The sequence below is a fragment of the Bidens hawaiensis genome, unplaced genomic scaffold (genome assembly GCF_021521415.1).
Source record: "Bidens hawaiensis isolate Kalapana, Puna unplaced genomic scaffold, B.hawaiensis_p1.1 tig00004192_1, whole genome shotgun sequence".
NCBI classification, from domain to species: Eukaryota; Viridiplantae; Streptophyta; class Magnoliopsida; order Asterales; family Asteraceae; genus Bidens; species Bidens hawaiensis.
Genome location: NW_027491249.1, coordinates 343,903 through 414,024, shown reverse-complemented (window position 1 = coordinate 414,024; position 70,122 = coordinate 343,903). Strand labels below are relative to the sequence as shown.

The window sequence follows — 70,122 nt, the reverse complement described above, 5'->3', positions numbered from 1 at the left end:
AGACAAAAACAATATTTTGGGTGTTTGTATCATTTGGTTTATGTTTGGGATTGTTAGTAACAAGATATTTGATTCAAGAATGACTTCCCGACCCATGAGTGGCTAGTTCCTTCGGTATTTCTCTCGGGATGTAAGGTTATTTGCAAAACACTTTTGTTTATTGTTCTTAAACTTGGATTGATTATCTAAATGTCAATGTTAGTATAATCATGTGTTTGGGTGATTGTTTGTAGCTTGTCCATATTGTTTCTATCTAGCTTTTAGCCATATGTTCTTGGTGTCGTTGGCAATCGAGATTTAGTGGGTAGAACTAGAAAGAATAGTATTGATTGATTGTTAAGTAACAACCTCGCATTCTAGGAATCCGAGTACTTAGTTCTTGATTAATCACAAACAATTGCATGTGCACAAAACCGAGATATTACGGTTTATCCATCGAACGTTAACAAGAGTGTTGAGCAATAACCCGAACCCCGAGAGGAATGCTTGTTTAATTAATCATTTACAACTTTCGTTTAGTTTAATTTAGTTTATAAAATCAAATCAAAACTAACTTGGAAATTACTTTTCGTCATTTACATTTATCTTAGTTAATCATCGAGCTACTTATTAACGCACTTTCCACAAACTCCTTGTGTTCGATACCTACTTACCGCTATCTATTCAGTAGTATTTGGTTTAAGTTTGAGTGAGTCTTCGACCTCACGTCAAATTTTGGCGCCGTTGCCGGGGAGTAGTGCGTAACGTGTGTTACTTTTGTAGTTTTTGTTTAATTGTTATTATCAGTTTTACACGGGTTGTGTTAGTGTGCAGGTATCTACAGGTATATGCATACGCGAAACTCTCGGTCTTCATTACCGTTAATTTTTGATCTGGAAATCGAAAGATCTGCTCGTCAGAATCGGATTCTCCAAAGGGAGAATAAGATTACCAGGACACCAAAAACGCACAATCAAACAACTTACACCACAAACATGGCTTCGGGTCAATCCGTACCACCCATACCACCACCCATCAATCCAGAAAATCCTCCTCCCAATGAAACCGTTACCACTACAACTCCTACAAGTGAGCCTACTTCAACCGTGTTCAGCTTTCAACCACCATCTAACCTTCCACCTTTTAACAACTCCATTCCTGTTCAAGGACAATCATCAAACTCACAACAACAATCACCTTTCCAATCTCAGCAAAACCCGCCTTATAATCAACCATACACATTGCCACAAGACCCACCCATCATCCATACTTCACCGGGTCTTAGGTCGGGCCCGCATTCATTTGGTGGGCCACGTTATGGTGATAATAGCGAAGGGTATGAAGAGTATGAAAAGGGATATTCGAGTGGGAGCGATGGAAATCAAGTAAGGGTGCAAGGTCAATTTGGGTATGTTCTACAACAACAAATGCAACAATGGGGCGGGCCACATGTCATTCAAGCACCATTGCAACAGCCATAACCATTGCAACAAGTTCCTCCACAACCTCATTATCAACAACCTCAACAACCAATACCTCAACCTCAATTCCAACAATATCCACCACCAAGGCCCGTGTATAGGCAAATGGGTCAACCGAGAGTACCAATGGGGGGTACCAAGAAGGCATGTGAGAGAGATGGCTAGGGGAATTAAAACTCACTTTCGACCGATCATTACAAACAACCTATTGCCGGTGGTCATTCTTCAAAATCAAAATAGAAGAACAATTGAGGTTAGAACCAACGCACTCCAAAGTTTACCAAAGTACAAGGGTTTAGCAACCAAAGAACCTTATTTCCATTTGGAGGCGTATGATTTGATTTGCAACACGATCGGGGGTCAAGGTTTTTCACAGGATGAGGTTAAATTGGTTTTATTCCAATTTTAGTTAGAAGATAAGGCAAAGAGATGGTTCTACACATTGCCTTCCGCATCGATTTACACTTGGGCCGAGATGCAACAAAGGTTTTTGGAAGAGTTTTACACGGCCCAAAAGACAAATGATGCAAGACGAAGTTTGAGAAGCTTCCAACAACAATCGGGTGAGATGTTTCATGAAGCCTTTGAGCGATTTAACATGATGATCAAGAATTGTCCTCACCACGGTATTGCTTTTTGGGAATTGTTGAATGCCTTTCATGAGGGGTTGAGTATGGAAGATGAGCGGGACTTAATGTCAATCACGAATGGTACATTCGGTACCAATTATGAACATGATAATTGGGCATTCTTGGAGCAAATATCGGTCACTTCGAAGAGAAAATCTCAAACCGCAAGAAGAGCAAGACCGGCCACCTCAAGACCATAAGTGCATGCGGTTAACAATGAAGAACCTCAAGTCTCTAATCAAGTGTATGATGTATGCACGAGTTGTAACGCGTTGGGACATGCAAGTGAAATGTGTCCCGGTGTGGAAGGGAAAGTTGAAGAGGTGAATGCAATTCAAGGTCAAGGGGGTGGTCGAAATTACAACATGAATTCGAACACTTACCACCCCGGGTTGAGAAATCATCCCAATTTTCGATATTGCAACCCATCGACTCAACTCAACCCTAACTTTCAAGGGACTTCCCAAACCCATTTTGTTCCTCGTCAACAATATTTTAATCAAGGGAATGCTCAAGGTGGGAACAATCAAGGAAGTCAAAATCACTTTAAAGGAACGGGTGGAGGTCAAAGTGGGTCTTCGGGTCAAGGTTCATCAAGTGGGAATGAAGTGATGGATATGTTAAAGTCAATGCAACAAGACATGCCGAAAAGGAATCAACTTGATGAAGCCCGAATGCAAAAGGATGAAGTTCAGGACAAGGCCATCCAATCATTGACCACACAAATGGGTCAACTTGCAACCGAGGTGGCGGAATTGAAGAAAAACAAAGGTAAATTGCCAAGTGACACCAAGGTAAACCCTTCTCATAACTCATCTCGTAATGTTCCTATTAATCATGTCAGTGTGTTGAGAAGTGGTAAAGAGTATAAGGCAAATTTGTCACCGGATTTGGTTGATGGGGAAGTTGAGGATATCACGGGTAAAGAAAGTGATGATGAAGAAATTGAAACTAATAAACCCACTAAACATGTCACTTTTGAGAAACCATCCCAAGCCTCGGGTCAAGCCCAAAATTTAAATGACAAAAACAAGGAAGTGGAATCAAATGTAATTCCATTTCCTTCGGCTTTACTTGACCCGGGTAAGAAAAATGTAATTTCAAAACGGGGTCCTCTAAAGGAGGAAATGTGGGAGGTGTTTAAACAGGTTAAAGTAAATTTACCTTTACTTGAAGCAATAAAACAAGTGTCCGCTTATGCAAAATTTTTGAAAGAATTATGCACTCAAAAGAGGCAACAAAAAGTGCCTAAACGGGTGGATTTAACTGAGCGGGTAAGTGCGGTTTTAAAAGGAGATCTCCCTCCTAAGCTTCCAGATCTGGGAACACCCTTAATTAACATTCAAGTAGGTGATTTTCAAATGTCTAGGGCGTTATTGGATCTTGGAGCCGGGGTGAGTATTCTTCCGGGGGGTTTGTATGATCAATATGACTTTGGTCCCTTGAAACGTGTGGAGACCACGGTTGTATTGGCCGATTTGTCTCATAAACTCCCCCGTGGAATCGTACGAGACGTGATTGTGATGGTAGAGGATTTTTATTATCCTGTGGATTTCTTGGTTTTAGATTATTCATCGGGTGACTCAAGTCAACAACAAAATGTTATCTTGGGTCGACCATTCTTGAACACGGCTCATGCCATCATTGATTGTAGGTTTGGTACTGTTGACATGGCATTTGGCAACCGGAAAATGCGTTTAAATGTTTTTACTAACGTTGCTAATTCTTTGAGTGGTGAAGAATGTTTTTTGGCAGATGTGGTGGATCATTGTAATCCTCATGAGTATGATGAAGATTGTATGGAAGCTTGTATTTGTGATGATTCTGAACAGGTACACGTGTGTGCTTTGCGGATGGAGGAGCAAAAACAAGATGCTTTAGCTTTGCAAGAGAAGAGACCACCATGGACACATCAAATGGAATGTTTGCCAAGGGAAATCAACTCAGACACAAAACCATCCTTGGAGTGTCCACCGAAGGTGGAGTTGAAGGAGCTTCCAAGTCACTTGAAGTACGTTTTCTTAGGGGAGAATGAAACCCTCCCGGTTATCATTGCTTCTAATTTGGAGGAAGTTCAAGAGCGGGCATTGGTGAAGGTGTTGGGAGCACCCAAGGCGGCCATTGGATGGACGCTTGCAGATTTGAAAGGTATTAGTCCTTCTATTGTTATGCATAAAATAATTACAGATGAGGAGGCTAAACCGACATGAGAAACTCAAAGGAGATTGAACCCGAACTTGCGGGAAGTGGTGAAAAATGAGGTGATCAAGTGGTTAGATGCGGGGATCATTTATCCCATTTCAGACAGTGCGTGGGTGAGACCGACACAGGTAGTGCCCAAGAAAGCCGATATCCAGGTAATAAAAGATGATAATGGTGAACAAATTGCCACCCGACCGGTAACCGGGTGGCGAGTGTGCATCGATTATAGGAAATTAAATACCGCCACCTCAAAAGATCATTTTCCGTTACCATTCATTGATCAAATAATTGAAAAACTTGCGGGTCAAAAATATTATTGTTTTTTGGATGGATATTCGGGGTATAATCAAATTGCAATCCATCCTGATGACCAACACAAAACCACTTTTACTTGTCCGTATGGCACCTTTGCATTTAGACGGATGCCATTTGGATTGTGTAATGCCCTGGCCAATTTTCAAAGATGTATGATGAGCATATTCTCAGACATGGTCGGGGATTCACTTGAAGTTTTCATGGATGACTTTTCCATTTTTGGTTCAACTTTCGAGTCTTGTCTCAATGATTTAGAAAAGGCTTTAAAACGATGTGTCGAGCCAAACTTGGTTTTAAGTTGGGAGAAAAGTCATTTCATGGTGCAAGAAGGTATTGTGTTTGGTCATGTTGTTTCAAGTAGGGGGATGGAAGTCGATCAAGCAAAGATAAAAGTAATTTCATCCTTGCCACCCCTGAAAAATGTTAAAGGGGTGAGGTCGTTTTTGGGACATGCCGGGTTCTATAGAAGATTCATTAAGGGTTTTAGTGTAATTTCAAAACCCTTATGTAATCTTTTGTTGAAGAATGTCCCTTTTGAGTGTACTAATGAGTGTTTGCAAGCGTTTGATAGTTTGAAGGAGAAGTTGGTGCAAGCACCAATTTTGCAATCACCGGATTGGTCAACACCTTTTGAAATCATGTGTAATGCTAGCGACAACACGGTAGGAGCGGTTTTGGGTCAAAGAGTGGACAAAAAGCCGGTGGTGATTTATTATGCGAGCAAGACTTTATCCGAGGCACAATTGAACTACACCACCACCGAAAAGGAGTTGCTTGCGGTGGTGTATGCCTTAGATAAGTTTCGCTTGTAAGGCCTCGATCCCGAAACCCCACTTTAACGTTGGATTTACTCATAAACACAGTTCTAAAATCAGAGTTAATTAAAACCTTTCGCGGAATCATTAAAACTTCATGCATTACATTACACATCATCGAATATTGTCTTAACAAAAGTAAACGTGTCTTAAAACATATAATATTAATTCATAACATTCTTTCCCAAGATGCCAGTCTTCTAGTCCCTGCCACGTGCCATCCTAAGCCAGCTCCCTCAATCTATTTACCTGCGTGTATACTAAAAGTCAGCTACGCCGAGTGAGTTTTAGTTAATCATTCTACATACACTACATTCACAATCTTACACATACGTGTCTGAGGACACGTATTCATACTTTACTTACTATCATTTCTTTCATACGTACATACATACATTCATACATTCATAACTTTACTCATATGTGTCCGAAGATACGTATTCATGCTTTACTTACTATTATTTCTTTCATACATACTTTACATACATTCAGACATTCATTCGATCTCTCATACTTTCTTTCATAATTCCCTATGGTATACCATAGGCTATTCTATCTCTACCATCACAGATATTGTTAGGGTCTGGTCCCTTCTGTCTCAAATATTATTAGGGTCTAGTCCCTTCAGTCTCAGATATTATTAGGGTCTGGTCCCTTCAGTCTCAGATATTATTAGGGTCTGGTCCCTTTATCTCGAATAACCATACCTGTTGTGACATTCGTCAATTTCGGGTCTTGTTTGTATTCGTTTTTGTATTTGTTTATTATGTAAACCGACCCGATTTGTAAACCAAAGCTTATGTTATAATCAAAATGATAGATTTATGTTACAATATTGTTTCACACTTGTTGGGTCTTGAAAACATCCTATTTTTATTTTTATTATTATTTATTTATATATTTATTTTTGTTGTTTTGTGTTTTTGTCTTGATCCATGTTGCATGAAAATTCTTGTGTCTTACACCCATATTTGACCACCAACATTACCCTATATACACCACCTTTCCTCTTCATTTTGCCTTGCTACAACTCAAAAAAAAAAAACTCTCTCAAACATAAAAAATTCAAGGTTATCTTCTTAAGTGTTCTTCAAGGTTTTTAGTCTTTCATCTTAATTAGTTTATGTAGCCTTATTAATACTTGTTTATGGTTGTGCAACATATATATATAATATACACCCCTTGTTTACCTTTGGTAGTTACTTCTCCAATTCCGGTCGGTGAGGTTTCGGACCTCATAAGGCAAGGCTTCATGGAGGACTTCGTGTCCTTGATATATATACATCTATATAACTTGTTCATGCATATTAATCTTGCTTATTTTAGTTTGTTGGTCACGCTTACAAGTTCCATGGTTATGGGTTTTTAAGAGTCTATGCTTCAGTTTAACCGTAAATAGCTCTAAACCGTAAACCGAACTTTGTTACTAGTTTTGTTAATAATTGTTTAAACATACTTATTGTTAGATCTGAGTTTCTAAAATCATTTTACAAATTCTATGGTTATGGGTTTGTAGAATCTTACCTCGGTCTTAACCCGAAACACGATCCGAACTGAAAACCAAACTTTTGTTTAAATACTTTATTGTTAACTTTTGGTATTTTTTATTTGTACATTATTATACAAGTTCTTTAGTGTTTGGACATGTGGAAACCATCTATGAACTTGTTGTGAGATGGAAACCGAACCAAACCGATTCTTACTCGCTTAAGATACACAAGTGTGTTTTTTTTAGCCATCAAGATTTGTATATTTCTTTAAAAATAGTTACAAATTGAATTTTAAATATTTTATTAAGTACTTGGAAATGTTGGATCCAACTTGATCTCATAACAAAGTTTGGACCGACAAAACCGAACACTCGCTTAACGTGCGTTGTTAGTTCTAAAATAAAGGAACTACATACTTGGTTAAGTCTTATTAAATTTTATTGAGTTATCTCATAACATTCAATATTTTGGAAAGTTGACTTTGGGTTTGACCAATTATCAAGACCCGAACTGACAATCCAAACACTTGATAAAAAAAACCGTTTTAGTATCTTTATTCTAAAGGGATTTGCATTCTTGCATTTTATCCACCTTATTACTTAACATAGGTTGAGTAAATATTAAGGTTAGATACTTTAACTTTTTTTTCGAGCAAACTTACATTTTTAAAGGGTTATTATTATAAATTCTTAAATAGTTACATTTTAAAACCTTGAACTTTAATTATTTACATTTCTCAACATTTATTTTGTTTAAAGACCTTCAAGACAACCTTTCTAAATTCAAGACTTCTTTTCTTTTTAGGCATTGTGCGTTAAACTCGTCGTTCCGACAAATCTCCAAATTATTATCTTTCAAGTTTACTACTTGAAGGTGAGTACTTCATACCCCATTTTCCATCTTTTATTTTGGGGGTGACATTTCATACTTATTCAACAAAATGCTTTATATTTGAATCTTAAACCACAAACATAGTTGTATACTTTACCTAAATAATTGCTCGATTTGGTGTTCTATGCTTATATGCCTATGTGTTTATCGCTTTTGGTTGGTGGAACTATAAAATCCTAGACTATTTGGCATCCCCTTATAGCTAGGTGTCGTTAACGTAATGCAATTAACGATAACTATAAAATCCTAGAATATTTGGCATCCCCTTATAGCTAGGTGTCGCTAATGTGTTTAGCGATATCTATTTATCCAAATTACCACTTTTATTTATCGTTTCGTATGCAAGTTTTGTGGCTATCTTTATTATATACTAATACGATTAAACTTATGAATTGCTCACCAACCTTTGTGTTGACAAACTTTATTTTATGAAATGTTGCAGGTTTGCATCTTGGTTGATTTATGATTGTGAAGAAAACGACATAAAAGATGTCAGGATATTAGTAAAATTGAACAATATCAAATTTGCCATATTTTGTGATATCTTGTTTATGGTTATTTTATGGATAATTGTTATGTGACATTTTCGATGTTGTGAAATGAAATGAGTTTATTAAATACTGTCACTTTAATTAGTGTCATGTGCTTATGGACAATCGTTACACCTCGGCATGTTCCGCCGCCTTTGGTCGGGGTGTGACACCTGTCTCTTCACTCAATCATACATTCATTTTCTTACATGCATACTACACATACCTTTTAGTCAGGTATATACATTCCAAAATAACATTCAATACTTCATCATACATATATCATACACATGTCATACGCTACCACTTAAGGTAGGTGTATTAGCAACTATCACATAGGAGTATGCACACAGCCCTGAAAACATAACAGGTAAAGGGGCTAGAAACTCACCTGGATCCTGTTTCGTTCACCGTTAATAGTAATCCCCTTCCTGAGTTGTGCACGGCTAACTGTGTGACAAGGCACGAGTGTCAATTATCTATTACTACTACTTCATACATCCATATTAATGAAACCCTCCACTAACGGGGGTCCGGGGGCAGCGCCCCTGGTAGCGGGGTCTAGGGGCGGCAGCCCCTAGCAGGGTTCAAGAGGCAGAGCCCCTGGCTGGGGTTGAGCTGACTTGGTCAGCTTGGAAAAATTTTATTTTAGTTAATAGATCCTTTAACAAAAATGCGTTAGAAAATGAATTTCATGAAATTTCGCATGGAAGAATTTCGCTTCGCATGGAACTTTTTTCGCTTCGCATGACTGTGCGATGCGAAATAACCTTTTTGCTTCGCATGACTGTGCGATGCGAATTTACCTTTTTCGCTTCGCATGGCTTAACAAAAATGCGAAAATTTTCCTTTTCTTCGTTTTTACCATTTTAAGGTCATTTCACTCCACGACTCCCCCTTAGGACCCAATTTAACCCTTTCCAAGGGTTTTGGGTTGTATCAACTTTGTATACTTGCGTTTTATAAGGCCCGAACATCACATTTTTACCATATAACACTCTCGCGGGGTTAGAACTTATCAAGTTCTTGTTTTTCTTCCATCTTACACCCCGATCTATCATTCTATCGGTTTGCATGTCAAGACTAACCATAAAAACTTAACCTTTTAAACCAAAACTCACCTTTTTTGCTTCGGGTTTGGTTCGGATCGTGGATCTGCACGTGTTCTTGCTATTCGAAGGCACTTGAACACCAAAGTCTTCCTTACTTTTGCTTGGATCCGAATCCGAAATGCTAGAGAGAAAGTGTGTGTTTTCCAGTGTGTGTGTTGTGTAAAGAAATGGTGAAAGGATGGGGGATGGCCTTATATAGGGGGCCATGGGCCCCACCATCCACCTCCATTTCAATCTTATCCAAATACAAACACGCACACCATAAAACTAACGACACACCGATAATAACAAAACTTTCCGTTATTTAATATTTTTAGAAATGCGGATGTTACATGATCCAAAGGTGGATAACAAAGAGCAAGGTATAAACATAAAAAAGTTCTTACTTATACAGTTTGATTATTTAGTTCGTAATGGTAATGCTAATATATTCTTATACGTTTTGCTTATTTGTTCAAAAGAAGGTGACAGAGATGATGGTGAAACAGATGATGATGAGATCATTCCAAGTTGTTGACTAAAAAATATTAATTTTATTTAAATAAAAAACAAATTAAAAACACACAAATTATGTTGACCAAAAAAATGATTTTTGCTGTTACAGAGATTGAAGAGTTAAATAAAGAAGTTGGAGACAATGATGTTGCCAAATGTACTAATTCAAGTGTTAAAGATGATGTTGAAACACATGTAAACGATTTCGTTCAAGGTTAGTCAAATTAAAAGGGTTATTTCATATTACACTGTAAAATTATTTTTCTGATTAAAAAAAATATGCAGTTACAGAAATGAAAGAATTAAATAAAGTTGTTGAGAAGAATATTGGAAATACAGAAAATGAAGGTATTGAAAGATTTATACGTTTAAAAAGGTTTAAACCCTCATGTAAAAATATAACTTAATTTATTGCAGGACTTGTTAATGTTGAAATTGAAGAAAATTATGATTATGACAATCAAGTTTTGGATTCAGTGATAATGAATTGTCCATTTTTAAATCAATCACGAACGTTTGCAACACCAACATCAAAGTCGAAGATTATACCGCTTAAAGCTACATCTTCTACACCACCATGTGACATTAATTTCGAAGTGGTACAAAGAGAAGCAACAGAGAAAAAACTACCTCCTGCATTGAAATCACCTTACCTACATAGGCAAATCGCAATGGCTGAGAAAGTAACAACTGATGAGAGGATTGTTGCGCGTTACATTTTTTCTAAACTATCAGAGGAAAATAAGATGGGGATCATTTACAAGTCAAAATTCACAGAATGTTTCAAGTTTGTCTTCGAATGCTTTTACCCTGATGTAAACATTTCAGTTGGTGCAATGGACATTTTTACTGAACTGTTAAACTATGAAGAAAGGAAGAGGGATGAAAAAGCATCACCTTTACGGTTTTTTGCAACATCTACACTTATAGTAAGTATTCCGTATTGAATTCTATATATATTTTTAAAAAAATCAACGTTAATAATTTTTTTTGTATGTGTAGCTGATTCACTACTATGACGAAGAAGGTACTGCCAACGACATTCAAATGCTGGAAATTTTCACTGATAACCTTGCGAAGTTAATGCAGAACAATAATTACAAGTCTCTTCAAGCTGCTACCTTGTTTATTGTGCCTGTATTATTCGAATACCATTTCTATTTGGTAGTTTTCAATTTGAAAACATGAACAATCGAGCTGATAGACAACATGATGAACGGGGAAATACCAGAAACCATTAAGTTTGACACGGTTGAGGAGAAAACAGCAGCTGTTAAATATTCTTTTCATGAAAGATACCAAGGGATACCGGATAAACTGGTAAATATTTTTTTCGATTAAAAATGTTGCTGATTTAACATTCTTTAATGCCTTCTTAGAGTGCAACTAATATTATTTAATCCCCCATTAGAGGGATATTTTTTTGCATGTACTTAAAGAAAAACAAGTATCTTATTGTTCAAAGGTTGGAAATTGCTGTTATAAAGAGGTTGGAAATGGAATGGAGAACAAAAAACAATGTGAAGGATTGCGGGATCTTTGCTATAAGACACATGGAAACATACAAGGGGATCCATGGTCATTTGGATTTTATAAAGAGTCACCAAGACAAAAAAAAGCAACTAAACGATTTAAGGGTAAAATACTTGTCTAAAATGTTACTCTCGGAAATCAACACTGTCAGAGACAAGTTAATCAACTCAACAAAAAAGGTATAACGAACGGGATAGAGAAGGTGACCGTGACAAGTTGAAATTGAAGAATATATACAATTTAATCGAGAAGAGACAGGAAGAATAGAAGTTTTTTTTCTTTTTAAATATTGATTGTGTTTAAGTAGTTTATTTAAAACGTTCGACTAATATGTTTTTAAGTTTTTTAAATTTGTTTGTTGGATTTGATTTGAAAACCTTCTAAGCTTTACAGTCTGTATTGTTAGAATACGTTCTAACTTTTACAGTCTGTATTTTTAGAGGAACGTTTATACGTTCCTCTAATACGTTCTAACTTTTCATACTTTTTATACATATATCGGTAACTGAACATGCTCAACACAAACACAAAATTAGAACATAAAACCTGATAAAAAACCATAAATACAATAACTTACATATGAAAATTCATAACAATAGTTTGTATATGAAAATACATAAACACAACAGACAAAAACTCAAAACAAACAGTTGGAAAACATAGAACCTGCTACCATAAAACCACACAAAACATTCAAAGGGCAAGTCGATTTGTTACATGACAGCTTTGAGAAAGTCAAGCTTCAATTGAACATAGCAGTTTAGAAGCTTTATCTCCTTGCACAGCTCGTTTAGCTCATCAACTTCTTTTTTTTCTGTGTCAACCAAAAACAAAGCGCAAAGATAATTAATAGTACTAGCAGGCATGTCTACCAGCAATTTTGTTATTTCATCCCTCATTTCCATGTTAACACCAGCATCTTTGATAAACTGATCCTGCAAAGCGTCACGGTTTTTTGAATCTTCACGGATCTGATCTTTTATCCTTTTTATCAACAAGTCTTTGACAGATGAAGAAGATGATGATGAAGACGACGAAACTTCGCACTCCATTTTGTTATAAGGTTTGTGATTTGGTGAAATTGTGTGGTGCAAATGTCTGGGGCTTTCAATTTGTAGTGTGTAATTGTGGTAGAAAAATTGTGTGGTTAAAATTGATTAGCGATTTCAGAAAGAGCCAAACGTGTGGATCTTTCAAAACAGTAATAAAATAAAAATTGAAAAACGTGAAGATCCTTTAATAAAATGTTTATTAAATGTAAATTAATAATTGGGAAAATTAAATTAAACGTTTGCAATATAAATTAATTAAAACTGCCAAAATGTTTGAAATCTTTTAAATTCCAGACAAATATAAATTAATTAAACGTTTAATTAATACATTCAACTGCCAAACTTATTAAAAAATACATATGTAATTGTGCCTAGAATAACAACAAATAGTGAAATGATACCCATATGTAATTATAACTAAATTAAAAGTTAAAATTACAATAACTTACTTTCAACAACCAAATTTATAACTAAATGTTTAAAAATTAAAACTTTAAACAAGGGCAGACAACACAAACATACAATAGAAATTTATTTTGATTAAATGTTCAATTAAACTTCAATATAAAAATAAACGTCAATAAAAAATTAATACTCAATAATTTAAACTTAAATAGAAAATGAATTTTTATTAAACCTCAAAAAGAGAAAGTATAAAATGATATGATTTAAACTTCAATAGAAAATGAATTTTATTTAAACGTTCCTTTAATACGTTCAATTAATACGATTATCTACCAAGAATTAAAAATTGAAAGAATATGATGTTAGATGAAAAGACATATGTAGAGGTAATGATGCTTAATTCAGATATTAAAAGCTAAAGCACAACAATAACTTCATTCAACAACCAAAATTATAACTCAACAAGAAAATCAAATATAAAAACAGGGCCAGACACCCCAAAAGACACACACAACACAAAACACATACTAAAAAATAGATTCCACTAATTCAACCGTGAAAAGCATACTAAGGGCCAGGATAAACCTGGAGTTAGAGAAAGATGAACATCGTCTAGGTGTTATTGAAGAAACCAAGGAGCGCTTGTCGCAAGAAGCAACAAAGACGAATAACCTTCATCAAGAACTAAAGAACCAACCCGATAGCTCCTTCAAGAACGAAGCCATGACCTACTTTGAGCACCAAGCCTCATGCTATGGACGACTTCAATTCGTCCTTGAAAAACAGCTCACATGGTTTCGGTCAACAAGAAATCAAAGCTTGAGGGAGCAAAAGATATCCTCGACAACAAGTAGGGTATGGTTTGTTTGATAATGTATTTTGTGGTGGTGTTTTGTTTTGTTTGTTTTGTAAGGTGTTTTTGGATGTAATATAAGAATGTATTTTGGAAAACATTTTCAACCTTAAAACGTTTTAAATATTATGCTAATACGTTTTAAGAATGGTTTGCCTATTACGTTTTAAGAATGGTTTGTCTACAACCAGAATACAAATATTATGCTAATACGTTCTATATAAACTTAAAACATTTTAAACAAACTAACGGATATATGATTAAAAAAATAGCAATCAGTTTAACAACTTGGTAGGATAAAAAAAACCAACCCTCATAAATTAAGGTCAAAGCAGATACAAACTATTTTTTTTTTAAAAGTCCTGGACATGTTCAGCTGTTATGACCAGGCAAATTACACACCTTGCATTCTCTATGTTTCTTCCCAGATCGACCTATGGCTATCTCTTTCTGAGATTTAATCCTATTATGTGACCCACGACCCTTGTTTCTTATTCCACTCGGCACACGGACGGTCACCTCTGACGGTTGATCATATCCTAAAACTGCTGCAAATCTGTCCCTTTTTGACAAAGAAGTCCTTTGGTATCGTGTCTCATCTACTTTTTGGATCATAATATTCATTTGATCCCTAACTTTTGTAAGTTCATCAATGTCTGTGACATAGCTGTTTATAAGATACTCACCCGTCAATGTTATTTCCCTTGAAATCTCCTTAACTTTCAAATTCTTCTCATTACCCAAATTTGAAATTGGAGCTGTTCTAATATTTACACCCGCATCTCTCTTCCAACGATCCAAAATGTACTTTTTAGAAAATCTTTTTACTCGAAACAAATTTAAAACGTAAAGAATGTGACGACACAATAACCCATATTGTTCAAATATTTTACAACTGCACGATACAATCGAATCTACTCCATCTTCACCATCCTTCTTAATCAACACCTTATCATTAAAAAAATCAATAGCAAAACTTAGACATGTATAAAACGTTTTGCTAGCATGTTTTTGATTCATCAACACTCAATATCTTTGATTTTGCATCTAATACGTTTTGCTAAAACGTTTTATTATAATTTCGTATGAAAATGTTTAAAGACAAATATACCCTTATGTTAATACGCTATAATTTTGCTAATACGTTTTTGATTCATCAACACTCCATATTTTTGATTTTGCATCTAATACGTTTTTCTAAAATGCTTTGTTATAATTTCGTATGAAAATGTTTAAAGACATATATACCCTTATGTCAATACGCTTTGCTGATACAGTCTTTTATCAGACAACAACTTTAAATCAATAAAAATAATAAATTCTGTATAAATTAATTAAATCTTACCTCCAAACATCCTGGTACATATGCATTAAAGTCGAAGATGGAAAACTTCAAATAATCTCCTTCTTCAGTTGACTTAAGAGACGCAACACCGCTTCGAATGTGATACATTTCGTCTTGAAAATCATTAAAAATTGCCCTTGTATACATCAGTTCTACTTCTTGCTCAATAGGACTTTCACTTACCAATTCAGGATGTGTATACCTTGTATCATGATCATTTTTCCTATTGTTAAGCCTTTGAATCTCCATACGATGATCAAAATGACTTAAAAAACTCAACAAGTGATAATTGTGAGTTAGAAACTTGACAAAAAAAATTATTTTCACTCTCCGATCTTGATGAAGTACGCATGAGACCTGATAACGGTTCATCCCTATAATAAGCTGGTATCCAATCGTATCTCATATAAAAAATGTCAGTCAACCATTTATTAGACTCAAGATCAAATTCCTTCATTATAAGCTGCCATTTTGTCTCAAATTCAAATTGAGAAATTGAATCAGTCCACACAATGTCACAAATTTTCCGTTTAAAGTCTTCATTGTTGCAAAGGGCAACACCAACCTATAGTAAAAAAAAAACATAAAAAATTAGTGTTAACAAAAAAGCATACGCTAATACGGTCTATCATCGTTAATACGTTCTTTCGCCGTTAACACGTTCTATCGTTACCTTGTCAGCAAGTTTCTTCATAATATGCCACATACACAACCTCTGTCGTGTGTTTGAGAAGACTGATGCAATTGCTTGCTTAATAGCCGGATCTTGATCGGTAACAACAACCTTTGGAGTGACACCAAATGAATTAAGAAAAACTTTCAAAAGCCATGTATATGATTCAATAGATTCTGATGATAACAACCCAGCACCGACTGTTATATTCCGGCAATGGTTATCAATAGTAGTAAAAGGCACAAAAACCATCTTGTACCTATAAAAAATAGCATAAAAAGTCAAATAATATATAAATTAAGTATAAAAATTTGAAGAGTAAAAAAAAAATAAAATCACAAACTTATTGGTCTTGAAAGTAGCATCGAATGCGATAATATCTCCAAATGCCAAATAATTTTTCTTTGAAATTTCATCAGCCCAAAACAAACGAGTCAACTCACCATTATCATTAACAGTGTATTCAAAAGAAAAATCCTCATTGCTTCTTTTCTTTCCAGTTAATCTTTGGACAACCATTTCAGCATCAAACTCGCCAATAAAACAATTTAACCTTTGTTTAAAATTCTTACAATCATCTTTTGAAGCCCTAACTTCTTCAAAACCTCTATACTTTGTCCTAAGAATATTAAATGCTTTAACTGGGCCCAAATTTAATGTTGACAGCTCATATAAGATATCTTCTTGCACATGAGTTAACTTCCTATTAGATCGAACAAAATGCATATCTTCTTCTTCTACCATTGCATGATTATGTTCTTCCACAAATTCATTTATTTCAAACTTAATACCATCCACAGATTTCAAAAAAATTTGAGCTTTACGACCACACCGAATTGTTGGTCTCTTCCGCCTTTTATAATATGGTCTTTTTGAACTTTCTTTATTATCCATTGAATCATAACTCTTTAGAGGTTTATGACCTTCTTTTGAACATGTAAAATACTTAGACTTTAATATACCATCATTCATGTATGAACCTCCCTTACGAACACAAAAACCAGCTTTCTTTGCATATTCACAATAAAAATCATATGCAAGATCAATAGACTCAAATGCCATTCCTTTAATAGGTTTAATAGAGGCATTCACTTGTGGTACGACATCCTCTGGTAAAGGCCCTAATAAGATAGGTAAATACACACAAACAAAAAGAAGTTAAAAGCTATTTAAAGTTAATATGTTCTTTTAATACGTTCCTATTACTCTATGTATACGATTCTAAACATACATGTTAAAAGTTAACACTTCCAGTCTTACACGTTTAATACGTTCTATTAACACGTTCTGTTCATACGTTCTTATAGTACGTTCTTATAACTATGTCAACTATTTTAATACGTTTTAATACGTTCTTAAGTAAGTCGTTCAATTGTTATACGTTTTCCTAATCCGTACATATAATACATTTTGAACAGAATTTCCAGTACACTCTATACAAACATATTTTTAATTAACACGTTCAAAATTCATAAGTAATTCGTTCAATTCCAATTCATACTATCGAACAAAACAGATTAACAATTACCATATTTTCTCAACTAATTACCTCTAATCAAATAAAAAACTTTACCGGTTACAATAATAGAAAAAATCGACTATCAACTCAACAAAAAATCGACTATCAATTCAGCTAATCACCTCTAATCGAAATCTAAATATACTTACTTTGATGATCGGAATACATCGCGTCCGATAGAAAAAGAAACAAAAATCAGCAAATCGCCGAAATTGCCAAAATCGTAATCTCAATTAATCACGCAAAAACGGTTTATGGAAACAGAGTATAATAATAGAAACAGTTTCTAAATTTAGTAGCGGCGTTGGCGTTGAATTTGTTGAATTTTCAAATGATGTAAAAAGACAATCCTACCCTTATGTTAAGTTACGATATCAGATTGTAAAAACTTATGATCTACGTTCAATATCATCGCGTACGTAATGTACGATAAACCATTAGTTTATTATATCCTTTATCTATATATGTATACATATATATGTATGTATATGTATGTATGTATAAGTGTGTGTGTGTAGCATGAATGTTGGAAGTAAGAAAAGAATCTCGTCTCTTAAGAACATATTCATCCGAAAAGCGTCTCTCAAGACGAGATTTGAAAATCTCTTTTTCCTAGAATATGAAAATATGGACGTAAAAGGTAGGAAACATAAAAAAACAGTCCTGGGAGACTGTTTTTTGAGAAAAAAAAGTTTTGAAAAAAATCTGAATTTTTACTTCAAGATTTCAAAATAATTTGGACTTTCCCTTCATTATTTTCCCAAATCTGGTCTCCTTCCTAACTTTCTTTAGAAATTTGGCCTGTTACCCCTATATTATTATCTTTTCCCAATGCGTCTGGAAAGTCCAAATTCTAAAAAATTTTGAGAAAAAAAGGGTTATTTTGAGGACTCTCTCTCTAAAAGAGACTATTTTAGGAATTTTCCCTAAAAACTTAGAAACATCTATATATGTACAAGAAGTATGCATCTAGTATTGAGATGGTAAAAAATAAATCTCTCCTTGATAAGGCCCGATTTCAATCCTACACAACTCGATCAAGTATATTCCAACCCAAATATCAGTTCAACCATCACCTTCAAAGTGACTTGTAAAACTTGGACCACAACGGGCACGTCACACACCATTATGGTAACGATCATATCCCCGTGTAACTATTAGACTCTACAACTTAACACATAATACGTAGTCTACGCTAGTTTTAACTTTTAAGAAAGTTGTGTAGCCACATGTTAATTTGATTTAACCATTCACCTTAGATTCACAAACCAAAATCGTTTCGTGTTAGGTGTGATATGCAAGACCAACCACCCACAAAAGCAAACTTAAGTGAACGGTCTTTAAATTTTCAGGATTTAAAAGAAGGTTATTGCTTTATTCCCCACAAATAAGTAAATAACATTCAAGTCATATAAATACAATTGGTGTTCAAACATTAAGGCTACAATCAAGTCAATTACTAATTTGGTCAAGGTTCTACCTTTATTAATTTAACCATGTTGTGCGTGCAATGAGAGGTATATTATATATGAGTTTAGAAACCCCGAGCCGAACTCTAGAATAGTAAATTAATTAATAAATAATAAATGAGTGAAGCTTGAATTTGAAAAACTACCAGCCAAGCTTGAACATTAAAAATATAGCTTATAACAAGCTATGCTCAAACTCACGTAAGTTAAACGAGTCGAGCTCATGCTTAGACAAGCAATTTGTGGCTCAACTTGTTACTTGTACACCCCTACGCATGAGGTCATCAATCATGGAACTACCTGTACCCAAACAAGCCTAAGTGTTTAGTTCTTCTATCATTTATGAGTAAAATATTTAAAACACGTTGATGATATTTAAAATCATGTGTATTTTTGTGAGTACGCCGTATGTCATGTTTATGGACGAAGTGAGATTCACCTATAGTGTTGGTAATATAAACACGCTTATTCTTTAATATATCAAAAACCCTAGAGTTATAAACACCATCATAAGTGATGTATAATCATCCCACCATTGGGTCGAAAAATGATGTTTATTATAAGTGAGATAGTTATATCAAACTTTAAGTAGGCATTTTAAGTAATATTTAAAAGCCATTAAAAAAAAGTAGCACTTAAAAGTTCCACCAAAGCCATCTAAATTTCGGTTCGATCGGTCACAAATGTTTAATGAGATCTCATAATGCATTAACAAGTGACGACTTAAGCAAGTTATACTATCACTCTTCAAATAAATTATTAGTAATGCATTAACAAGTGACGATTTTTAAATAAATACCGAAAAACTATGTTATTTTCTTAAGTAGCGTAGCCAATCTCATAATGACCAACAACTTTTATAGGTCTGTTCATCAGATGCAAATATCTCATATTCAAATAAGACGTCATACTGGAAACCATTTGAGTTAAGCACTCTCAAACGTCTTCATTTTTGGTTGACCGGTTTACTGGTCCAACAGGTTTTCACATCTTCGATATTTGATTCGTGAATCATAACTTTTTTGTGCCTAAAGCAAAGACGGCATATCAAAATTTTATATGCGTTTTCAACTTTGTTAAGTTAAAGGTGAATTTAGTTATAACAAGAAATTGTCGTTTAACAGTATGATTTTAGTCCTATCTTCATATTTCCTTTTATTTTGATTTTCTCAATTGCATGATATAAAATGTGAGGTTTTTAAAAAATCCGACACCAAGAAATGATTTAGAAAACAAAAAAGTAAAATCGGAACATGTTTATGAGTTCAAATGATAAAAATTATTGTATCTGTGAAGAAAAGAAAGTGCCTAAGCTTTAGTTTTTGTTTTATTTTTGGCTCTAAATTGGTTGGATCGCCTCTCAAACTAAACAGGTGGTTCGACTGAATTTTCAAAATTTATATATATTTTTTATTTTTTCTTTCATGATTTTATTTACTAGTTCAGTCTCGTATTTAATTGTTCTATAGTTCATATTTTATTGTTATAATGCATGCAAAAGATAAAGATGTTATAACAAAACTATATAAATACATATTTAACTTCTAAATTATTAATAATATCGTCTGCCTTTTAAACAGCTTAGACCAGTGGAACGATGATAATACAATCGATTCAACGTTGTCAAAAGACTGATCAAAATGTATATGTAATCATTTTGGAAGGATGCTTTGTTTGAATTTTGAGTAAAGTGCCATTTTCGTCATTGTGGTTTGGCAAATAATACGAATTAAATTTAGTCCAAAAAGTTTATTTTTTGTATATGGACCCTCCACGTTTCCCAATTCTTGCCAATTACATCCAAATCACTAACCTCGTTAAATTTAATCGTTAAGTCAGGGGTAGACATGTCTTTTCACTATTTCTTTATTATATGAGTTAAGTGCCAAAATCGTCCCTAAGATTTGGTCATATTTGCTAATTTCGTCCAAAAATATTTTTTTTCGCAAGTAGACACTCGATCTTCCCAACCGTTGCCAATTTCGTCCAAATTGTTAACTCAGTCTAAATTCAACGTTAACTCAGGGGTGTTACTGTCCTTTTACATATTTGTTTACATTGTTATTATTATGTGTTTGTTTGATGACATATATTAGGAATGAGCTCGGTAACGTACCCGTGCCGACCGGTACTGGTACCGAAAATCCCGATCCTGAAAATTGCAAATGTTTGGTACCGGTACCGAAATGTTCGGTTCGGTACCGGTACAGTACCGATATTTGAGGTAAACTTCGGGAAATACCGGTACCGTACTAGTTTCGAAAACTTGAAACCTTGGTACCGATTCGGTACCGACGGTACTCAATCAGTACCGATTTCGATACCGGTGCCAATGAATATTGGTACCGATTTTGCTCATCCCTAACACATATAACACTTCGCGATTCCTATATTTGAATCCAATATATTATCCGTTTGTTTATTCTTCTTCATTTTTAGTCATATAAGGGGTTTAGCTCAGTGTAATAATAATACCAATGTAAACAAATATGTAAAATGACAATAAAACCCCTGAGTTAACGTTGAATTTAGACCGAGTTAACAATTTGGACGAAATTGGCAACGGTTGGGAAAAATCGAGGGTCTACTTGCGAAAAAAAATATTTTTGGACGAAATTCCCAAATATGACCAAACCTCAGGGACGATTTTGACACTTTACTCATATAATAAAGAAATAGTGAAAAGACATGTCTACCACTGACTTAACGATTAAATTTAACGAGATTAGTGATTGGATGTAATTGGCAAGAATTGGAAAACGTGGAGGGTCCATATGCAAAAAATAAACTTTTTAGACTAAATTCGCATTATTTGCCAAACCACAAGGACGAAAATGGCACTTTACTCTATTGAATTTTTTATAACCTGACTAATTCGTTAAAATAATACTTGTTAAATAATATGATAATAACGGGCTTTGTTAAAACAACAATAGGGTTTATGGGCTTAAACATGATTAAATAAAAAAGAATCTAGCTAAAGCCCAATATGATAAAACGGGCTTTGTTCAAGCAAAAGTAGGCTTCTAGCCCAACGTTTAACTCATGTCAACTAACGCCGTCCAAACCGCTCACCACTCGCTCGAAAAATGCTAGCTCGTTTTTTCGATCGATTGTAAACGGGCCTCTTTGCTTGGTTCGGTTTGTAAACGAGCCAAGCAATGAGTAAAGGTCTGCTCGGTTCGGATCGGATATTTTTAATTTATTTTATATATAATTGAGTTAAGTGTCATTTTAGTACCAATGGTTTGTCCAATAATGCAACTTTAGTAGCATCTTTAAATTTTTTGCAAATGGCTACCTTACTTTTCTAAAACTTGCAATTTTAGTACTTTTTTCTAACCTTATTTATTTTTTCCGTTAAGTCAAGGGTAAATTAGTAATTTGATCATTTTATTTATTTTCTTTTTTGAGCTAAATGTCATTTTCATATCTGTGATTTGTTCAATTATGCAAATTTAGTACCTTTTTTTGAATTTATTACAACATGATACTTTGATTAGTTTTTTATAGATAGACAAACGAAGAGAGATTACATATTACATATTACAATTAAAAGATAATTAAATACATGATAGAAGATGAAAAACAACCATGAAATGCATAACATATTTTTTCGTCTTTTGTTTTTGATTGCCAATTTACTTCTAGTAGCTCAACATCTTAGTTCATCTTAGCCATTTTTCTTGCATTTTCTTTATGTGCATTGATTTTTTTTAAAGCTTGGGTATGATAACAGTAGCTCTTTAATACATCGAAGGATCAAGCCAAATAACAATCACACAACTTCGCACCTCTTAGTATAACATCAATTGAACTTGTAGATGAATGACTATTGACGAATCACATGGACAAAACAATATATCGTAATTCATTGAACTTGAAGATTAACAATGGTTAGGGTTAGAATGATCAATGAGCGTTGGGAGGGGGGTTGATATGTTCATTTAGGATTAGAGATGATATTTTAATTGTAATATGTAATGCATCTCTTGGTTTGCTTGTCTATCCAAAACTACTCAAAGTATCTAGTTACAATAAATTCAAAAGAAAAAGGTACTAAAGTTGCGTAATTGAACAAACCACATGTATGAAAATAACACTTAGCTAAAAGAGAAAATAAATAAAATAATCAAAATTACTAATTTGCCCATGACTTAACGGACAAAATAGACGGAGTTAGAAAAAAGTACTAAAATTTCAAGTTTTAGAAAAGTGAGGAAGTCATTTGCAATAAATTCAAAGACGGCAATAAAGTTGCGTAATTGGACAAACCACAGGTATTAAAATGTCACTTAACTCTATATAATTATATATGAATAAATATATAAATATATAGACTACACACATAAAATATAAGTATATAATTTTTTAAACCCTTTTAAAATTTTCATATTAACTCAATTTTATAGTTTCATTAGTTCGATTCAAGTTTTCAGAATATTAGAAGTTTGTTTACGTGTTCATTATATCCCACTTTAAACTTCTTTATAATTTATTATACGTTTGTCTAAAAACTACTAATTTGTTTACAAAACATATTATTTACAACATTTAAGCTTGTTTCTTATTGAATTTTTTAGACTGAAAAAGAAATAAATAATGTTTGATATCGCTCGATGTTCAATCGAAAAATGCTCGATTCAATTTTAGCTCGTTTCGTTTTTCGCTCGGTTCAAAATTTAGCCGTTCGGTTCGGTTGTAAACGAGCCAAGCAGCGAGCAATCCTTCGCTTGGTTCGGCTCGGCTCGTGAACAACCCTAAATTGTCACCTCTCAATGAAGAGGTGCAACTCTACCGAGCAATCGGTTATTAATCCAGCCGTTTTTGTCAAATGGTCAAAACTAGCTAAGCTTAGTATCCAGGTTTTAAGTAACAAAAGCCTAACTTATGTAATTGGTTTGTCTCAATTATTAATTGGTTCTAACTAATAATAACCTATTTAAATTACCCTTATTAACATATGTTTGGTTCTTGGTTCTTATATGAAAATATCTAACCGGCCCCTAAGCTATGATTATTGGTTACAAACCGGTTTCTACTATACCGTTTAATAACTAGTTTCGGTTTCAAGTTGGTCTTAGGGAGTGTTAGGGTGAGCTTTTAAAATTTTGCTAATTTGCCTATTTAATTTTTAAAAAAACAAAAGCATTTTTGAAAACCTATTTTTTAAAGCTTTTGAAGGAACTTTGTCAAACATATTTTGCTTTTAAAAAATCAAATAAGCAAATAAGCAAATTTGAAAAACTCACAAAAACACCCCATAATTGGTTAACTGGTTAAGATTGAACATCTATTAGACAATATTTCTTGCCTCAAGAGCCCATTGAAAACATAATAGAAGAAACTAACATAAAACTAAAATCAACTTGATTTGAGTTTTTGCTTATTTCACAAATCATGCCTACGCAGCGGCAAAGCTTACTTATGCCCCGGAGTTCCCCTACTGCACCGCACCTGTTTTTTTCTTAGCAACATAAATTTACTCGTTTTTGTCCTCAAATTTTGATTCTCCATTTTCGTCCAAGCTTCATTATCGCGTAGCGTTGAACATGTAGTGCGACTTTCTCACTCACACACCACCTTATAAGATGTTATCGGGGTATAAGCGTCAACTAACACCGAATTCATCAAAAAAGATAAAAAATACCGAACCGAAGCACACCACCGTATTGTACTAAAGATAACAAATACACACACTTCCGTGTGTAATATAACATAAGATAATATATTCACCCAATTTTTCCAAACCCGCTGTTACGCGATTTCATCTCAGTTTCATCAATTCGCTCAAATTCGACGGAGATTCGGATTCTCTAATCGGATCAACGCGCGTAACAATGGTGAGTTTACTTGATTTTGATTTGGATCCGGTTCATCTGATTCGGTTTAATTGTTTAAATGTTGAATCACATTACGTTCAATTGGATCTGATGTGCTAACTGACTGATACTTTGTTTTGCATATTGTGATGCAATTTGTTGCAGCCTCTCAGACTCGAGATCAAGGTACTCTTATTGTTGTTTTTGTTATTAAGTAGTTGCGGATCCGGTACAAATCTACTACCGATAACTAGACTAATTATTTAATAGAAATCTACAGTTCTATAATATAGTAAGTACACTACAAAAGATAAGAGTGGTTTGTATTTGATCCTAATAGATTAAGCAAATATTTATAATTCTCGGTTGTTATTCTAATTATGAGTATAATTAGCAGATGAAACTATACTAATAATAATTACTCTAGTTATTTGTACACTTCTCATGTTAAGAGTTGGCTGGTTTTTTTTGATCCTAACAGATTAAGTAAATATTTTAATTCTCGGTTGTTATGCAAGTTATGAGTATATTAGGTAGAGGAAACTATACTAATAATAATTACTCTAGTTTAGAACTGTAATAATAATAGCTACTCTAGTTATTTTACACTTCTCATGTTAAGAGTTGTTTGCATTTGATCCTAACACAACAAGTAAATGCTTATAATGCTCGGTTGGTATCCTAATTATGAGTATACTTGGTAGAGGAAACTTGCTCAAAGATCAGAAAGAGTAAAATCTGTGGATCTGCATCCGACGGAGCCATGGTAATTATTATACTCTTTAGTTCTTACTCGTTGTAACTGAATTCATGTCGTGACTGGTCACCAGTGTGTTTTCTATTATGAATTAGACGTGCATTGTCAATTAGTGATTTGTAGGTTGTCTGAACTAATACTTGTAATGGTGCTTTTGTTTTTTACAGGATTCTAGCAAGTTTGTATTCGGGGACAGTTTGCATATGGGATTACCAGACTCAGGTATGACTTATGAGACCAGTTTAGCAAGGTCTAGGCAGTTTTAGACTTTTAAGTATGACAGATATTCATTTATGGGAGTATGGGTCACATTTGGCACTTCTAAAGTATACATACATGCACGATCACTTCTTATGGTGGCCTTAATGATTTAGTAAAAAATTTAGGGTATTTTTATGTTTAGAATACTAGTTCTATCTTGTTGTGAAGTAAGTTGGTTTAGTTGTCTTGCATAGATGAGGTCACGGTAGGCATTTTTATAGCCATTCAGTTAAATTGGTAAGTGACTGCACATATATAAGTTTTGATCATAGTTATCAAATGCGTTAGGCGCATTCAAGGCTCATAGGCCTCGCCTGGGGCCTAGGCGCGAGGCGCATAAAAAGCAAGGGCCTGAGGAAAAATAAGCGCACTTAAATATATATATATATATATATTATGAAAAATAATACTATTCTTCAAAAAAAAAAACAAAAGCTATCATATAACATTTAATATCATCTAATTTGTACCAAAAGTTCTAAAATAGTCAAGATTCAAATGCAATTCCAAAACTTGAATAACAAAATGCATCAATATAGTGCCTTTGACTTCTCCTAGATGGAGCACCCCTTGCGTTTCTTTTGCTCGGCTTTTATGTTCTCATTTTCTTGGCATTAGACAATGCCGAAGCGCTCGCCTAATAACTAGAAGCACATTTATGGAGCGTTGCCTGAAAAATGGGCCTAGGCGCAAGAAGCGAGGGCTTTTAATAACTATGGTTTTGATATGATTTTAGTAGCCTTCTAAATTGTCACACTAATAGTTTTTTTGAGATTAATAACCAAGGAATGCGTGCCATCCAACATCATGCAACCTATAATACTTGAGAGGTAGTAGCTAATGCCAAAAGTTATATACCTGGTATAGGATAATATAATTTTTGTCATCCAACTTCATGCAATCTAATACTTGAGAGATAGTAGCTAGTGCCAAAAGTTATTTACCATGTATAAGATAATATAATTTTTGTTATCCAACTTCAGGCAACCTAATAATACTTGACACGTAGTAGATAATGCCAAAAATTATATACCAGGTATTTGATAGTATAAGCTTAAATTGTATAAATAGTTTTTAAGGAGGGAATGAATACTGCATAAGGGTTCAGATGTTATGCTTTTTACCTTCTCATTGATAGATTAATTAATTAATTACCATGTTATATGGAATTATGAACAAAGTTAGCATAAGGAAATTAGGTCATGTCTACATCTTGCAGTGTTCCTTCCATATCATAAAGCACAGAACAACCATAGGCCAAATCACACCAGAAACTTTTTGTAAGAGCATGAATGATCATTTCATCATTTGTATGGCACTATTGCTTTCATATTCCTGTTGCATGAATTAAAAATAAATGTATCGTATGTAGACACTTAATTCCGCTTTATATCCTTTTTCTCTCTGAACATGTGGAAGTTTGTTAAGTTATATCTAAACCGCACACAATGCGCTGTGCACTCCTTTGAAGCAAAGTTTAGTTACTATCCCCTTATTTTATAACACAACATCTTAATATATTCACGTTTTAGAGCATTGGTTGTTGCTTAACTTTCCCTTGTGAAGATAAGTATACATCAATTAGCCTTCTCTCTTACATCCATAGGTATTACCTAATACCCCTATATTCTTATATTCACTCAATGACTGACACACACCTTGTAATTTTTTAAATTGCAGGTTATGGTTAAATCATTTGAGGTTACCGAGCTACCAGGTCTACCTTCAGACTTCATTTTTTATTGTGGTATTATCCATGGCTTTAATCTTATGGGAAACCCAATATTATTTTGCAGTCAGATCAGCAAAGTTCGTAGCACGCAAGCAGTGGGTTGTTGCTGGTGCTGATGATATGTTTATCCGAGTATACAACTACAACACAATGGATAAAGTCAAAGTATATGAAGCACATACTGATTATATCCGGTGTGTGGCGGTTCACCCTACACTACCATACATATTATCATCATCTGATGACATGCTTATAAAGCTTTGGGATTGGGATAAAAGTTGGTACTGTACTCAAATCTTCGAGGGTCATTCTCACTATGTTATGCAAGTGACATTTAATCCTAAAGACACCAATACTTTCGCAAGTGCATCACTTGATCGCACTATAAAGGTTATCTTACAAATGGCCCCTCTCTAGTAACTGACACTGATCAGTTACATTACAATATTAGTTTATCATTTGCTTATTATTATCTTTTATATGTAGATCTGGAATCTTGGTTCACCTGATCCTAACTTCACACTGGATGCCCATTCCAAAGGAGTGAATTGTGTGGATTACTTTACTGGTGGAGATAAACCTTTTCTTATTACTGGATCTGATGATCACACTGCTAAGGTCTGTGGACTTTTACTTTTTTCACCAGTTATGTATATAGATTTCAGTAATATGCATCTTACCCCTTATATTGCAAATAATTTGAAACAGGTATGGGATTATCAAACTAAAGCCTGTGTCATGACTCTAGAAGGTCATACACACAATGTTTCTGCTGTTGCTTTCCATCCAGAGCTCCCAATTATAATTACAGGCTCTGAAGATGGTACCGTACGCATATGGCATTCAACCACTTACAGGTATGTCCTGTGTCTGACATTGTATTAGAAAACCAAAATTTCATCATCATCATCATCATCATCGTACTCAGTATATCCCACCAATAGCAAAGCTATAGTAGGGTCTGAGGAGGGTAAGATGTAGACAGCCTTACCTGTACCCCATAAGGATAGAGAGGCTGCTTCCGGTGAGACCCCCGGCTCGATAGAAAACCAAAATTTGTGTTTTTTTAATGTTTACCTTGATTCTTTGCATTTTGTTTGATGACATTGATATTTAATCATTTGCATTATTATGAACACCATCCCCTTTTTTTGCAGACTTGAGAACACCTTGAACTATGGACTTGAAAGGGTTTGGGCTATTGGAAGCATGAAGGGTTCACGACGGTAAGCTTGCTTTGAGGTTATTTAGCTCGTATATTAGCAGTATGCCAGCATTATATTAAAAGTTGCTGATAAGGCCTTACACATACCTCAATATTCTTGATACTTCTTCGTTTATCATTAATGTGCGTGTTATTCCTTACTTTCTTTACAGGATTGTGATGGGATATGATGAAGGTACAATAATGGTGAAAATTGGGCGGGAAGAGCCTGTTGCTAGCATGGACAATAGTGGAAAAATTATATGGGCTAAACATAATGAAATCCAGACTGTTAACATTAAGAGTGTTGGAGCTGATTATGAGGTTTGGGCACCCATGCACCTTGTCTTGTTGTAGATAAATAAAATAAAAATCGCTGTTTCTTCCTCTCCCCTGTTTCTGCCATATTTCTTATCCCTTTATTTTTCAGGTTTCTGACGGAGAGAGGCTGCCTTTAGCAGTTAAAGAGTTGGGAACATGTGATCTCTACCCCCAAGTGAGTAGTGCTAGATTTTGGAAACTTTGAAAGCCCAAACATTTGACACTTGGTTTTGAGCATTTTTAGTTGAATTTCACTATTTTACATCATTTGTTTTTCTTGTTTGTGATCTTTTGTGCAGAGCTTAAAACACAATCCAAATGGAAGGTTTGTGGTTGTATGTGGTGACGGTGAATACATCATATATACAGCTTTGGCATGGAGAAATAGATCATTTGGCTCTGGTTTAGAGATTGTTTGGTCATCTGATGGTGAATATGCTGTTAGGGAAAGTACATCCAAGATTAAAATTTTCAACAAATCTTTTCAGGTACATACGATATATCATTACTAGACCAACGATTAATGTTTTTTTTTTTACCTTTTTGCATTTCTTTTCAGAATATACCAAATAAATTAGTACAACCTCCACCCCAAAATTATTACTTACATTTCTGATGCATGATGCGGCTGCACGGCGTAACTGTTAGTTACTAATCTTTATCACAATTTATGTTTTTGATGTTTTTAATCAGGAAAAGAAAAGTATCAGGCCAACATTTTCAGCTGAACGAATATATGGCGGATCTTTGCTAGCTATGTGCTCAAATGATTTCATATGCTTCTATGACTGGGCTGAGTGTAGATTGATTCAACGGATTGATGTCAATGTTAAAGTAAACAATACTTTCTCCATCTTCGTTAATCATATCATACCATACTAGCTTCAGTTAATAATCCACTTCATGATTTTCATCCCTTTTTCAGAATCTTTACTGGGCTGATAGTGGTGACCTGGTAACAATTGCCAGTGATTCATCATTCTACATACTAAAGTACAATGTAAGATAAAACCAGCTTATTTTGTATACTTTTTACTTAGGTGTTTTTGTAAACTTGTGACTAATGTAATATATTAAAATTGTTTTGCAGCGTGATGTAGTGGCTGCTCATCTAGATAGTGGAAAAGGTGTAGATGAGCAAGGTATTGAGGATTCGTTTGAACCTCTCTATGATATAAGCGAAAGAGTTCGAACTGGATTATGGGTTGGCGACTGTTTTATTTACAATAATTCTTCATGGAGGCTTAATTATTGTGTGGGTGGTGAGGTAATGGTCCATCATTATTACTTGTCACTGAAATCTTCTTTACTCATGTTTGTTTAATATTATGAATCATCAAATGGATTGATTTTTTTCAGGTAACCACAATGTTTCATTTGGATCGACCAATGTATCTTCTAGGATATTTAGCTAATCAGAGCAGAGTTTATCTCATTGACAAAGAGTTTAAGTGAGTGTTATCTTAGCAGATATAATAATTAATAACTTAAGCACCATTAGCTCATTATTGACCTTGTTTATCTTATTATTTACACTTTAGTGTCATTGGATACACCTTGCTTCTCACTTTGATCGAGTACAAGACACTTGTGATGCGTGGAGAACTTGAACGAGCTAGTGCACTTTTGCCATCGATTCCAAAGGAACATCATAATAGGTAGAGTTCAAATATTTTGTTCTTTTAATGCTCTTTTTTTCATTTGTACATTTGTCTATTTGCAAACTCTGAACATAGAATCATCAATGTTCTTTTATAGTATAGTTCTTGGATTTTAATAAAATGCATTGCTTCTATTACAGTGTTGCTCGTTTTCTGGAGTCACGAGGGATGATTGAAGAGGCCTTGGAAGTTTCCACAGATCCTGACTATAGATTTGAGCTGGCCATTCAGCTTGGTAAACTAGACACTGCGAAGGTGATTTAGCTCTCACCTTCTGCTAACAAGAAATCCTATATTTAGTAGGGGTGTCAACCGGGTTGCGGGTTAATGCTTTGAATTGTTTAATCCTAACATGACCCGTGTATATATTCGTGTAAAAACATCAACTCTAACCCCACACACTTAAAAATCATGTAACCCAAACACGGCCTGTTTAACTCATTTTTCTAAGCATGCCAAACGGGTTGGCGGGTAGTAATCAAGGTGCAAATGGGTTATAAGCAGGCTAGTGGATGGGACCTGCTTAATTCGTTTAACTATACGGGTTAAACAGATCAACCTGAACACGACACGTATTTAATCACGTTATATACGCCAACCCAAAACCTGATTCTTTTCGTGTCGTGTTCTGGTCGTGTCGGAAATTGTTATCCCTAATATCTAGATTGCTTAGATAAAAAGAATCTTGGTTCATTTGTGACCTTGATTTAACGTTTTTTCTATTTTATACAGGATATCGTGCTGGTAGCTCAAAGCGAGTCAAAATGGAAGCAGTTGGGTGAACTGGCTATGTCTAGTGGAATGGTAAATCCTTTTGTTTTGTGGAATATAGAATCTTCTCATCAGGAAAAGGCATCTAAAACAACCTTGCATTTGTGAATGAAACATAATTCTTGTCAAGATCTTAAATCTTCAGACTACATGAATTTGTTCACGATATGCTGATATTAAACCTGCCACAACTTAATGTTTATCCTATCTGACAATAAATGACGATAACTTTCATATGGCAGTTGGACATGGCTGAGGAGTGTTTGAAACACGCAAATGATTTGAGTGGTTTGTTACTCCTTTATTCTTCATTAGGAGACGCTGAAGAACTTTCTAAACTTGCATCTCTTGCAAAAGAGAATGGAAAGAACAATGTTGCATTCGCTTGTTTATTCATGTTGGGTAAATTAGAAGACTGCCTGCAGTTATTGGTTGACAGGTTAGTCCTTACATTTGTTACATATATATTAAAAATGTCATTTCTGAAGTTACTCTCCACTACAGCAATAGGATTCCCGAGGCTGCTTTGATGGCACGATCTTATCTTCCAAGCAAGGTTTCAGAAATAGTTGCCCTTTGGAGAAAAGACCTTAACAAGGTTATTTTCTTTTATCATTTTTCAATATTTATTTCCACTTTTTATTCGCCAGTTGCACGCTATATTAAATTACATGATTTAACTACAGGTTAACCAGAAGGCTGCAGAATCTTTAGCAGATCCTGACGAGTACCCGAACATGTTTGAGGACTGGCAACTCGCAGTTGAAGTTGAAGCACATGCCGCAGAAACAAGGTTACATTTGATTATTGAATATTTCTTTTAAGTTTCTTATGTAATATTTAACTAATTATTAATTAATGAAACGGCTTTTGACATAATTTTTTTTTGTGTAGGGGCCATTACCCTCCAGCATCAGAATATGTGAACCATGTTAATAGACCACATATCACCTTAGTCGAAACTTTCAAAAACATGCAGTTGGATCTTGATGAAGAACCACATGAAAATGGAGAATTGGATCATGAGGTACGATTTCTCATTTATTGACGACTCTCACTTTTGTGTTTTTTAATTACAACAATCTCATCTAATGACACAGGATGTAGAACAGAGTGATAAGGAAGGCGAATTCGTTGACGGTGAGGAAGAGGCAGGTCAAACAGAAGTCAAAGAGGTAGATGCTGCTGCTAAGGATGATGATTCTTCAGACGGTGCTGTACTTGTTAATGGTCATGAGGCCGATGAAGAGTGGGCCCCGGATAACGCAGAAAAACCTTCCGCCTAAACGCATTTGGTTGGTAAATCATTGACTTTTCTTAATCAGTTTTTTCATTAAAGTTATAGCTTATTATTGTAATAGTATTGTTTTTTTAATGATCATTAACATACAAATTTTTAAAAAAGTATTAAAAAAGTGGACAAATTGGTTATGGGCCGACGAGTCGACGACCTAACCCGCGACTCATTTTTGGGGTAAAAATGTATAAATAAAGAGTTTTTTATTTTTATTTTTATTTTTTTATTGTAGGTAGGTCTGGATGGAAACTGCAGAAGGGGTAAACATCTAATTTGAAGGTGGTGTAATTGAGGGACATAAAAATATAAAGTTGAGCTTCAGTTTATTAGTGTTGAGTTTTTAGTAGTTACCTTGTAGTGTTGTCTTTTACCGATTTTCGTTTTGTTTTCGTTTTCAAAGTTTAATTGTTACTATGATTGTAGAAACATCTTATATTGGTTATAGGCTCTTGTTTGGCATGCTATCAAAGTTTCGGTTTTATTATACATGAACCCTGACCGCTTCGTTTAATCCTACGCATAAATTTACACATTTTGTCCACCGTTATACTTGAACCCTCGCCGCTTAAGTGGAGACGCATTTTAAATCATTGAAGGATCAAGTACGAGTCCATGTTAATCAATACTAGTCAACCTAACTTTTTTAAGCATGTTTGTAGACATGTGAACGAACATGAACACCAAAAATTAATCGAACAAACATTTGTATTTATATTAGTTAAGAAAAATGAGTATGTTTGTGATCGTTCATTTAAAACCTGAACAAAAAGTTGATGAACGTAAACAAATGTAAATGAACAAACTTAAATGAATACAAATGAACAAATATATAAAAAGATTAGTAAACATATGTTTGATTATTGTTTAAAACTATAAATTCTATTTGTAAGAGGGTTAAATGGACGCATATAAATAAAATGAGCATAAGCGAACGAATGTAAACAAGCGAACATGTATGGACAAGCATAAACGAACATTCATGAACGTAAATGTGGATTTGACTTTTTTATAAAAAAAATCTTACAATATAGAATCATTATTTGTGGGAGAACGGCGATTATTAGTACTACAGTTAGCAACACAAAAGCATTGAGGTTGTTTGGACTCGTAATAGGTCGAAGCCAATAATATAACATGGGAGAAATGGTGTGCCTTTAATGTTTAAGAAGTGTTATTATTAGAATTAGGAGGGCTATAGTTCGGGTGTTTTGCTAGCCTTTTGCTTTCTGTTTTGTGGATTCCTTCGGGTGGTTGTTTGTACCTTGGTTGGTTGGTAACTTGCTATATCGTTTGGGGATTAATAAATTCTTTTTCGTTGTTCCAAAAAAAATAAAATAAAATAAAAAATCAGTATTTGATAATTGCTATGGGTTTCACGACTTGGTTATCACAAATATTAATTTGATCGAAGCGACTGCCGACTGCGACTACAAAGTACACGCTGCGTTAAATAACAATAAAATGTCAAACAAATTTTATTTTTTCCCGCTTAAATAACATCATAACATATGAATAGGGGTGTTATTCGGGTTGTACTTTCGGGTTCTCGGGTCGGGTTCCTCGGATTCGAGAAATTTTTTTCGAGTACTCATGCCCAACACTAATCTCCCCCGGGTTATTCGGCTTCGGGTTTTATGAGTACGGGTTATTCATTCCATTAATCGAAGCATTCTTAAAGCTCTTTCCATTGGATTATGTGGCTTGTTATTTGCTAATGTAAGTTAAAACTTACATTATCTATATATATGATGTATAATATATATATATATATATACACACACACGCTAAAACTTACATTATTTGCTAATATATATATATATATATATATATATATATATATATATATACACACGCTAAAATTCAAGCTAATATATCATCTTCAAGTTTTAACTTACATTAGCAAATAACAAGCCACATAATCCAATGGAAAGAGCTTTAAGAATGCTTCGATTAATGGAATGAATAACCGATCGACTGATGAAAATATGAACCTGAAGAACCAATCGATTGATTGAATAAATAGTCATATCTAATCTCTACATTAATGAATATTGGAATAGTAATCGATAGGCGGTGTTGGAATCAGAATGGAATAGGCTACGTAAAAAAGGAATTGCGTAGGCAGTGACATTCATTGAATAGTAGAAGGCAGATGGTATAATAATTAAATAAAATACTTAGTCAAATGGGTCATTCAAGTTTACCCAAACCCATTAAAAAGTAATCGGTACTCGACTCGTATTAGTTCGGGTTGTACCCGGGTTCGGTTTTATGAGTACGAATACTTTCAAGTTCGGGTTAATAGTTATTCGGGTCGGGTTTGGAGTTGCGGTTAAAATTGAGAGCACTAATAATCAACACTATTGTAATAATCAATATATTATTCATATCGAGCTCAAAACCAACCATTACAAGTAGATATATAGAAACTAAAGTTCTCCTAGTTGAGTGGCAATTAATAGCTCTTGATGTACTTATCATAACAAGAATCCACACATTTATTCATACTTTTTCCCTCTGAAAAAAAAACATACAAAAAAATTAAGAAATTATAACAAATATAAAGCCATAAATGTATCACCTTTGTATTCATATATTTTTTTTGTTAACACTCCTATGTGTTCATATGCTTGAAGGTTACGCGTGGACACAAAGCTACGACAACAATATTACTCATGTTTCATTTGTTTAATCGATTTTGTTATGTAACGCACCAAATGTACCCTAATTTCATTCATTTCGAAGATCATACGTATTAAGTCACAAATACAAGAAAATAATACATGCCCGGATCCTGTTGCAAGCTAATGTTAGAACACAAAGAAGTAGCACAACCAAGTTTGCAATAGCCAAGATTTTGTGTGTATTCATCCATAGCCATAGCGTCACGGGTGGTTTCGGTGTTTCTTCAAGACATCTTTTGTAGCAATTGAAGGTACATGGGCAAGGCTTGTTTGGTGCAACCAAACAAAAGAACATGCACCTATTAAGGCAACTACTGAAAGGAACATGATTGGTAATAGTACCTTGTCCTTTAACCATCCCCATGATCATCATCATGATCATGCACATTATCATCTTTTCTTGGACTCCATTGTCTTTCTCAAACTAAAAGTTAATTTTGTGTTTTTGTTCAAACTCTAAATCTTTATATGCATTATATAGAGAATAATTTTGTGACTTGGGTTGGGTCCCACTTATTATTAATAAAAGAGTTTATGACACATTAAATTGACTTGAGAACAAAATATGATGTTATGAGAAAGATTTTAACCTAACGTGTGTAAACTTTCGTTGGTGGATGCACGAAGGGTCACCGTAGGTCCTTTAGCTGGCACATTACCTATGCAAATAACAGTCTTAACACTTCCAGAATATTATATTAATTAATGTTTACCAAAGATAACTAAGAGACGGATCAATAGAAAAAATCCTAACCTAGTACTGTTACGAATAACACCAACGAATCGTACAATTGAATATCAAGAAAGAAGAATTGTGATTGTATTAACAGATGAAAGATTACAGAACGAAAGAAAAACGAAATTACAGAACTTGGTAATCTAATTGAGTCTAAGAGCTTATAAACCCTAATCCTCAAATCTGGTTGTTACAGGTTAGTTAAAACTACTAACAATATTGACACTTTAACCCCTCCATCTTCCAGAAGTAGTAAAGATTGACCTTTAACTTATTACTTTCTGAAATGACTAAACAGCCCCTGTACTTCCAAATTGCTATTTGCTGGCAATTACTAACTTTCATATAACAATCTCCACCAAAGTTTCAATTGTCATATACCAATACCCAACGTTTCAACACAGTAATTGAACTTAGGTCCTGGAAGTACTTTAGTAAGCATATCAGCAGGATTTTCCTCTGATTTAACTTGCTCAACTTTGATTTCTTTTGCATTCACAATTTTTCTTATAAAGTGCAACTTCACTTTAATATGTTTGGTTCTCTCATGGAACATACTGTTCTTAGAGAGTTGTACAGCCCCTTGGTTATCACAATAAACCACAGTATCATCTAACTGCACACCAAGATCAGTTAAAAACCTTTTAACCACAGACCTTCTTTAACAGCTTCGGTTAAAGCTACATATTCAGCTTTTGTAGTGGACAAAGCCACTACTTTTTGCAGCTGAGCTTTCCAACTTACCACATTTCCTAACACTTGAAATGCATATCCTGTAATAGACCTACCCCTGTCCATATCTTTTGCAAAATCAGAGTCCACATACCCAATGACCAAATTGACCCTAACCTCACCCCTTTGACCAAAGACTAATCCAACATCCAATGTACCTTTTAAGTACCTTAAAATCCATTTTACAGCTTCCCAATGAACTTTACGTGGATTAGAAAAATATCTACTTACCATACTTACAGCATATCCAATATCTGGCCTTGTACAAACCATTAAGTACATTAGACTACCCACTGCATTACCATATGGCACCTTCTCCATATAAGCCCTTTCTTCATTATTCTTAGGAGAATCATTTGCAGATAACTTGAAATGTGCACCTATAGGAGTAGAAACACACTTTGTGTTACCATCTGACATTCCAAAAGTTGCCAAAATTTTGTGCACATATGAACTCTGTACCAACTTGAGTTGTCTAAGATTTCTATCCCTTGTGATTTCCATACCCAAAATCTTCTTTGCTTCTCCCAACTCTTTCATATCAAATTCCCTTTTTAATAACTGTTTAGTAGCTTCAATTTCACTCCTGTCTTGACAAGCTACCAACATATCATCAACATACAGAAGCAAATAGACAAATTTGCCCCTTCAATATTCTTTATGATATACACAATAATCATAAAGACTTCTTTTAAAATCATTACTTATCATGTAATCATCAAATCTCTTGTACCATTGCCTTGGTGATTGCTTTAGACCATACAAGGGTTTCTATAACAAACATACCATATCTTCACATCCTTTAACTTCATATCCCTTTGGCTGTTTCATATAAATTTGTTCTTCTAGATTACCATGTAAGAATGCTGTTCTCACATCTAACTGCTCTAACTCCATAGCATATGAAGCAGTTAATGATAAGATCACTCTTATAGAAGTATGTTTTACTACAGGAGAAAAAAATTTCATTGTAGTCTACTCCTGCCTTTTGTGTAAAGCCTTTAGCAACTAACCTTGCTTTGTAACTAGGATCTCCACCTTTCTCTTGGCTTTCCTTTAATTTGTAAATCCATTTACAAGACACCAATTTACTGTTCTCAAGCTTCTCAACAAGTTCCCATGTCTAATTCTTTTGTAATGAATCCATTTCCTCATTCATAGCTTTCAACCACTTAACTCTATCAACTGAATTAATGGCTTCTTCAAATGTAAGAGGTTCAAACAAATTTTCATTCTCTGCAGCCATAAAAGCCACTGCAGAGATATCATCACCTTGTCTATACCTCAATGGTTGCACAATGTTCCTTCTTGGCCTATCTTTTGCAATACTGGGACTTTTTTCATTAATGACAGAATTACCCCTGTCATGTTTTTCACCAGTTTCTACTTCTTTAGGCTCCACCTCAATTTGATCATTAAATCCTTACCAAATGTGCTTGCACCATACATAACATCTTTATAAATCATGCTTTCATTAAACTTCACATCTCTACTAACTATGACCCTTTTACCCTTGTTTTCCAATTTCCTCAGCCTGTACCCTTTAATACCCTCAGGATACCCAAGAAACACACATTTAATAGCCCTTGGTTCCAACTTACCTTGACTAACATGTGCATATGCCAATGACCCAAATACCCTTAGACCACTATAGTCTTGTTTCTCACATGTCCAAGCTTCCATTGGGGTCTTCATTTCAATAGCTGATGAAGGAGATCTATTGATTAAGTACACAGTAGTTGTGGCTGCTTCTGCCCAAAAACTTTTTGGTAAACCTGAGCTAACTATCATACACCTCATCCTCTCAGCTATAGTCCTATTCATTCTTTCAGCTAGACCATTTTGTTGAGGAGTACCAGGCACTGTTAAATGTCTGGCTATACCATTAGCTTTACAAAACTTATTGAACTCTTCACTACAGAACTCTAATCCTTTATCAGTTCTTAGCTTCTTAAGTGTTTTCCACTCTATAAACTTTTCAAAAGCATCACTCTTATTCTTTAATATGTATATCCATACTCTTCTAGAATAATCATCTATGATTGATAAGAAGTACCTAGCACCACCAAGTGAATCATGTTTAACAGGCCCCCAGAGATCAGAGTGAACATAGTCCAAAATACCCCTGGTAGTATGTTTACCCTTGCCAAACTTCACTCTTTTGTGCTTACCTAAAACACAACTTTCACACATGCTAATTTCACAACTTGTTAGTTTTCCCAAGACTTTTTGCTTGTTTAACTCAACAAGTCCTTGTTCACTAATATGACCAAGCCTCTTGTGCCACACCAAAGCTGCACTTTCAGTATCTTCTTGAACATGATCTACTGTACTAGATAAATCAACACTACCCTCTAACAAATAAATGTTATTATTTTCCCTAGTACCAGTCATAACTAACATAGATCCCTTAACTATTCTAGCCTTCCCATCTTTCAAATTCACATGATACCCTAATTTCTCAAGAGTACCTAATGACAAAAGACTTCTTTTCAAATTAGGAATATACCTCACATCTTTAAGATCAAATGATACCCCATTCTTCAGTTTCAGAGTAATTATACCTGTCCCTAGCACCTGACAAGTCCTATCATCACCCAACTTTATAGTTCCAAGATTTTTCTCCTTGAGTTCTCTAAAAAACTCTTTGACAGGAGTCATGTGGTATGAGCACCCTGAGTCCATTACCCACTGATTTTTCATACTATCATGACTATCAATGTAGAATACATCTGTACTGTCATATCCATCTGTATGTTCATCTGACATATCTTTGCCCGTATGACTATTATACCCTTTTGAACTACTGGCTTCACCCTTCTTCTTCTTTAACTCTGGACAGTCTCTCTTAAAGTGTTTCTCATAATTACACACATAACATCTCTTCTTGATTTTTGATTTTGATCTTGAATGAGTCTTACTCTTTGAACCCCTCTGATCAGTTCTTCCTCTTACAAACAACCTTCTCCACCATCTTCACTATGATCAGATCTTTTCTTTAATTCTTTGGAATTGAGAGCAGCCAAAACTTCTTCCATGGTTAATGTCTTTCTTCCATACATTAAAGTATCAACAAAGTGTTCATAGGTTCATGGTAATAAAGTCAGGAAGATTATTGCCTGATCTTCATCATCAAGTTCAACCTCAATATTCTCAAGATCCAAGATGAGTTTGTTAAACTCATTCGTATGATCTTCAAGGGACTTACCAGTATTCATATTAAAGGTATACAACCGTTTCTTCAAGTACAGGCGATTAGCCAGTGATTTTGTCATATACGAAGATTCTAACTTGGTCCAGACTCTGGCGGCTGTGATTTCTTTCGACACTTCTCGTAACACTCGATCACCCAGACTCAAAATGATCGCACTATGTGCTTTCTCAAGAATATCCTTCTTTTCTCTATCCGTTAATGCCTCAGGCATGTTCGGCTCACCCAACAAGGCATCGAAGATTCCTTGATGAACAAGAAGATCCCTCATCTTCACCCTCCACAGTGAGAAATCGTTTCTACCATCAAATTTCTCCAATTCGAACTTAGTGGACACCATCTTGATCTTCGTATTGCGGAATTAAACGAATGAAATCGTTGAATCGAGCCAACGTGGCTCTGATACCAATTGTTACGAATAACACCAACGAATCGTACAAGTGAATATCAAGAAAGAAGAATTGTGATTGTATTAACAGATGAAAGATTACAGAATGAAAGAAAAACGAAATTACAGAACTTGGTAATCTAATTGAGTCTAAGAGCTTATAAACTCTAATCCCCAAATCTGGTTGTTACAGGTTAGTTAAAACTACTAACAATATTGACACTTTAACCCCTCCATCTTCTAGAAGCAGTAAAGATTGACCCGAAACTTATTACTTTCTGAAATGACTAAACAGCCCCTATACTTCCAAATTGCTATTTGCTGACAATTACTAACTTTCATATAACAAGTACACTAAAAAACAATTTCTTTTTCTTTTTTCTTAGAATTTTATTTATACATTGATCAAATTCTGATATCTATTGATGATTACAACTAGGGTGGCAATCTTGACCCAAACCATTTCAAATGGGTCAATTTGGGTTTTTTTAAAAATTAAATGGGTTGGTTTGGGTCAGAGATTTTAATTAAATTGGTTAAAATGGGCCATTTGAAATTTAATCTTGTTATTTTCGTATCAAAATGGGTCGACATATTCAAAGAAATGGGTCGATGTGGGTTAGTGTCCTAAGGAAATGTGGCAGGTTTCAGATCGGAAAGGATTTCCGCACGATACAGGTTTCAGCACGAAACGGGTTTGAGATTGGAACGGGATCGTTTAGGTTTCAAGCCAACACGAGTTTTCACACAGGACGGGTTGGGTTTTGATTTCTTTTTGGTCGATTCCGGATTCGTTTTTGGTTTTTTGTTTAGTTTTTGTCCGTTTTTTAGTTTCTTTTTTGTTCGGTTTCAATTTTTTTAGTTTCGTTTTGATTGATTTTTTTGAATTCGATTGATTTGGCTCGGTTTTGGCTTTTTGTTTAATTTTCGTCGATTTTTCGGTTTTGGCTCGATTTCTCGGTGGTTTTTTTTATGAAAGAAAGACTATGGAGGAAACATTTTAGTGTTTTGTCACACCCCGACTAGCACAACGCGGAAGCGTAAAACGGGAATGTAACAGACACCTCTTATATCAACAACATTGTTTATAAAGAAACATTACAAACTAATTTACATTGTATTTCATTTCATTGTTCTATCATTGCTTCACAGTCTAGGTGATATAACAAAATATACTTATAAGTTATTCTATTCGTACTAGTAAGTCTACGTCTATTCACACCGCATCGATCACGTTTGGTAACGGATAGCACAAATTCACGAATTTTCCAACTTCGGTATGACACCTGAAAAGCACGTTTAAAATGGGTCAACTACTAGAGTTGGTGAGTTTCACGAGTTTCAAGAAAATAAATATGCGTAATCACAAGACATAATTTGTATATACGCATGTAAGTATATGTGTATGTATTGATATATGTGATGTAATTATGCTAAGCTACAGTGAAGTCTGCACTGTTCGTGCTGCGTGCCTCTATTTCCCACGCTCAATCAACCATTGTGGCTCCCCTTCCGCCCACATTATGCCCCAAGTAGCTATGTCTAACACTACATAGCTGGTTCGTAAAAATATGGACATGTGCAAACGGGATAATGTCTCAGCAACCGTGCTGGCCCGCCTGGGTTTGTCAAACCAATAGTACTATTCACAAGCCACCGGCTCGAAGTTAATCACTGTGTTAGTGGGGACTTTCTTGTGTTAGCACTTAGATAATTCATATCATCACATGTTTCAGATAAGTATATAGATATAAGCAAACATGCTTTTCACCCCAAAAGTTCGTAAAACAGTTTAGAAGTGGGGTCATGAAACTCACTGTTTAGTAGATAATCAGTAGCACGTCGGTTCGAGGTTTGTATAACTTGCAATCACGGTTTCCTATAATCAATATTATAATAATATTAATATTTTAATATTATTATAATCTCAATACTAAACTGGGCTATATAACTAATCTGGGTATAGCTGGAACGCCCAGAAAGTGGCAATAGGCTTAGGTTGTGATGTTGTTCAATGTCTAATACTTAAAACCGAACTTGGCTCAGATTCCCGTTTTCCCAGCTGGGCCAAGTTGTTCGTTTACACGTTCAGAAAACAGTTATGGGGAAATAAGCTTGGGTAAATGTATTGGTTAATAAAATGATTAAGTTATAAAGAAATATCACATATTGGGGTCCTCGATTAGCTACGGGGCCCGTTTTCGTTTATTCAGTTTGATTTAAGAAGAAACGCGCACAATCTATCCGGATTGTCCAGGTTTCTCATAGAAAAGTTCGTTTTTACTTAATTAATCCAAAAATATGATTTTTGATCACTCTTGGTGTTCTGATATTCCCGCAGGTTCGTTAGTCGCGAACTTGCCGGTTTTTATAAAAACTGAATTTGTTTAATCTTTAAATTAGCATAATTAATTAACCATTAATCATTAAATTATGAAAATCTAGCCACTTATCAATTAAAATATTCATATTTTTATAAAAATATTTCTGGAATTATTTACTGATTTATTAATTTATAAAAATTCATTTTATCAGCTATATTTCGCCTGAAAATCGTCCGTTTATCCCAAAAAATTTCCAAAAATTCCTGAATACTCAAATTATGTCCCAAAACAACTTGTATCAATTCTAAAATGTAAAAAGCTCATGCAATATTTTTTTCTGCCCAAATTCGGCTATAAAAATTCACACGAACGCATATGTACAAAACACCTTTAGACTTCTCCAAATGATCCCAAAATTCATATGTGATCAAAATACATTTAATCTTAGTTCCCAGAAAAATTTCATAATTTTTGAAGCATTTTAACTATTTTTCCCCATTAAACGTCCCAATTCGGTAATAAATTCGCCAAATATTCTCGGATGGTCGAAAAATTACCAAATTTGAACAGGGATTCAATGACATGGTCCTTGATGTTCCTGAAAAATTTCAAGGCCTAATAATATGCACTTCACAACCTTAACCTAAACAGCCCGTAAGCGAGTGTTTCGGCATTACCTTAGCGGCTTTGGTTCGTTTCCGCCTTTCTAATCAACTTTTCAAGCTCTTGTGCTCCTATGTCGGCTAGATACAAGTCCTATATCACAAACCAAGCAATTTTTCATCAACATAACAGCCCTTAACTTAGGGTTTCGGCTAGTGCAAAAAAACAAACTTTTGAACCGTAAAAACGCCGTTTCAACCCTTTAATCCGTGTTTATGGAAAAAAAAACTATCAAACCAGTTTCCTTAACACGTGTTTGATCAAAAAATGTTTATGGACCATTTTTAGGGTTGTTACATGGTTAGGAATGATTTTTGGCAATCAAACTATGTTTATATGGTATTAATCAAGTTTAAACGAGCCGAAAATCGATTATTTATGACATTTTTACCTAGTTTCTTGCTGGTTTTTGGTGGAGAGCAGGTTGTGTCCAGATTCTTCATGAAAATGATGTTAGAAAATATCTTGGACTTGTTTTATATTTAATGGAAAACCAGGGGGGGTTTCCCCTATTGCGGCCGCCCCAAAAGGTGGGGTCCATGGGCCCCCCTCATGCTCATTTGTCTCGTTTCTCGTGCCCTTACATGAAATACTGACTCCAAATTTATTTCGTGTTTGGTTTTTGGCGCGAAAAACTTATCGGGTGCGACAAACAGAGCGAAAACGAGTGTTTTTCGGCTAGTTTTGTGTAAAATTATAAAAACATACTATACGTTTGTAAAAATCAAAAATATTTTCACGAATCACTTAAAACATTTCAATTAAATGTTTGGTAAGTCTTTTTCGGCTTAACGGATGATACAATGCTTGGTTTGTAACTATCTTTCACGTTTAAATTTATAGCGGGTAGTTAAACGATCATGTTTTCATTTAACTTGTTTGCTATCGAACTAGGGCCATATTGTAACATCTGCCCTAATCCGACCCGACCCAGGTACCCGTTTCTCTGACCCGATCTCTTTCTTTTATGATTTAATATTTATTTATACTTATATTTTACTTTTAATAATAATATATATTTTCCTTTCCGCCTCTTTCTCTCTTTTTCCTTCCGCCGTCCCGTCCCTCTCCTTCTCTCTTTCCGCCTTGTTTCCCTCTTTTTCTTCTAACTCTTTGCTTGTCCTTTGTTCCTTCCCGCCTAAGGTTGTCTGCGCTGCTCCACGCGCCAGACCCCTTACAAGGAATCCTGCGTGAAGACCACCTGTTTCAGCGATATGCGAGACGAACTCTTCTCGCAGCGCGCTAAGAATTGTAGTTCTTCTCGCAGCGCGCTAAGAATCGTAGTTCATCCCTCGACGCGCGAAGAATCGTAGTTCTTCCCGCGACGCGCTAGGAATTTTAGTTCCTCCCGCGGCGCGCTAAGAAATGTGATTCTTCCCGCGGCGAGCTTAGGAATGTAGTTCTTTCCGCGATGCGTTAAGGTTGGTTCTGTCTGCCTTCGCGCTCGCGCTCTCTTGACCTTCTGTGTCTGCCTTCGCGCTCGAGCCTTCTCGCGCTAAACCCTTTGAGTTTTCTTCTGTTTAATCTAGCCGTTTGCTTTTGTGTTGTCTTATCTTTTGAGCTGTTGACCTAATCTGCTTTATGTCTGAAAAGCCACTTTTGGCGCAGCATGCGCACCAACCCCATTGGTTGGCAGAAAAAGTGACTGACATTATCTTTGGAGATCTGCTTTTTCCATGCTTGACCAGTACCTTTATCTGACCCGCCCATGCTTTTTACTGTTCCCTGTCAGCTTTATCTTGCCTCTGCAGCTGCCATATCTTTCCATATCTTTTGCTTTTGGATTCTTATGCTTTTTGATATCTTTTGCTTGATCCTGTTAAAGATCTTTTCCCCTTTTCTAGGGATTATGTCTCCTAGGGTTTTCCTATAAATAATAATAATATTTTCATAACACTACACACACAAAACACTTAATCTCTCCTGTTCTCTTGCTCCTTGCTCTCTCTGCCGTCTTCCTCTCTGCCTCCGTCTTCCTCCCTGTTCCGCCCTGCTTTTCCGGTAATATATATATATATATTATATATAATAATTTACTTATTAATTATGCTAACTTATAATCAAGACTTAAAACAAATCATTAAGACAATAATCTTATTTATAGGTTAACTTGTGCTTGTTTAAAGTTGGTTCTTGCTTTATCTTACACCGCATCGTTTATCAAGTGAGTAATCTCGTACCTAATCCCTTTTTGCTTTTAATGTTTTGGGATGTTCATGTGTTCATACAAACTTAGAGTCTTAAAACTGTTTATGAACTTTAGTCGCGCAGTATCCCATGTGTTGAGGACGTAGACTTGGCTGTTTATTTGTATGTGTGGATCATTAACCGTCTTGTCGGTCTATTCCGCAGTTTTCATGGTACCATTAGATGAACACGGGAGAACTATCGTTTATGATTTTCTCTTTTGTTTACACATGCACAGTTTGTCTTGTTTGTGAGCTCAATTGTGAGCACTGGCAGTCTTATGAATCTTAGAGTTGGTCCCGATCAGATTACACCCTTGTTGAAAACCAGACATACACATGTTGCGCGCAGATTTATTGTTATCTATGTATTGTATTAAACTTGATTTCTCACCAACACGCAAGTGTTTGACGTTTTATTTTAACACATGTTCAGGGTTGCAGTAGCTGTTTTGGAGCTTGTGGACACATAGGAAGTTTTCTTTATTTTGGACCTAGATTAAAATGTATCAAGACAAGTTATTGTTGTTCGAATATTTTGCCTTATAATATATTGAATTATGTTGCTTTATGTTATCTTGTGTTTACCCTGCACGTGCGCGAATGAATGTATTTATTAAATATTGACACCCAATAGTGTCACGAGTAATGAAACAATATGTGGCGCCCCGATGTATAATCCGCCTTTGGTCGGGGTGTTACAGATTGGTATCAGAGCTCGTTGACTTTAGGATAGGTGGTTAGACGTAACGGCCTAGAATACCTAAGAGTCCCTTCTCGCGCATGAGAGAAATCTCATGTTTGCGCGCTTATTGTTAATTACTCGTTATTTATGAATATGCTCGCGCTTGCGCAGTATATGATTTTATGTTTTATTTCGCGATATTTCGATTTTTGTTGAATTTCGATTTTTATTGATTTTACTTACATATTCGTTTGTTGGATTTGAAAATCCGAAAAGTCATGGTGATACATGAATAGTTGATTTTCAATTTCCATTTACGATTATGTTCTGAGGTTGGAGACTTGAAAAGTCATGGTGATACATGAATTGTCAACCTCCAATACTCATTTTCTTGTATATTTTATATTGAGGATTGAAAAGTCATGGTGATACATGAATCGTCAATCTCCAATACTTGTTTGCTCGTATATTTTAAATTGGGAATTCGGAAAGTCATGGTGATACATGAATTGTCGATTCTTGATTCGGAATTTGTTACCTTTATTAAGTCTGCATTTAGGGTCATTTAATCTACTTTAACTTTTGATAGTATCTAACTCCGTGAAACCAAGCTTTTCGAAGTTATACTTTGCGCTAAAACCAAGATATTAACTAAAATTAAAACTTTTATAGAATGCCTCCGCTATCTCGCCGATTTCAGAGAAGAGAAGCCTCGCGCATGCGTAGACAGCAACGTTCCCAGGAAATGGCCGCCGCAATAGCCCAAGCTTTGAGCCAAAACAATACCAACACCTCTGGTTACAACATTAAGTCCTTTAACGCGGGTAACCCTCCAAAGTTCACAGGTCTTGAAGGAGCCACCGTGATGCTCCAGTGGCTTGAGAAAATAGAAAACGCTTTCCTCCACACCCAATGCCCCTCAGACAGACGAACCCTATATGCTTCCAGTGTCCTGGAATCTAGAGTGCTTACATGGTGGAATGGAGTAGCTCATGCGCGTGGCGCAGAAGCTGCTTCCAGCATGCTCTGGGAGGAATTTAAGGAAATTCTGACGCGAGAATTCTGCCCTCCCAACGAAGTTAAGCGCCTGGAGGAAGAATTCTGGAACTTGAAGCAATACAGCGGTGAAGCGCGCGAGTACGCGACGCGCTTCCATGAACTAAGCCTGCTTGTCCCTCACCTTGTTACCCCTTCCCGCCGAGCCATAGAGAAATTCCTTGGGGGTCTCCCCATGGAAATTCAAGATTCTGTATGGGCCAGAAACCCAGTTACCCTCTCTGACGCCATCGAGTTGGCCGCTGTGCTCAGCGACAACCATGTCAGAGCAGGAACCCTGTTCCTGCGGGGAACTGAGAAGACCAAACCCACCAAAACTGTCCATGAACCCGCAGAAACCAAACCTGAACCCTCAAACCATAACCAGAAACGTAGGCGCAGACAAGCTTACGCGCTTACCAACCCGCCCATAGTCCAGCAACCCGCCTACCAACCTCTAGTATACGCGCCTAACCCTCTGTCAGCCTACCCAACACCTCCTGTAGTCCACAACTATGCCTTAACCAATCCAGCACTCCCTGCCCCGCCAACTAAGAAACCTTACACAGGAAACCATCCCTTTTGCCCAACCTGTAGACTCCACCACCCACCTCAAGTCCCATGTCGACTTTGTACCCGATGTGGCCGCGCTGGTCACCTTGCAGAAAACTGTAGAGTCCTTCCCGCCAATCCAATTGCGCCAACACCACCAGTCTACCCGCAGAACCCACAATCAATCTACCAAAACCCACGACCCAGATCGTGCTTTAACTGCGGTGATCCCAGTCATTTCCGGAACGCGTGCCCAAGACTACAAGTTCAGATTACGCAAGCGAATCCGGTGAACCAGATTTCGAACCAAGTGACGCGTGGACGAGCTTTTAACATAACCGCGCACCAAGCGCAAGCGAATAATGACGTAGTTAATGGTACATTTTTGCTTAACGGATTTTATGCTTCTGTACTTTTTGATACTGGCGCCGATCGAAGTTTTATCTCTCGCGCCTTCGAGCAGAAGCTTGCGCGACCGCGCAGCGATTTAAAAGAAATTTTTTCAGTTGAATTGGCTAATGGTGAAACTGTTTTAATTAACTCAGTGATTAAGGATTGTACGCTTAACCTTAACGAAAACGATTTTCTGATCGACCTCATCCCCATGCCTCTTGGGAGCTTTGATGTTATTATTGGTATGGACTGGCTCTCGAATAATCGCGCCGAAGTTATTTGCGCCAAAAAGTTGATTCGCATACCTCGAGAAAATGGTGATCTTCACATCTACGGCGAAAAACCCTCCCGCGGTCTTAAGCTTATGTCTTGCGCCGAAGCCCAAAGGCTTATGCGGAAGAAGTGTGTTGCATTCTTAGCCCATGTGGTCAAACCTGCTGAAGAGAAGAAGCTTCGCGATATCCCTGTTGTGCGTGATTTCCCTGAAGTTTTTCCTGATGATTTTCCTGGTATCCCTCCCGCTCGTGAAGTTGAGTTCCGTATTGATCTTGTCCCTGGTGCTTCCCCCGTAGCTAAATCTCCTTACCGTCTTGCGCCCGCTGAGATGCAAGAATTGGCAAGCCAACTTCAAGAGTTGACTGCTAAAGGATTCATTCGCCCTAGCTCTTCGCCCTGGGGTGCTCCGGTGTTGTTCGTTAAAAAGAAAGATGGATCGTTTCGCATGTGTATTGATTACCGCGAGTTGAACAAACTCACCATTAAGAACCGGTATCCCTTACCGCGTATTGACGACCTCTTTGATCAACTCCAAGGTGCCTCTTGTTTCTCGAAGATTGATCTCCGCTCTGGTTATCACCAGTTGCGCATCCGCGATGAAGATGTTCCGAAGACTGCTTTTCGAACTCGTTATGGCCATTTTGAATTCTTGGTCATGTCCTTCGGTTTAACCAACGCACCCGCCGTTTTCATGGATCTAATGAATCGGGTGTGTAGGCCTTTCTTGGACCGTTTTGTGATCGTGTTTATCGATGATGTTCTGGTGTATTCTAAGACCAAGGCCGAGCATGAGCAACATCTTCGGTTGGTGTTGCAAAAGCTTCGAACCGAGCAGCTCTATGCTAAGCTTTCCAAGTGTGAATTTTGGTCGGATGAAGTACAGTTTCTTGGTCATGTTGTAAACAAGATGGGTATCCATGTCGACCCATCCAAAATTGAAGCAATCAAGAACTGGATTACGCCATCCTCTCCTTCTGAGATCCGTTCCTTTCTGGGCTTAGCTGGTTATTACCGGCGCTTCATTTCGAACTTCTCGAAGATCGCTTTGCCTTTAACAGCTCTAACGCACAAAGGTAAACCGTATATTTGGGGCTCGAAGCAAGAAGAAGCCTTTCTAACGCTCAAGCGTCTGTTGTGTGAAGCTCCTGTTCTTGCGTTACCTGAGGGTAATGATGATTTTGTCGTGTATTGCGATGCATCCAACCAAGGTCTCGGTTGTGTTCTTATGCAACGAGGCAAGGTTATCGCTTACGCATCAAGGCAACTTAAGGTTCATGAAAAGAATTATACAACTCACGACCTCGAACTTGGTGCAGTTGTTTTTGCCTTGAAGATCTGGAGACACTACCTTTATGGCACTAAGTGTATCCTCTACACTGACCATAAAAGCCTTCAGCATATCTTTGATCAGAAGGAACTTAACATGAGGCAACGCCGATGGAACGAACTCATCAGCGATTACGATTGTGAGATCCGGTATCATCCTGGTAAGGCTAATGTGGTAGCCGATGCGCTCAGCCGAAAACCCTGCCAGCTTTACTGTATCTTGCCGCGCACCCAGCTTCACTTCGCGCCGATTCAAAGCAACCTTGAATCGCGTATTCGTGACGCGCAGCGCGCATCCATCAGTAATGGTAATCTTCGCGCCGAGTTAGCGTGTGGCGCGGAAGCGCTCTTTGTCCCTAATCTGAGTGGAATTCTCTGCTATCTCAATCGCATCTGGATTCCCTTTGATGAGAATCTTCGCGCTGATATCCTGAGTGAAGCGCACAAATCTCGGTATTCTATTCACCCTGGCGCTGATAAGATGTACAAAGATTTGCGCATTACTTATTGGTGGCCCGGTATGAAGAAGGATATTGCTGTGTTCGTAGCTAAATGCCTGACCTGTTCTAAGGTAAAAGCTGAACACCAACGCCCATCTGGTTTGCTCGAACAACCAGAAATTCCTACGTGGAAATGGGAAGGTATAGCGATGGACTTTATTACCAAGTTACCTTTGACAGCAAGCAAACATGATAGCATTTGGGTAATAGTGGATCGATTGACTAAGTCTGCTCACTTTCTACCCATTCGTGAAAACTACCGTGTTGAGCAACTCGCGCAGCTTTATGTCAAGGAAATTGTCTGCCGCCATGGTACTCCTTTGAGCATCATATCCGATCGCGATGGCCGTTTTATATCCCGCTTTTGGAAATCTCTCCAATCTGCGCTAGGAACTCGCTTGGACATGAGTACGGCATATCATCCTCAGACTGACGGACAGTCTGAGCGAACTATTCAAACTCTTGAGGATATGCTCCGATCTTGTGTTCTTGATTTTGGAGGTAATTGGGATTCACACCTGCCTTTGATTGAGTTCTCTTATAATAACAGCTATCATTCCAGTATCGGTATGGCCCCATTTGAAGCACTTTACGGTCGTAAGTGCCGCTCCCCGATTTGTTGGAACGAAGTGGGTGAAACTCAAATCACAGGACCCGAACTTGTTCAAGAGACAACCGACAAAATCGCCAAGATCCGTGATCATCTGCTGACTGCTAGAAGCCGACAGAAGAGTTACGCAGATCGCAGACGAAAGCCTCTCGAATTTCAAGTTGGTGATCTTGTTCTCCTCAAAGTGTCGCCTTGGAAGGGTGTTGTCCGCTTTGGGAAGAAAGGTAAGCTTGCTCCTCGATATGTTGGACCATTTAAGATTCTCGCGCGTGTGGGAAAAGTTGCCTACAGACTTGACCTGCCGCCCGCGCTCAGTAATGTGCATCCAACGTTCCATGTATCCAATCTCAAGAAGTGTTTAGCTGACGAGAACCTTCACATTCCACTTGATGAAGTTCAAGTTGATGAAACTATGCATTTCGTTGAGAAGCCTGTTGAGATTATGGATCGCGAGGTTAAGCAAACCAAGCGCAGTCGTATCCCTATCGTGAAAATTCGCTGGGAGTCCAAGCGCGGAGCCGAGTTTACATGGGAAAGGGAAGATCAAATGAAGATCAAGTACCCGCACCTGTTCTCTGCGCAACCTACTTCGAGATAAATTTCGGGACGAAATTTCTTAAAGTAGGGGAGACTGTAACATCTGCCCTGATCCGACCCGACCCAGGTACCCGTTTCTCTGACCCGATCTCTTTCTTTTATGATTTAATATTTATTTATACTTATATTTTACTTTTAATAATAATATATATTTTCCTTTCCGCCTCTTTCTCTCTTTTTCCTTCCGCCGTCCCGTCCCTCTCCTTCTCTCTTTCCGCCTTGTTTCCCTCTTTTTCTTCTAACTCTTTGCTTGTCCTTTGTTCCTTCCCGCCTAAGGTTGTCTGCGCTGCTCCACGCGCCAGACCCCTTACAAGGAATCCTGCGTGAAGACCACCTGTTTCAGCGATATGCGAGACGAACTCTTCTCGCAGCGCGCTAAGAATTGTAGTTCTTCTCGCAGCGCGCTAAGAATCGTAGTTCATCCCTCGACGCGCGAAGAATCGTAGTTCTTCCCGCGACGCGCTAGGAATTTTAGTTCCTCCCGCGGCGCGCTAAGAAATGTGATTCTTCCCGCGGCGAGCTTAGGAATGTAGTTCTTTCCGCGATGCGTTAAGGTTGGTTCTGTCTGCCTTCGCGCTCGCGCTCTCTTGACCTTCTGTGTCTGCCTTCGCGCTCGAGCCTTCTCGCGCTAAACCCTTTGAGTTTTCTTCTGTTTAATCTAGCCGTTTGCTTTTGTGTTGTCTTATCTTTTGAGCTGTTGACCTAATCTGCTTTATGTCTGAAAAGCCACTTTTGGCGCAGCATGCGCACCAACCCCATTGGTTGGCAGAAAAAGTGACTGACATTATCTTTGGAGATCTGCTTTTTCCATGCTTGACCAGTACCTTTATCTGACCCGCCCATGCTTTTTACTGTTCCCTGTCAGCTTTATCTTGCCTCTGCAGCTGCCATATCTTTCCATATCTTTTGCTTTTGGATTCTTATGCTTTTTGATATCTTTTGCTTGATCCTGTTAAAGATCTTTTCCCCTTTTCTAGGGATTATGTCTCCTAGGGTTTTCCTATAAATAATAATAATATTTTCATAACACTACACACACAAAACACTTAATCTCTCCTGTTCTCTTGCTCCTTGCTCTCTCTGCCGTCTTCCTCTCTGCCTCCGTCTTCCTCCCTGTTCCGCCCTGCTTTTCCGGTAATATATATATATATATATTATATATAATAATTTACTTATTAATTATGCTAACTTATAATCAAGACTTAAAACAAATCATTAAAACAATAATCTTATTTATAGGTTAACTTGTGCTTGTTTAAAGTTGGTTCTTGCTTTATCTTACACCGCATCGTTTATCAAGTGAGTAATCTCGTACCTAATCCCTTTTTGCTTTTAATGTTTTGGGATGTTCATGTGTTCATACAAACTTAGAGTCTTAAAACTGTTTATGAACTTTAGTCGCGCAGTATCCCATGTGTTGAGGACGTAGACTTGGCTGTTTATTTGTATGTGTGGATCATTAACCGTCTTGTCGGTCTATTCCGCAGTTTTCATGGTACCATTAGATGAACACGGGAGAACTATCGTTTATGATTTTCTCTTTTGTTTACACATGCACAGTTTGTCTTGTTTGTGAGCTCAATTGTGAGCACTGGCAGTCTTATGAATCTTAGAGTTGGTCCCGATCAGATTACACCCTTGTTGAAAACCAGACATACACATGTTGCGCGCAGATTTATTGTTATCTATGTATTGTATTAAACTTGATTTCTCACCAACACGCAAGTGTTTGACGTTTTATTTTAACACATGTTCAGGGTTGCAGTAGCTGTTTTGGAGCTTGTGGACACATAGGAAGTTTTCTTTATTTTGGACCTAGATTAAAATGTATCAAGACAAGTTATTGTTGTTCGAATATTTTGCCTTATAATATATTGAATTATGTTGCTTTATGTTATCTTGTGTTTACCCTGCACGTGCGCGAATGAATGTATTTATTAAATATTGACACCCAATAGTGTCACGAGTAATGAAACAATATGTGGCGCCCCGATGTATAATCCGCCTTTGGTCGGGGTGTTACACATATTACTAATATTTTACCATATATTAAACGTATAACACTTATAGATGGCCCCCTGGGATATCTGGGTCATAACCCGACCCGTTCGGTTAATCGTTCGTTTGTTACGCAAAAAGTGTTTATTTGCTTATTCGGTAAATACATACTGAGGTGTACCTTGTTTTGGCTTAAATGTCACATGTTTTTTTTTTTTATTTTTTTTGTTTTTGATTTATATTTTGAGTTATGATTTTTTATTATTAATTTTGAATATTTTTTTGAGAGGTTTTTGATCTTATTAGAAACCCCTTAGAAAAAAATTCAAAAAAAATTATAAAAAGATCATAACTCAAAATATAAATAAATTTTTTTTTTTAAAATACTAAAATGTTTCCGCCGCTATTCTCGTTCAAAAAAATAAATAAAAAAAATAAAATAAAAAAACTTGAAACCCTTTTTGACTCGTTCAAACCCTAACCTAATCTGACCCAAACCAAAACAACCCTTTTTCTAGTTGACCCATTCTGACCCAAACTCATTTCGACCCATGACCCGTTCGACCCAACCCAAATCATTTGCCACCTCTAATTATAGCTAAAAGTTACATTGTATTTAAGAGCATTCCCAGTGGGTTCTCCAAATTATGTGAGGGAGTTTTCCATATTTTAGAGATGGTTAAAAATGGTTGTGAGAGGAGGAGAGAGAAAATGTTACTGTTCATGGTTAAATTTGGAGAAACTCACTGTTCACCTCTATAATTTTATAATGTTTTTTAAAGTGGTTGTGAGTGAAGGAGAGAGAAAATATAATGATAAAAGTATAAAAATATATTATTTAATTAAAAATGAGAGAGAAAATATAGTGTTTTTTGTATAATTATAGAGATGAAGATGAAGAATGGACTAGGAATGCTCTAATACAATCAAATTTTTTGGGGTTGGTGATCGAGTAGTGAGATAAGGTCCCATTTTTTTAAGGAAAAATTTCCAAAATAAACATTTATGAAAACAAAATTCTAGTTTTAGGTACCATTTGCAAAAAATTCTAAAAATAGTTATTATAAACTAGTCGGGACGAGTAGTTTGTAGAAACCAATTCGAACTTGCCACGTGTCCTTAAACTAACCGTAACGAGCACGTTCACTAATCAGTTACTCGTCACGACTAAATAAGTTTTATGCCTCGTAATCAACGTCCACTAGTAATTCATAAGTCCTTTAGTCGCGACATGTAGATTATAAGGTTAAACTAGTCGCGACGAGTTAACTACTAATAAACTATTCGTGTAGGGAATGTAAACCAGGTAAACTAGTCGTCGCGACTAAAGGATTTATAAATAAATCGTGGGCGTTGATTACGAGGCATGAAACTTATTTAGTCGTGACGAGTAAATGATTAGTGAACGTGCTCGTTACGGTTAGTTTAAGGACATGTGGCAACTTTTAATTGGTTTTACAAACTACTCTTTACGACTAGTTTATAATACCTATTTCTGGAATTTTTTACAAATGATACCTAAAACTAGAACTTTTGTTTCACAAATGCTTATTTTGGGGATTCTTTTTTTTTTAAAATGCCAAATATATATATATATATATATATATATATATATATATATATATATATATATATATATATATATATATGACCTATTAAAACAAAATCATTACTTCGCATGTCATTGATGCTAGACTGTCGCTATCTAGTCAAAAACTATTAATTTAGTGTCCTAATCACCTAAGCTAGCTAGGGTAAGTAGGGTGTCGAACCAAGAGGAGTATGTGGTCAGTGTGAAGTGAAATCAATTCATAAACTTATGAAGTAGTTCAATTAAAAGTGCTGATCACACTAGCAAATGAATTTGTTTTAAATGTTAAACGAACAAGTAAACAATTATCAAGCAATTACTAAGAGCAAATCACACCCGGGGTTCAAGCAAGTAAACTAACAGCCATCCCATGCAACTTAACATATTAACTATCAACGATCAACACAGATTGACTAACTAGATAAACCTTAGGCATCCACGCTCGCTAACACACGGCACTGGTTATCAAACGGTCCCTGCCAGTGTGACTCAACTAAGGGCAATCGTATGCTTCATCATATCCAAATAGACAAAACAATCCTATTAGCAATTATCATAGCAACTGGCACACTAATCGTTCTGATCGAAATAAACCTAAACTAACTGAATGCATAATAATACTAAACATCAATACTCATAGATTAATCAAAGATAGATACAAATCAATTATTCTTAATACATGAGAAAAACTGTTAAATACAATACTCTACATCCCGGGTATGATTCGGAGAGTCTAGCCGCGTCTCGGCATCTTTCGGGCTTCGATTATGATAGATAGAATCATGTATGGAGCCTTTGGATGATTGGAATCAATGGTTCTCCTCCTTGCTGCTCTAAAAATCGCCTGGAAAGTGAATGATAGCGTCTTGGGTCGTCAAAACATGTTCCACATGGCTTTCAAATATGTCATCCACATGAGATGCCACCTAATCAATTTCCATTTATACATATTTCACCTAATTAACTAATTTTTTAATTACCATTCATTCAATTTAATAATTTTTTATGTTAAATGATATAACCATTAATGAATTTATTACTATTTAATATTTATTATTAACTCAATTAAACCAATTGTTACTCTCTTAAAATTATATTATTAACAATTTCTAATAATATAATTATAATTGTTACTAAATTATTTGGCATTATGGATTTTTTTAAATAATTATAATTATTTTATATGCTTGATTTTACTTTTAACTTATATCAAATATGTAAATATTTTTTATTAACATTATATCATTTTTAAGCCCGTATAATACATGAGCTATTAACCTAGTTACCCTAATATAGGGAAACACCAAACAAGTAGCTAGAAGCCCGGATCACAAAGTCTTTTGACTTTTCATAAACACAAAAAAGTTGCTTTAGAAAAAAAAAAGTTACAATAAAATGTATTTACTACCACATTGATTAATGTATGTCCATGTTTTAAAATGAATAACCTTAATAGAAAATATCATTAACGAGAGTAAATAAACAACTAGTTACTTTGACTATTAATTGAAAATGTCATCAGCACTAATTAGAGTAACGGCAGAAATGAATTACTTGCACTTTAATAAAGTTAATTAATTGCCCTTTTTTTAAAAAAAAAATCTAGAGTATGTAGGTTTGAAACGTGATTCAAGTGACTTTTTTACATAGATGGGTTTCTTTGTTGCTGAATGCTAATATTCCAGGCAGTGGCGGATGCACTTCATATGCAGGGGTAGCATCCGCTACCTCTTAACTTTTCGTCGGTAGTGTAATTTTTTTTCTTTTGTGTCGGTTTTCGTATTTCGCTACCCCTGAAATTTTTTTACGGTACCCCCTATTTGTTTAAAGGCCAACAAATTTAAAAGTTCAAATTATATAAAGCCCAAACAAATTTGTAGTCCAAAACAAATAAAAACAACTCTTTTTTTTTTCCTTTTGTTTGAATGAGAAACATTAAACAGAAGCAGACTAAAGCATAAACAAGCTCCACATAATATTATATTTTAAAAGTTCAAACAAATAAAAGCCCAAACAAAGTTTATAGCCCAAAGTAAATAGAAACCGTTAATTTTTTTTTTCCTTTGCTTGAATGAGAAACATCAAAAAGAAACAAACATCATCATCATTTTGAGGTTGAAAATTTAAAACAGTTTTAGATATGCAAATTCAAGACTTGAAAATAGATTTAGTGAGGTCTTAACTAGTTTATTAAAAAATATGTCTAGTTTAAATCTTGAGATTCGTCTTCCAAGTTTGACATATCTAAGATAGTGGCATTTTCGAAAATGTATCCGAATGATTTTAGTAAGATGGTGTATTTCGGGTGATCGTATGACCTTTTTATCACACTTTAAAGGAAGGTGATACATTTTCAAATTTGGGTGAATGTGTGACCTTGCTTGTGTAATGGTGGAATCCAGAAAGCACGTCGCGTTTTCTTTTGTTTATCAAATATTGAAGTTAGTGTTGGTTTTACCAGTTGCAACCGCAACCGTTGAAATATGTTTTTCTAAAATGAAACTTATCAATACGGGTTTGCGTAAGCGAATGGGTGATAAGTATTTGAACAATGCTTTAATTTGACGTTCGATAAAGTAAAAGAATAGGGTGTAATGGCTAAATTTCAAGCTTTAAAAAACCGTATAGGAGAAATTTGCACCTCATGTCGTGCTTCTGTTTTTGTTTCGTTTACATTGTATGAAATACGGTAACAAAAAAATTTTTGTACGTTACCTCTGAGATTTATGTCTAGATCTGCCACTGGTTCCAGGATGAGTTAGGTCTGGAACATCAAAATCAGTATGGACGGTTAATATCCTGTCATAAGGGGGCTCACTCGGATATTAGGGTAGTTTTAAGCGCGTTTAAAGAAATTGCATCTAACTAAAGTTATACTTTTTGTATATTCTAAATTTCTAAAAAAAATGCTTTCACATGTACCACATGCCTCAAAAAATTATGTCTTCACAATGGCTATGGACAATGTTGCAAAAGTCGCTAGACGGACCTTAGGCGGTCAACTGGGAAGTTGGGAGTAGTCGGAGTACTTGGGGAGTACTCGGAGAACACTCGGACACGGTAATTACAATAAAAATTAATTTTTGGACATTATATATTTGTCAAAATAAGCATAATTTACGTCAAAAGGGTACTCTAGCTCACTTAGCAACTTTTGAATGACCTTTAACTGACTTTTATAGAGAACCCTAGCCCGCCTAGCCCAACTTTTGACCGCTTAGCCCGACTTTTGACCACCTAGCCCTACTTTTTGTCCGACTTTAAGAAATTCCTATACCGACTAGCCTGACTAGTCCGACTTTTGACCGACTTTGACCGCCTTCGACTAATCCAGGCCGACTTGGAAAAAGTCTCCAAGGTAGGGGTCCGAGGACCGACTAGTCGCCGACTAGTCGGCCTTGGAATCTGACTTTTACAACAGTGGCTATGGATATGAATGAAAATGGATGAAAATGCACAAAATCTTGGCTATTGTTAACTTGGTTATGCCACTTCTTTGTGTTCTAACATAATCAAGCTGTACAATGATAAGGGTGTGTATGCTTTCCTTGTGTTTGTGATAAAACTTATTTTTTTTCCAAGCTATAAACTTTTATAAACAATTAAAAACCAGCAACAACACAAACGTCCACAAGCTGCCTCCACAACCTAGAGAACAGCCCAAACAAGAAACAGAAAGATTACATAAACTCAAAATTACACCATTTCAACCATTCTAAAGATCTACCTATCCCCCTATTTTTATACCAAAAAAAAACCCAGAGATTGTCTCCAATTATATCTTCAATATTAACATCCTTGCCTTTGAATATCTTATCATTCCTCGCCTTCCAGATTCTCCAACAAGCTATAATAAGCCGTGAAACACCTCTTCCTCCATCTCACCAAGCTTAACAATCTTGTGCATCTCTAAAAAATCCTTAACTGAGAAACCAAAATTATGGGGGATTTTACACCAGCGACTGATATGATCCCAAACCACAGCCGCAACCAAACAACATGTAAACAAATGATCCGCCGATTCCACGCCCGTCTCGCAGGACACACACGAATTATCATCCACCCTTAAACTTCTTCACTCCAAGCTCCCCCCCCCCCCTGAGTAAGCCCTCCAAAAATTTATATTGCACTTTGGTGGCATCCACTTGCTCCATTTCAAATAAAATTATTCGCCACAGAATTATTATTAAGAAACAAACCTTTTACCGAGTTGACAAGAAGGCATCTTCTTTATCACCAAGCTGACTTAAGACTTATGATCTTCGAAAAAGAACGAAATTAATTTTGTTTAGTTTTGTCTGTTTCGTTTAATGTGGCATGATGAAGCGGATGTGAACGTTCATTAACTAGATCGACTAAATGTCTATACAAATGAGACACAGCTCTATATATATATATATATATATATATATATATATATATATATTTGTTTGTTTGTTTCTTTATGTCTATATGTAATAAGGCATATGAACACAAAGGTGATGTATGATTTTCTAATTTTTTTTCAGAGGGAGAAAGTACGGGAAAATGTGTGGATTCTTGTTTTAGCAGGTGCACCTTGAGCTATTAGTTGCCAACTGAACAAGGAGAACCTTATTTTATATGAATATTGTGGCTACAAGATAAATGTTATTCCGATTGTTATATTCAGTTTCGTTTGGATAGTATGGACTTGTGATCGACTAAGAAAGAAGCACCTTTAGTCTCACCTTAAGAGGGGGCCTCCTTCAATCAGCCTCCGGTGTGAAAACCAGCCGGAGGGGGGGGGGGGTTCTCTTGTATTAAGTTATTTACGAGAGAGTAACAACAATAGTAAGTAGAGAATGGATGGAATGAATACATTTGGAGTTCTGATATCGTCTATATAGGGTAAAGGGCCGAGAGGTGATGGTGCCTTGATTCGTCGCCTGCCTTTGAGGATGGTCTCCTTTCCTTGAATGTGGGTTCCCTCCGATGTCCTTATCTATTTTGGTTAAAGAGTTTGACTTCGCCTTTAAAGCCCTTTTGCACCCTTCCATGTGTCACTGTTTACCTTGAAGCCTGATGCCTTGGTAATCAGATCCTTTGTTTGTATGCCGCAAGTGATTCTTCTCAACTGAAAATTGAATCAAATATAGTTTTCGATCTTATCCATTCCCTCAATGGGGCTCCTTCAGGTAAAATGTGTTTGTTCTAAACGAGAGAGTATGTCAGCCTCCACCGGTGCATGGTGTGTTTGTTTCATTGAGGAGGGCCATGTCGGCCTCCGCTAGTGCATATTTAGGACTACTCCCATCACTAGCACCACTAGTCAGGCCTAGGCGAGCCATTTAGGTTTGGGTGGGCCTGACCCTTTTTTCCTTAGTTTCTTTTTCTCGTTAACTATGGACCGAATGGGTACTTTGTAGCCCGTCCATTAAATGGTGGTTAATAACGGATTTCTTCTCGAGCTTTGATGTGCTAAAAGCAGTTATTAATTTATTAACTAAATAAACGCTAATCTAGATACTAAATAATAATTCTAGACTCTTAACCTAACTAAAACTACTAACCGGCAAGTTAACCGGTCGACTCTAGCACAGCTAAGTAAGTTCGGATATCGAACCCAAGAGACTCTTTAAATTACGTTAACTAGCTAAATTAGACTTAACTACAGACACGACTATTTGTTTATTTATTTTGGGGGGGTTTTAATTAAAATACTAAATTTAAACTATAGATAAAACCAAATAAGAAAAACAAGTAATTTAAATGAAAGACAATTTGGTTGATTTTAATCAGATGATAAAGGAAAACTTCCTAGGCTAGAATCCCCTAAGTTTCAGTTGTCAATTAACCGGGAAAATATTTAGTTATGGAACTGGGATCGTAAAATAGACGCTTAAAAGAAAACCTGAACAGGACCCATGACCCTTCTCAAGAAGACACCTATGGGTTTCTAATAAGTTTTAACACACACCAATTTTAGAAATCAACTTTCCTTACGGTCACCTAATTTATTATGAACAAGTTCCATTATACGAAATCCTACCTTACTACGTGGAAATCAAAGGCGGTCTAATATGTTCAATTGACTCGATAGACAAAGTTAATCAATCAAAACTAGACGGACTCCTTACGAAGAACTAAATCTAGCAAACCTGATCAACAAAGATCTATCAATAATCTAGCACCTTACAACTATTTAGATTAGCAGCACATTTAGGTTTATTTGATTAAATAATTTTATTCCTATGATCTTATTTGTAACAACCCGGCTTAAGCGGAAACACCCGAGTGTGACGTACAGATTGCCCAAACACACGTGGCACTATTAAGTGACCATAATATCATTAATTCATTAAAGCATCATGTAACACAAGTTCAAATAAGAATACAAATTGAAATTAAATCATAACAAAAACAAATGTCTCGTTCATTAAATATCCTAGATATTCTAAGCGTCTTCTAGTCCTTCATCCTCTAATCATGGTACCTGTAACATATGTATAAAATACGGTCAGCTTAAATATAGCTGGTGAGATTTTCACAGTTTAAATACTACGTAAAATCCATACAATTCCATGAAAACTTGTGAAAAGCACATATGGGTTCTTTACACTCGATGCAATGGACCTGAGTGTAAAGAACAAACGAAGGTCCTTTCTAGTTGGGGCTACCAACGTACTTGGATAATGAGGTCCCTTTTCCACTCGACACAAATGGACCTGAGTGCAAAGGGGGGCGTATGATCATACTTAATGAGACAACCACTTGAATTCCACGTATATAACAATTAAACAAATAAGCACACAAATCCATGATTGAATTGTAGTTTGTAAGTAATCGAAGTAATAATACTTGATTTTATAATGGATACATATGCCACCCCAAAACATTAAAACATTTAAAAAGGGGTTGTGAAAACTACCTTAGTAATTGAAGAAAAAGGAAATAAGAGTAACTCGAAGGCGTCAAAGGAAAGCGAAGCGGTCAACCCGTACAAACTATAAATAAGAATAAACACGACATTTAACGACTACTCTAACGGGATTTTTGTATGAATGAATTTAGAAGTTAGTTAGTATTTTATTATAATTTATTACTAATTCCATAGCTCTTAGATTATTATATTATTAATTATATTTTAACGGCACTTCGATTATTAATATGAGATAAGTTTTTATCGGTAAGGAAATGAAGTTTTAACATTCAAAATGCTTGAACTATTGTTTATAAGTCGCAAATATAATTATTGTTTAGGCGAAACAATTTTTAAGAAAAGCAAAGTTTACATTACGATTATTATGCGATTTTTGGTTATGGTTTACGAAAATGAGAAACTTGGTTTTAAGTGTGAATTGGTGATTTATAATTTACATAATTTTTATTTAATTTAAAAAGGTTTTTTATAAATTTATTTTGATTTTTAATTGATTAAAATTGATTAAAAGTTAATTTAAATAAACTGAATTTTATATATAAAAAATGGGGGTTGACCCGGGTTTCGAAACCAGGTCCTTACTAAGTAAACGAAGTGTATTAACCATGTGATCTAGGGAAGGACATCCAACAAGTATGGTTTTCTATTTGTTTTATATATTACCAAGTTCATTTTAATAATATTAATAAATAAAAATATATGCATGCAGCTCAAAAAGAAAATAGCGCATGACCCGGGTTTCGAACCCGGGTCTCTCACGTGTTAACCCTTGTGTCTAACCAGTTGAGCTGAGTGTTCATTTGTTTTAGGTATAAGAATAATTATATATAAATAGTATTTCAGGTTCTTTTTCTTCAAGAAGAACCCTAGATTTTGCAATTGATGATTCTGCTCCATGTTTGCTCAAATAGGTTTAGGGTTTTTGTTTGTTGGATCAAAACTAATCAAAAGTATATAACAATTACCTTATATTGTTTTGTTTTGACCGAAACCCAGTTACCGGAAAATAAAGTATTGAAATCTCCCAATTACAGACAAATCTGTGTATTAGAGGGGGGTTGAGAAGTGTGAGCGAGTTGTGACAAAGGTTTGGGTTCTATTTATACTATGAACAGGAGCGTGCACGCGTTAAAGTTTTGATTTGGTTTCTGAATTTTCCGGCAGGGATCGCGGGTTTGATTAACGCGGCTAAAGGTTGTTATGTCGCAATTAATTGGTTGTTATGATTTTATATCGACGGAAATAAGTTTTATAATTTTTAATTTAGTTTAAAAACGAGTTCACGGAGGTTTTGGCTACCTCCGGCGCCAGATTCAAAAATGTGGGGCTACACGGGGGAGGGTAGGGTTAGTTTTAATTAATATATTATATTTTGAATAATTTACATTCAGGTCCCTCGAGTTTCATAATCATTTTAAATGGAAAATTAAATATCTTTTAAGTTTATTATAGTTTTCAAAGCTTACATTTTTAACTCTAAACTTTAAAATCAAATTATATGGTTTTTAGTTTTTGGATTATTTACGCGTTTAAGCGGGTTATCGATAAGCCTCGAGTAATGGAACGTAGTAATAAATGAACGACGTTTGGACATATATGTCGGGAATACTTTATTAAATGATCAATAATACATCGAAACGACCCATCGGGTCGGGTTTACAAATACAAATACGAATCGTAAAATTGACGAATGTCACAGCATTCTCTACTTTTGAAAATTTTGTCTCGAAATTAGTTTAAAGAATCTGTTTCAAACAAATGAGGATACTTGGTTCGCATTTGGTCTTCCCGTTCCCAAGTAAATTCAGCGCCTCGTTTAGATTCCCAACGAACCTTTACCAAAGGTATACGACTTAGTTTGGTCTCTTTATCAATGCGGTCCATGAATTCCACCGGCTTCTCAACAAAGTGCATAGACTCATCGATGCGCACTTCGTCAAGTGGTATGTGGAGATTTTCCTCGGCTAAGCATTTCTTAAGATTCGACACATGAAACGTCGAATGAACACTCGCGAGTTCTTGCGGAAGTTCAAGAGTATAGGCCACGTTACCAACACGATTGAGAATTTTGAAAGGTCTAACATATCGAGTGTATAGTTTACCTTTCTTACCGAAACGAATAACGCCTTTCCAAGGAGATACCTTGTGAAGGACACGATCACCAACGTTGAACTCAAGAGGTCGTCGACGATTATCTGCGTAGCTCTTTTGGCGACTAAGGGCGGCTAAGAGATTTTGTCGAATTTGCGCAATTCGATCAGTAGTCTCTTGGATAAGCTCGGGACCGGTGATTTGGGTTTCACCAATCTCATTCCAACAAATAGGAGAACGACACTTACGACTATAGAGTGCTTCGAATGGAGCCATACCAATGCTCGTATGAAAACTGTTATTGTAGGAGAACTCAATCAAATTCAGATGAGAATCCCAGTTTCCACCAAAATCCAAAACACAAGACCTAAGCATATCATCAAGTGTTTGAATTGTTCGCTCGGATTGCCTATCAGTTTGAGGGTGATAGCCGGTGCTAAGGTCCAAACGAGTTCCTAACACAGTTTGCAAAGATGACCAAAAAACGAGAAGTAAAACGACTATCACGATCGGAAATAATACGCAAGGGTACACCATGACGACACACTATACGTTGAACATAGATTTGAGCGAGTTGATCAACCGAGAACTTTTCATTGATCGGAATGAAGTGCGCGGACTTAGTCAAACGGTCAACAATAACCCAAATTCCATCATGGCGGTTTCGAGTGGTTGGGATTTTGAATACGAAATCCATGGTCACATCTTCCATTTCCAAATCGGGATGTGCGGTTGCACGAGTAAACCAGATGGTCGCTGATGTTCGGCCTTAACTTTAGTGCAAGTAAGGCACCTTGCGACGTACAATGCAATTTCTTTCTTCATACCGGGCCACCAAAACGTGGATCGTAAGTCGAAATACATTTTATCCGCACAGGGATGAGTAGAATATCACGACTTATGAGCTTCGTCCATGATGAAAATACGAAGATCGTCACGATTGGGAACCCACAAACGATTAAGGTAATACAAAAAACCATCGCGCTTAGTTTCGAGTTGAAGCTCAGCGTGGTGTGTGTCGGATAACCCTCACAACTAAGCTTTAATATTAAAACGAAAATCCTAAAACCACACACCACCGGCAAGTGTACCGATCGCAAGTAGTATGGACTTAGGAAGTCGGAGTATCGAACACGTGGACACGTAAGACGCTAACGATCACTAACCCTAGACAAGACCTACCTAAGAATAATATTTAATTGATTTTTGATTTTTAATTACTTAACTGAACTAACCTAAGTAACTGACAAAACTTACCAAAAATAGAAAACTTAACGACAAACTAACTGTGTTAACTTTGGATGGAGAAAAACGTCTACCTAGGTCTGAATCAAACTGTAGGCCTAACAAGCTAATGGATTGAATGATATCAAGACACCGGTTCCTAAAGATGACACGACTAAGAATCGCTCGGGCTTACTGGATTACCTCTCGGTCTCACTCAACAAGCCTAAACTACTCAAAATCGACTAAACGACCCAACCGGGAAACAATTGCTAACGTGTTCTAATGTTGACTCACCTCTCGGTCTCACCAACACTCGACCCTAATGGCAATGAATACTACACAACCAAGGATAGAGGAACAATTCAACTTAAACCAAAATAGATCAACTAGTCGCTCAAAACACCTAATCCTGACAAGAAACGAACTCGCTCTCGTGCAATCCTTATTCTAGAATGCAAAGGTAATGAGACGACCCTAACTTCTTATCACCTCTCGGTCTCTAAGAAGGTGCCTAACCGCTGTACTTAATCCAATAAATCATGCAACAAAACCCTACGGTGGTACCTACCGCAAACAAACCCTAAACACAAAGTCTAGAATCAAACAATGCACCGATCAATCAACACAAAACTAATTAACCGACACACGGGGTTTATGCAATGAATTACCAAAATTTCCAACCCTTAAACACAACCTATTTCATGTCTAAATCAAACTTTACAATAACAATTAACTTCTATCAATCAAACAATCCAACAAGCTCATCAAACACTAACAATTATCATCATTCTTAGGTAGAACTAACAAGTTTAGCCGAGAATCATAATTGGACAGCAGCTAGCATTCAATAAAAACATCATATAACTCATATCAATCATCTCAAAATTCATTCAAAAATCAATAACAATCACAAACACTTCAATCTTTAACACAATTGCAAAACTATGTAATCAATTGAACAAGAAATAAAGATGATGAACAATGTGAAAGATGAAAGGATATCGATGATTATGGGCTGCTCCCGGCTGATGTAAGCTGATGGAAAATGATCCCAAGCCTTGATTCTTGTGTCTTCTTCCTTCCCTAGCCGCCAAGACACCAAACCCTAGCCTCCACAAAACTTTTTCTCCTTTCTTCTTTTCTGCCCGGCTGCGATCGGCCAAGCTTAGGGGCTGTTAGGTTTTTTTTTATATATTATAAGTATAATGTAAGACTTTGGCCTCCATGATGCATATGGGTCGGGCTTTGAGCTTTGTCTTGAACTTGTATGCGTAAAAGGCTTGTAAGCTCCTCGAAAAGTCCCAGTTTCTTCCTTTCTTTCACCCAAAACCTACATGATTATTAAAACTATGTAAAACCTATATAAATCAAGTAAAAACACATAAAATATAATATAATACGTAGATAAAAGGTGCGGAAAATACGTGTATTTTACAACACATCACAGCACCACACGACAGCTTGTTGAACTCGCGGTAGTCGATACACATACGGAAGGAACCATCTTTCTTCTTGACAAACAAAATAGGTGCGCCCCATGGAGACGAACTAGGGCGGATGAACCCTTTTTTCAAAAGTTCTTGGAGTTGGGTAGACAATTCTTGCATCTTGGAGGGTGCAAGACGGTAAGGAGCCTTCGCAATCGGAGTTGCACCAGGCACAAGGTCGATGCTGAATTCAACTTCTCAAATGCGAGGAAGACCAGAAAAGTCATCGGGAAATACTTTGGGATACTCGCGAACAACCGGAATGTCTTCAATCTTTTGTTCTTTCTTTTTAACCGCATGGGCCACGAACGCTATATACTTCTTGCGCAAGTATGAGGTTAAGGCTCGAAGGAGAGGGCTTTTCACCAATAACACGAAGAGTTTGGCCATCGAAAATCGGAATACGAATGATTTTCTCGAAGCAAACGATTCGGCACGGTGAGAGGACAACCAATCCATGCCTACTATGATGTCGAAACTTCCCAATTGCATCGGAATGAGATCGATTGAGACTGTGTGGCCATTATGATTCATCTTGCAACTTCGAATAACGGAATCGATCGTCACGGATTTACCATTCGCTACTTCAACAATATACGAGCTCTTAAGTTTAGACCGAGTTTTCGCAAGCAAGGACTCAAATTCAAAAGACACAAAACTCATATCGGCACCGGTATCAAATAAAATGGTTGCAAAGTGGTCGTCTACAAGACACGTATCGTTCACCACATTGCTGTTTTGTTGCGCTTGGTGGGCATTCATCATGAAAGCAGGCCCATGGTTATCTTGAGGAGCTTGAACGGCTTGAGCAGCTTGACCCTCTTGAGGTTCAGGTGCTTGAATAGCAAGCAGTGGTGGAGCTTGATTAGCCATCAATTTAGGAACTTATGGCTGAATCGCTTGATAGGCTTGGTAAGCTTGGAGCTGGAATTGTGGAGTAGGAGCCAACCGAAGTGTGTTCACGTTTGCGAGTCGTGGACACGCACTACGAAAGTGGCCAAGTTCACCACAATTATAGCAAGCCCGCATTTGGTTAACGGGTTGGGCATATGGCACGGGTCGGGGGTTTGGCTGAGCAGCCTTCAGGGGAGCCGCTATGGTGGTTTCACGACATGTGGTACAAAAATGCCAGAAACGGTTACAACGGTTGCATTGGCAGCAAGAGGAATTTGCCGCATGGTGACGAAGGCAAGTGGTGCAATGGAGATGGGGTCCATTATAAGGCTTCTTGAAAGGTGGTGCGGGGTTGGTTTGAGGTTGAGGTGCGGCTTGTTGGGTTAGTGCGTAGTTCTTGCACTTTCTTTCGCGGTGATGGGTGGAAGAGTAGGCGGGCTTGGATAGTCCAGGCTTGGTTTCGTTTGGTTCAGCAGCAGTTTATCGGTCGGTTTCTTGGATGATTTCAATGTCAAAGTCCCGGCTTTGACATGGTTGTTAGTTAATGTAGCGGCCAGATTGATTGCGTCGCCAAGTTCCTTAGGCAAACTACTGAAAACACTGTCTTGGATCTGTCTCGGTAGTCCCCTAATGTACTTATCGATGGCACGCGAGGTAGGGATAACAAGATGCGGCACCAACACACTAAGTTCGTTGAAACGAGAGGTGTAAGCGGAGTGCTCACCACCCTCTTGTTTAAGGTTCCGAAACTCAGCCTCCAAATTCATAAGCTTATTTGGAGGACAAAACTGTTGGGTTATGAGATCCTTCAATTCGTTCCATGGCAAGGCCATGGCGGCTTCAGTACAGCGGTTCGTCTTTTCTTTGACCCGCCATGTAAGTGCGCCTTCCTCGAACATACCTGTAGCGAATCGGGTTCACTTATCATCAGGACATTCAATTTGGTAAAACACGCTTTCCATCTTTTCGTACCACTGAAGTAGGGCAGTGGCACCTTGAGTTCCATTAAACTTGTAGGTTTGGCATCAGTAAAGTTCTTGTAGGTTACAACGGGAGCTGAAGGAAGGGGAGGAGGAGGGTTAACGTTAGCCATGATGTTCTGGTGCATCTGGGTCATGATATTGGGGAGGACCGCTGTCAGGTGCTTGGTGATCTGGGAAGTTATCTTGCGGCTAGAGGTTCCAGATGATTGACGCTTAAGGTTGCGAGAAGCCATCCTGGGAACAAAGGTTTCGAAAATCGTGAGACTCGGAATAGTGCATGATATACATAAAGAAAATAAATCTCTTGTAAAGTTTGTTAAAATATGAAACCATATACATAATAAGTGTTGTGAGGAACTTAGAGTTTTCATGAACCACCATGGACTCTTGTGTTCCAACACAACATCGAAATTTCGAAAATAAATCGAACTAAAAGCTAGGTATTCGTGTATCACCACGACTTGACAGACTTTAGGTTAAAACACATTGTAAAACATAGAGGGTCGGAGTCACACGTTGCATGAACCACCATGAATTTTGTGACATCCTAAGGGATGCAACCATATCCTTATCACAAAGAGGACATGATCACGGTTGAAGACATAAAGTGGTGACTCGTATGGCGTTTGGGTTCTATTTATACTACGAACAAGAGCGTGTACGCGTTAAAGTTTTGATTTGGTTTCCGGATTTTCCAGCGGGGATTGCGGGTTTGATTAACGCGGCTAAAGGTTGTTATGTCGCAATTAATTGGTTTGTTATGATTTTATATCGAAGGAAATAAGTTTTATAATATTCAATTTAGTTTAAAAACGAGTTCACGGAGGTTTTGGCTACCTCCGGCGCCGGATTCCGGCGGCCGGAGGTGTGGCCGGAAAAACGTGGGGCTACAGGGGGGAGGGTAGGGTTAGTTTTAATTAATATATTATATTTTGAATAATTTACATTCAGGTCCCTCAAGTTTCATAATCATTTTAAATGGAAAATTAAATATCTTTTAAGTTTATTATAGTTTTCAAAGTTTACATTTTTAACTCTAAACTTTAAAATCAAATTATATGGTTTTCAGTTTTTGGATTATTTACGCGTTTAAGCGGGTTATTGATAAGCCTCGAGTAATGGAACGTAGTAATAAATGAACGACGTTTGAACATAAATTTCGGGAATACTTTATTAAATGATCAATAATACATCTAAACGACCCATCGGGTCGGGTTTACAAATACAAATACGAATCAAAAAATTGACGAATGTCACATTATTTGAAATCAATAATAAAATAGTTAAAAACATAAAGTAGATGACCTAATAGCAACCTATCATATGACAAATAATAATCAAGGCAATTATGGAATAATAAAACTCATCAAACAATCCTAAACACAAATATGCATCAATTAAACATAATCAAACCTTTTACTTAATTCATAAAACCATA

The 70,122-nt window shown here is 36.3% G+C and overlaps 2 protein-coding genes across 2 annotated transcripts; one reads left to right on the top strand and one right to left on the bottom strand.

The window, feature by feature from the left end:
• Nucleotides 1–14,154: 14,154 nt before the first annotated feature.
• On the bottom strand, nt 14,155–16,862 carry LOC143625674 (protein FAR1-RELATED SEQUENCE 5-like). The gene is made up of 5 exons (XM_077095955.1): nt 16,144–16,862; nt 15,801–16,059; nt 15,493–15,692; nt 15,128–15,392; nt 14,155–14,730 (listed from the first exon to the last, which is right to left on the bottom strand). Exons 1-5 carry the CDS (start codon nt 16,860–16,862, stop codon nt 14,155–14,157), a joined length of 2,019 nt encoding a protein of 672 aa, XP_076952070.1.
• Nucleotides 16,863–24,741: 7,879 nt separating this feature from the next.
• Nucleotides 24,742–32,665, top strand: LOC143625661 (coatomer subunit beta'-2-like). Its single transcript, XM_077095943.1, has 23 exons — nt 24,742–24,796; nt 25,315–25,376; nt 25,535–25,589; nt 27,309–27,345; nt 27,425–27,750; nt 27,847–27,978; nt 28,069–28,217; nt 28,518–28,586; nt 28,738–28,888; nt 28,995–29,060; nt 29,185–29,373; nt 29,579–29,719; nt 29,811–29,885; nt 29,976–30,152; nt 30,245–30,336; nt 30,427–30,543; nt 30,687–30,801; nt 31,279–31,350; nt 31,560–31,756; nt 31,822–31,915; nt 32,004–32,110; nt 32,212–32,344; nt 32,418–32,665. The coding sequence occupies exons 4-23, from the start codon at nt 27,312–27,314 to the stop codon at nt 32,601–32,603; spliced, it is 2,622 nt and encodes an 873-aa protein (XP_076952058.1). The 5' UTR covers nt 24,742–24,796; nt 25,315–25,376; nt 25,535–25,589; nt 27,309–27,311; the 3' UTR covers nt 32,604–32,665.
• The last annotated feature ends 37,457 nt before the right edge of the window (nt 32,666–70,122 follow it).

Excerpts from the sequence above, each read along its gene's own strand:
- LOC143625674 (XM_077095955.1), bottom strand. The coding sequence starts at position 16,862 with ATGGCATTTGAGTCTATTGATCTTGCATATGATTTTTATTGTGAATAT. Across the intron at positions 15,393-15,492 it reads GCTTATTATAGGGATGAACC|TCATTTTGATCATCGTATGG; the intron begins GTTATCAGGTCT and ends GAGTTTTTTAAG. Across the intron at positions 14,731-15,127 it reads ATGTACCAGGATGTTTGGAG|GTGTTGATTAAGAAGGATGG; the intron begins GTAAGATTTAAT and ends TTTAATGATAAG.
- LOC143625661 (XM_077095943.1), top strand. The coding sequence starts at position 27,312 with ATGGTTAAATCATTTGAGGTTACCGAGCTACCAG. Across the intron at positions 28,587-28,737 it reads AGCATGAAGGGTTCACGACG|GATTGTGATGGGATATGATG; the intron begins GTAAGCTTGCTT and ends CTTTCTTTACAG. Across the intron at positions 29,374-29,578 it reads TTTTCAACAAATCTTTTCAG|GAAAAGAAAAGTATCAGGCC; the intron begins GTACATACGATA and ends GTTTTTAATCAG.